The following is a 61,670-nucleotide window of genomic DNA, read 5'->3' on the forward strand; positions in this document are numbered from 1 at the left end:
TGTCCAAGTCCCCATAGCCACCACACTCGGGACACAACCGCTGCAGGGAGCGGGGACCGCGGTTGGAGGACAGAATTTCCCCTTCTGAATCCTCGGCCTGTGTCCTCTTCACTCCTAAAGGAAGCGGTGAACGAGACAGCCCCTCAAAGCAAAGTTGCCCTGCAGGCCACTCAGCCGGAGCGAGCTCCGCCCATCCCGGTCAGGGCGGAGGTGAGGTGTGACTTCCTTCCCCAAGCCACGCCCCCATGCCAGCCACCGGCCTCCGCCCCCGCACAACCCGAGCGCCCCCGCCCTCGGGCTTCGACTTCCGGCGCTGGAGGAGGGGGCCGGCGGGGAGTGACTCCAGGAGGACGCGTCCAACTTCGAGACCGGTGGGGGCCGGCTCCGCTCTTCCAGCCCCTCCGTGTGTTAGGAGGGCGGACGACGCAGCGGCGGAAGAAAAATAAGCTAGTCTAGGACACCTGTCCAGGAGACGTGGAACCCAGTAAGGGAATAAAGAAGCCTTGAAACGTCTCTCCCCTCCCCTCTCCCGGTCCCTCACCCTAATCCGCGCGGAATGGAAAAGACGGAAGCGACAGGCCACGATGAGGGCGGGGCGGGGGGGGTGGGGCAAGGGGAAGAAATCTCGCGATAGGACAGCGGTCCGGGCGGGGGTGGCACCTCTCCCTCCTCCTCCTGGCGTTAGTTCCGGTCGCAGAGGAGACACCGCCGCAGTTGCCGCTACATCGGGGATTTCTGGCTCTTTCCTCTTCGCCTTAAATTCGGTGAGACGCGGCGCCCCGCTCACCCCGGGCGGACGCTGCGGGCCGTGGAGGCTGGGCAGAGGGCGAGGGAAGCGGCTGGCTGAATGCGGCCCGGCTTGGATGGGCCCGAACGGAGGCCGCCACTTGAGGCCGGGCCGGATCCAGGGCCTGAAAGGCCGCCGCTTCGGCAGGGAGGCCGAGAGGCGGCGGCGGCCCGGGTCGGGAAGTGGGGTGCGGGTGCGCGCCGCGGCGCTGGTGGCGAAGGCAGTGGCCGAGCCGGGCTCCCTCCGGGCTGTGCCCGGCCTGGCTAACAAAGCCACCGTGGCCTCTGTTGGGTGATGTACGCGTGGGGGCTTCCGGCGGGCGGGGCGGAGGGGCTGCCACCAGCACTGCGGCCGCCGCCTCCGCCGCTGCTTTCGCTGGAGGGCGGGCGGATGTACGGGGCGGCTGGGGCCCCGGCGCAAAGCGCCTCAGTACCTGTGGTCCACTCGTTGCGGCGGCCGCCACCGCAGGCGGCAGGGTCAGTGGAGAAGGAGCCGCGGGACCCTACGGCGCCCCGCTGTGGCCAGTGGGGTCCTGGGCGGGAGGCATGGGAAGGGTGCGGATTGGGAGACACGTGCCCAGGGAGGAGGCTGGGACTGTGGGATATGGGCGAAGGAGGCTGGGCTGGCTGTTAATTTTGCAGGCCTGAGTGGTGCAAGGCGGCCGCTGTTGCGGTCACAGGCATGACCTAGGGCAGGGTGGTGCTGCCTATAACCAGGCCCATCAGAAGAAGGGGTTCACCTTTTGACAGTGTTTTAGAATTGGCATACACATTTTGGATGCCTCCTGACTATGGTGGTAATCTCCCTTTGCGTTCTGCGATGCCTAGTGGTCGTGGAAGATGTAAGTGAATGTAAAGAGGAATGTGGAGGAAACTGAACAATTAGGTTTATGATGGGTGATCACTGTAGCATTACAATGTCGCCTAAAAGTGTAGTTCGCAATACTAATTTGAAGGGTTTCTTGTAGAGAGAAATGCAGATTTTGGCGTACATTTGATTCAAGTGAGGGTAATTCTTTGTGCCTTCACCAAGCTGAGAGTGCGTGTTCCATTTGATTCATATGTGATTATACTAAGGTTTGATGCTTTATTTTAAAAATTAGTATTATGGCACTGAAATTAAGGCTTTATTTCTCCTTTCCTAGGGTGTCTTTTATGAATAATCAAAAGCAGCAAAAGCCAACGCTATCAGGCCAGCGTTTTAAAACTAGAAAAAGAGGTAAATATTTATGTTTCGATGTCTTTTCAAACCTCCAGAATATCTTGTGTATCTTGCCTCCTCTGACAGGCACTTGCATAGTACTAAAGCCTCAAGAGAAGATACCAGAAAGAAACTTGAATTTCTCGTTGACTGCCATTCACATACACCTTTAGTATTTCTACTGCTTTACCGCTCAAGCCTTAATTTTTAGTATCAATGTATCTCTAAGCCGGTTAATGAATCTTCTTTTTAGTGTGAAGGTAAAATACTTTTTAAAACAAAAATAAGGGCTCTGTTTTCACTAGCAAGCAGTCTTATTTAAGCAAACTAAAATGAGCAAAGATGTTAATTTATAAAAGGAGAACTCCTAGTGTAGTCACCCAGATTTTGTGAAGATTTGTGAGAGAAAACTCAGACTTCACCCATGGAAGTTAATTGTGGAACAGGATTCACATTGTAGTGTCTTTTGAAATACAGACTTAGAAAAGTATTAGAATTATATTACTATTTTTTTTGCATTCGTGTGTACTTAGGTGAATGTTGAATTCTGTAGCAAAGTGCTGTGCTAGTGATATAAAGCTAAATAAGATGTAGTCTCATGTATTTTTAATGTTTTTGGTCAAAAGCATATTAACCTTATTTTACAGGTGGTTTTGAGGAAATGAACTGGGTCAGCTACGGGTTATAAGTTGTGTTAAGTAGCAGACATTTTGAGATATAAATTGTAGAATTTTAAAATCGCTAATCATAGGCTGTCTGTCCCCTTGTAGTAGTGGTGGGGAGACCAAAGTGTGATTTGATTCTAGTCTTTGCAGATTCATTTAGATTTAGCTGGTAAATTTTCTTTCTTTTTTGAGACAGAGTCTGCCTCTGTCGCCCAGGCTAGAGTGCTGGAGTGCAGTGGCGGGATCTTGGCTCACTGCAAGCTTCGCCTCCCGGGTTTACGCCACTCCTCCCTCAGCCTCGCGAATAGCTGGTACTGCAGGCGCCCGCCACTACATCCGGCTAGTTTTTTGTATTTTTTTTTTAGTAGAGACGGGGTTTCACTGTGTTAGCCAGGATGGTCTCGATTTCCTGACCTTATGATCCGCCTGCCTCGGGCTCCTAGAGTGCTGGGATTACAGGTGTGAGCCATCACGCCCGACCTTAGTTGGTAAATTTTCTTAAGGAGCAGTTGTAAACTAGAACAGTTTGACAGTAAAATGGGAAAGTGTATCTCTTGAATATGTGGATTACTGATGTTGCCTTGATATAAATAATAGCAAGTAGCTTTATCATTATTATTATTATTAGCATTAGGGGGAGATGTCGCTTCCCCAGTTCCAGATAGAGATCATTCGTGGCCTGGCTGTTGATGGTTAGGGTACTGGGTAGGGTATACAGCAATCCCTGTCTGGGACTGAGGGAGTTTCCAGACACAAGACTTTCAGTGCTAAAACCAGGAGAGTGCTGGACACACAGAGGTATTTGTCACCCTAGTACTGTGTGAAAATTAAGATACCATCTAGCCTAGATTGGGAAAGCAAAACCCTATTATGGAGTGTGTGAAAGCAACTCAGTAAAGGTCAGGTATGTGCACAAGGCTATGGTCTGGGAGCTTTCTGTTTTATTAATGTCATGTAGTATTCACAACAGCTTTATGGGATAGCTGTTCTTATCCCCATTTTACAGTAGGGGGATTCTGGCATGGCGAATGAGACTGTTTGCTGAAATTCAAGTGGTTAAATGGTGATCAGGATTTGAATCAGGCAGTTTAACTCCAGAGCCCATGCTCTGAACTACTACTCAACACAGTATCATCTCTCGATTACCTAATTTCTCTCTCAGTTTTCCTTCTGAATAATTGGAAAAATCTGCCTCACAAAGTTGTTAACAGGATTAAAGCAAATGCTTAATATAGTTTCTGTCATATTGGGTGCTCATTAAATGTACTTTGTAAAGCTCACCTTCATAAATGCCAAAGGAGTGGTTCAATTTTTTTGTTGTTTAATGTTATGAACATTTAAAGAAAAGGATCAAGAGCTCCAGTGTCCAGGGAAAACTGAAAGTAATAAAATTTATCTGTTAGAGGATGGCCTAAGTTTTGGAAAAGCCAAGAGGCAGTAGGAGGGCATTCCCAGTAGAAATTGCCTCATGGCAGTAGGAGCACAGGACACTAGCACATTTAGCTCACTTGTGAAATTGTTTGAAAAGTTGCACAGTTCTTGTGAGTGGGCCATCTTGTCTTGCACTTGCAGAGGGGAAACATGTAAAGGATGTGAATTTAACTTGTTTAACAATTACATCTTCATAAGGTGATAGTTTTGTGACATTTTGGTAAATCTTTTAAAACTAAATGTTTTGGGTCCCCTGTCTCCCCAGATGAAAAAGAGAGGTTTGACCCTACTCAGTTTCAAGACTGTATTATTCAAGGCTTAACTGAAACCGGTACTGATTTGGAAGCAGTAGCTAAGTTTCTTGATGCTTCTGGAGCAAAACTTGATTACCGTCGATATGCAGAAACACTCTTTGACATTCTGGTGGCTGGTGGAATGCTGGGTAAGTGTCTGGGGTTTGTGGGCTTAATAATTTAGAAAGGTATAGTGTATGGAGATTATGGAGACTCTAGAATATGAACTATTTGGCAAACTTGTTAAAATGGAGTGATTTTTTTCCTTGTGTTGTATTTTGGTTTTATCCAACTTTAGCCCCAGGTGGTACACTGGCAGATGACATGATGCGTACAGATGTCTGCGTGTTTGCAGCCCAAGAAGACCTAGAGACCATGCAAGCATTTGCTCAGGTAAATGAAACTTAACATAATTGTTTTCAGTTAGCTACTATCCATGTGGTATATTTGAGGAATATTCTACTTTTAAGAGTTGTGGTTAGAAAGTTGAAGGAATTTGATTTTAAATTTTAGGGAGACTGTTCTTGGTGCAACGGGATGAATTAGAAACTTAAGATGTGTTAAGGTGAATAAAATAGGGAAAAATGAAATTAACTCTCCTGTTCCTATTTGTCCTGAAATTACTCAATTTTTAAGAAAAATGTCAAGCTAAAAAAGTCATTTTCGTATTGTGATTTCTCTAGTTTATCTGCATATATTTATTTTTAAAGTTAAATAAGTTGTGAGCTGATTAGCTTTTTAATCAAGATCTCATTGGAAAGTTTCGTATGTAGTTATGTTTGTATTATTTTAAGCAAAGAATTAAAGTACATCTAACCTGGACATTCTTATGTGTCACTAGAAATTCTTCTCAAGCTGGTATAAACAGCTCATAAACTTATATCCAGTGAAAGGTTTACTACTTTGTTATTCTAGAAATATATGAAGTTACTGAATTCATTTCATGTTCTTCATAGGTTTTTAACAAGTTAATCAGGCGCTACAAATACCTGGAGAAAGGTTTTGAAGATGAAGTAAAAAAGGTATGAGGAATAAGGTACTTTGTGGAAAAGAAAAGAATAGGGTTAGAAGGAGGGAATGTTAAATGCTAATTCTCCCACAGATTTGGGGTAATTTTGTTTGGTTGGTTGGTTGGTTTTTTGGAGTGTCACTCTGTTTCCCAGGCTGGGAGTGCAGTGGCTCAGTCTCTGCTCACTGCAGCCTTCGCCTCCTGGGTTCAAGCAATTCTCGTTCCTTAGCCTCCTGAGTAGCTGGGATTACAGGCATGTACCACCATGCCTGGCTAATTTTCTATTTTTAGTAGAGACAGGGTTTCACCCTGTTGGCTAGGCTGGCCTTGAACTTCTGGCCTCAAGTTATCTGCCCTCGGCCTTGCAAAGTGCTGGGATTATCGGCATGAGCCAACACGCCTGGCCCAATATTGCATATAGATGCCCAGAAAACCTGATGCGTTTATCAATGACCAGGCACTGTTCGATACTAATTCACTTAATGTTTATAAAAACCCTGTGAGGCAAGTTTTATTATCCACATTTTATATGTGAGGTGCAGAGGTTGAGTAACTTGCCGAAGATCATTCAGCTAATGAGTATTGTAGCTTAGATGTAAACTTGGATGGTTAGATCCCAGAGCCCACGTGTTGAACCAGTAGCCAGTATAACATGCTTTACTGTTTCTCTTAATGTAGTGTAATTGCTGTTTTAACCCTTAACTGTTTTACTTTTTACAGCTGCTGCTGTTCTTAAAGGGTTTTTCAGAGTCGGAGAGGAACAAGCTGGCTATGTTGACTGGTGTTCTTCTGGCTAATGGAACACTTAATGCGTCCATTCTTAATAGCCTTTATAATGAGAATTTGGTTAAAGAAGGTAATCAACCTTAAAGGATGGTCTTTAGTTGACTCAGAGTGGGGTGGGTAAGAGCATGGTTTACTGTTCATAGATGTGACTTCTGTGAAAGTCTTCGTTTATTAACCAGCCTTAAATTTAATAAGTTCAGTCTAATTCACTAGACATTTAATGAATACCTTTGGCATCCAGGTTTAATGGTTTTCTTTAGGAATACAATAGATAACCAGATTTAGACAAAATGTTGTTATATGTAATGCGAATACAATGAGAAATGCTGTGGGAACCCCAGAAGAGATTAATACCAATAGGGAGACTTGGAGAAAATGATGTTGGGGAAAATGTCAAGCTGGAAGGGAAAATCAACTCCCTGTTTGGCTCCAATTGTCAGATTATTCTGTACAGTAATTTTTTTTTTGAAGCTTTTTTTAAAAAACTGCTTACAGTAGTATTTAAGTTGCCTTAGTGTAATTCTCACAACAGCCTTGTCAAGTGTAGAGACTATTGCCCTCAATTTATACTTTAGAAAACACTTTAAGTAACTTGGCCAAGAATATACAATTCACAAATGGTGTAGACTAGGGAAATTGGAGAAGTGATAAACTGTGGCCCAGGAAAGTTCAGGGTTAAGTTTGTGAGGAAAGTCCGTAATCCCATGTGATTGAACTATGAAGGGAAGGATATAGAGGGGGATACAGTGATTGAAACCAGGAAGGTACTTCTGTTAAGTAAGCTATTTTCTTTTACAGGAGTTTCAGCAGCTTTTGCTGTAAAGCTCTTTAAATCATGGATAAACGAAAAAGATATCAATGCAGTAGCTGCAAGTCTTCGGAAAGTCAGCATGGATAACAGACTGATGGTTTGTAACTTTTCTTCCCATTCTTGCCAGCAGGTGTAAATGAGAGAAATTTCTCATTTTAAGACTGAAAAGAAAGTGTTAAATCTGATTTAAAGAAAGTTTAACCAGATAAATTCTTCTTTTAGGAACTCTTTCCTGCCAATAAGCAAAGTGTTGAACACTTTACAAAGTATTTTACTGAGGCAGGCTTGAAAGAGCTTTCAGAATATGTTCGGAATCAGCAAACCATTGGAGCTCGTAAGGAGCTCCAGAAAGAACTTCAAGAACAGATGTCCCGTGGTGATCCATTTAAGGATGTAAGTTTTTGTTTAAACTGTCTTTTTATGGCTAAGCTTCTAGCATAGAGATTTTCACTAATTTGAGGAAGTTATTTCACTAGGATGAGATTGAGTTAATAGTAAGGATGTTATACTGGAACTTTGCCTCAGTCTTTTGCATATGCTTCTTTAGTGCCTGACTGAGGCCCAGAAATGTAAGGGACTGGAGCTCAGGGCATCTTTCAGTTCTAAAGGTCTCTTTCTCTGTGGTACACATGTGGTTGCCAGTTGCATGGAAAAGGAGTTGTTACGTTTTTCTTAAAGGTCTAAACTTGATGTGTGAAGTATGTACATAATCAAAACTGACTTCTGTTACTAAATTTGGATTATTTTGCAGATAATTTTATATGTCAAGGAGGAGATGAAAAAAAACAACATCCCAGAACCAGTTGTCATCGGAATAGTCTGGTCAAGTGTAATGAGCACTGTGGAATGGAACAAAAAAGAGGAGCTTGTAGCAGAGCAAGCCATCAAGCACTTGAAGGTATTAGAACCATGCCTTGACAAAACAAACTATTCTGCTTTTACGTGGGGATCAGTGAACTGTGACTATACTTTTTAAAGAGGATTTATTGCATCCTGTGGTTCCTGGGGATGGCCCACAAGTAAATAGACAAATAGTAACATTAACTATTGAGGATAATCCTCTGAATTGGTCTGTGGTTCACAGATTAAAAACAAGAATATGGCCTGGCCAGGCATAATGGCTCACACCTGTAAAACCAGCACTTTGGGAAGCCAGCGCGGGAGGATTGCTTGAGCTCAGTTTAAGACCTGCCTGGCAACGTAGTGAGACCTCATCTCTACTAAAAATCACAAAAAGCCAGTCATAGTGGCACATGCCTGTAGTTCCAGCTACTCAGGAGGCTGAGGCAGAGGATCGCTGGAGCCCTTAAGATCAAGACTGCAGTGAGCTTACGATGGTTTTGTCAGACAGAGCCTGGGCGACAGGGCGAGATCCTGCCTCAAAAAAAAAACATGATGAAAAGGAACTTAAGCCTGTAATTAGATGTTTGCTTTTGAAGCAGGTATTGGAAAATACTAATATTGTTTGACATTTACTTGGACTACTTGGTATAGTATTGTTTATTTTACTTAGCTACTTAAGTCAATTTTCTGGGTTTTTTGGGTTTTTTTGGTTTTTTTTTTTTTTTTTGACAGTCTCACTCTGTCACCCAGGCTGGAGTGCAGTGATGTGATCTCAGCTCACTGCAGTCTCCATCTCCTGGGTTCAAGCGGTTCTGCCTCCTCAGCCTCCCAAGTAGTGCCTGGCTAATTTTTGTATTTTTAGTAGAGACAGGGTTTTACCATGTTGGCCAGGCTGCTGTCAAACTCCTGACCTCAAGTGATCCACCTCCTTGGCCTCCCAAAGTGTTGGGATTACAGACGTAAGCCACTGCGGCTCACGTCTTTTTAAAATTTCTGGTAAATGAGCTATAGTTTGCAGTGATTATAAAAGATGAGTTAAGTTCTGTATTGTCTGTATTGTAGGAGTTTTGTAATGGACAGTTATTTGTAATTAATGACTGAATCTTCTCTCCCTTCCTTTAACAGCAATACAGCCCTCTACTTGCTGCCTTTACTACTCAAGGTCAGTCTGAGCTGACTCTGTTACTGAAGATTCAGGAGTATTGCTATGACAACATTCATTTCATGAAAGCCTTCCAGAAAATAGTGGTGCTTTTTTATAAAGGTAATTTAGATTTTGAATTTTGTAAATAACATTTAATAAAAATCCTTGTAAATACAAAATGATCCAAATGATGAGTTATCTGGACATCAGCTGCCTGAAATATTTTACTTCTGGTTATGAGTCGCCCCTGATTAAATTGGGTGCTTTTTAGTGCACTGGTATTTGTTTAAAACATCTAAACCCTATTCACAAGTTAAAGTATGAAATCCAAAGCCGTCATTATGCGTCCTCAAACTTTGCCTCATACTCTAACCAGCTGTACGTTCCCCAAAGTTCAGCTAGATTCGATGGCTCACACTTATGATCCTAACACTTTGGGAGTCTGAGGCAGGAGGATCGCTTGAGCCCAGGAGTTCAAGACCGGCCTGGACTACATAAGGAGACCTCGTCTCTATTAGAAAATTAGCCAGGCAATGGTGGCGCAAGCCTGTAGTCCCAGCAACTCAGAAGGCTGAGGTAGGAGGATCGCTTGAGCCTAGGAGGTCAAGGCTGCAGTGAACCAAGATTGTGCCACTGCACTCCAGCAGCCTGGGGAACAAATGAGACCCTGTTTCCAAAAAAAAAAGCAAAAACCGGGTCCTGTAGTCTTAGCTCTATATAGTCATAGCTCTGGAGTTTTCAGCCTGTGTGAATCCTGCTTCTGTTCATCTTACCCTCCCACCCAGTGTTGACTTTCAGTAGTCCTTCAAGACCAGTTCAGAGTGCTTCTATAGCAACCCCAATTTCAGTTATCGTTCCCTTTTCTCTTGATCCCAATTTTAGAAACGTGGTCTAGTGGTTAGTAAAGACGAGACCCCTGTTGGGAGAAAATCCATTGCAGTTGGTCATAACACTTTGAAATTCTGCACTAATCAGACCAGCCTTGATCCTATGGAGTGTAGTTGGTGTGCACACATGCATTATTCTATCCTCCAGTTCTCATGGATGTTTTTAACTTTTCAGCAGTTTGTTTGCTAAGCAGGCATTTGCACATTTGGTGATTGTTCTAACTCTGTCTGAGTAGAGTATATTAAAACTCCCCTAATGCAGTGAGTTTTCTTTCCAGCTGAAGTCCTGAGTGAAGAGCCCATTTTGAAGTGGTATAAAGATGCACATGTTGCGAAGGGGAAGAGTGTTTTCCTTGAGCAAATGAAAAAGTTTGTAGAATGGCTCAAAAATGCAGAAGAAGGTAAGGATTTTCCTTTGTTTGATAATGCTCATTTTAATGTGGCCATAATATATCTTCACACGTGCTTCCTTCTTTCTAATGCCACTTTGTACCTGGAGTAGAGATTTTTGTTAACTTATAAGGCAGGTGGCAAAAGCTAGAGTTTAATTATTACAGTATATTTATGGCTCAGCCATAATAGTAAATGTTTTTGGTGAAATGGAAATTTTTGAGAATATTTAATGTTTATAAATTTGTGGATTTCTTTTTTTTACTTTTCTGTAATTAAAAATATAGAGACAGGGTCTCACTATGTTGCCGAGGCTGGTCTTGAACTCCTGGGCTCAAGCAGCCCTCCTGCCTCAGCCTCACAAAGTGCAGGGATCACAGATGTTACTGCACCCAGCCAGATTTTGGGATTTCCAAGTGAATGCTTTTGAATATCTCCCTCATCTAAATAGGGTATTAATAAAATTCCTTAACAGCTTCAAAGTTATATGGAGGCTGGGTGTGGTGTCTCACACCTGTAATCCTAGCATTTTGGGAGGCTGAGGCGTTCAGGTCACTTGAAGGCAGGAGTTTGAGGCCAGCCTGGCCAACATGGGAAACCCTGTCTCTACTAAAAATTTAAAAATTAGCCAGTTTTGGTGGTGGGCGCCTGTAGTCCCAGCTACTCGAGAAACTGAAGTGGGAGGATCACTTGAACCCTGGAGGCAGAGGTTGCAGTGAGCCAAGAGGGTACCACTGCACTGTGACCTGTGGGAAGGAGGGAGACTCTATCTTAAAAAAGCTTTGAAGTTATAAATGGGTACTTTGCTTTCTGATATATAATGTTTGCTTTTTTCCCCTATTCTAGAATCTGAATCTGAAACTGAAGAAGGTGACTGAATTTTGAAACTACACCCTCAGTAAAGCAAACAGGAGTTGTAGATAAAATGTCATGTCTCATGTGTCCTGGTTCTTACATCTTCCTACCTCCCTGTATCAAGCATGATATAAGGGCTTTCATGGCAAATTTTATTTTAACTGTTTCTATGGTTGCTGGAAATGTTGGGTTTAGTTTCTAAAACCATGTTTTAAGTAGCTACAGGAGCTATAGATTTGAATCTAATGTTGCATTAGTCTTTTCAGTTATCTTCTACCTCCTGTATTTTCTACTGTAATAATGTAATTTAAGGACTTCCACAATGAACAGTTCACTTTATTCCCTGGGTTTTCTATAAACAGTTTTCAAGATATGATTTGGTTAAAAAATAATTTGTTATAAAAATTCTGTTTGCAAATTAAACTGGAAAAGTATCCAAAGTCTCAAAAGGCAATGATTTGTGTGATAATATGGCATGCCCGGAGCCCTACTCATCAATGAAAACCCCATATGTAATAATCAAATTCATTTAACATGAATCTTGAATATGTGGACCATTGCTTGCATGTTAACTTTTTTTTTTTTTTTTTTTTTTTTTTGCATTTTTAACTCCAGATGTCCTAAAGCTCAATTGTTTGCTCTCTGGTTTTCATCCTTAGAGAAACCATGGAGAACAGACTTGAGAAGTTTAGGAAATCATAATGGGAAGAAGAAAGTTGAGCTTTTTCCCCTTGAGAAACTTATGCATTTAGTTTGTATCTTTCCAGGCAAAACAAATGGGTATTCTTTTCATACAGCCATTTTCAAATGAACCTTAGAAAAGTCTTAACATTTAAGGTATTTTATGCACAGAATACACTTAGATTGATGGGAAAGAACTCATAACGGAGTTTGAGTGAAGAAAATGACTGATGTACTAAACCCAGTAGAAATTGTTGAAAATGTTAAAGGTCAGCATGTTCTAATTGGGAATCTAGATATAGCTTAGATTTCCTATTGTCTTAGAGTATTTGCTATAACAAATGAAGTGCAATGACAATTATATATTCCTACTCGGTCATACTGGACTGGCTTCGTCTTAACATACTCAGTAATGACTCAAGCCTCTGGCTATTAACATACCCTAGTTGCCATTTTTTAATTGCCATGAGCCAGATACTTCTTGGTATACAATTGATCCATTTATTTTAATGGCTGCCTTTTCATTTTCATCTTTTCTTGCTGCTACCCATCTATGTATGTAGTCATTGGGGGGAAATGTAGCCACATTTTTTATGGGAAGACTTTGTGTTAAAAGTGAACATTTTGAAGGTTTTTAACTGGTGAGACTAGCCTGGAATAATGCCACCAGAGACTGAGTGGAAATCGCCCCTTTTGAAGGTGCCATTCTTATGAGCCAAAAGTTTGTCATTTAAAAGTTCATTTTGAGGGAATAACATGTAATATAATTTGAAATAAAGGTATAGAACCTTAAAAAGAATATTATAACTGATTGTTGTGAATGGGGTGAATTTGTTAAATGAATAACTTTGATAAAGTTTTTCATGCACAGACAAAATGTATTCACTAGATTTCTACGTAGTGATCTGCTTTTACTTTGTAATTTGTAGTTCTCAAAAGACTTTTTTTTTAAAAAATAAAGTCCATACTTACACTTAGGCTTTATACATCAGTCCTTTTTTCTTTTTTTTTTTTTTTTTTTTTTATTTTCTTTTTTTTTACTTTTGTTTTTTTTTTTTTTTTTTTTTTTTTTTTTGTAAATTCCATGTTATTACCTAGTGGTATTGTATGTTGTGTGTTCAGATGTCTTTACTGTATCTGTATACCATTAAGTAATAATTAGACTCCCAAACTGTAAACCACCTACACAGAATTCTGATGTAGCTAAAACTACATTAATATTTCTACAGCCAATTCATTGCATGTTTCTGCCGTATAAAGTGCCATTTTATACTGTGTATAGTGAAAAAGTGTCATCTTCCAGAACTACATTATAATCTTTGATCGTTTGTTTCTTCATAATGACAGAGTAGTGTTTCTTAGTACAATATAGTAAGTGGGTATCACTGTGACAGTAATAGTGTAAAGAAAGGGAATGCTTTATAAAAAGACTGCAGATTCTATTCCATATAAAAAGATTCTATTCTGAATCTTAAGTGGTAATTTTAGAATTCAGGTGCCAGTGCCAGCCTATGGCCTCAAATACGTAATTCTTAATATAGATGTTAAATTATACTTTTAATTATGATTGGATAAATGTTGATTTTTCTAACAGTGTCAGTTTCTAAGGATGTCTCCTCTTGGAAACTAAATGAGTTTTTAGAGCTGGTCATAAGTTTCTTAGCCTTACTCTGAGTTATAGATGTTATTTCATTATATATATAGATGTTTATTCCATTCTTATTTAACAAAAAAAAAAAAAGCTTCCTTCCATATACCAAAAATGCTACAGGATATTTTGAAATAGCATAATGATTTTAGTTAGGGGAAATGCATGGGACCAAGAGGTTGGACTTCTAATTGTTTTTCGAAAGCTTTTTTCCATTATACCCCCAGCCTTTTTAGACTTTTTTTCTAATAGAGTCCCCCATGAATTTTAATACCATAGATATGCTGCATATGTACCGTATCTCTGCTTTATACATGCAAAGAGTAAATTTTTTTTTTTTTTTTTTTTGAGACAGAGTCTCTGTTGCCCAGGCTGGAGTGCAGTTGCATGACGTCAGTTCACTGCAATCTCTGCCTCCCAGGTTCAAGCAATTTTCCTGTCTCAGCTTCCTGAGTAGCTGGGATTACAGGCGGCTACCACCACCCCTGGCTAATTTTTGTATTTTTAGTAGAGATGGGGTTTCACCGTGTTCGTCAGGCTGGTCTCAAACTCCTGACGTCATGATCTGCCCGCCTTGGCCTCCCAAAGTGCTGGGATTACAGGCGTGAGCCACTGCGCCCAACCAAAAAATTTTTTTTAATCCTTCTTGGTAGTGATTGACCCCCATTGAGAATGCATGCTCTAGTCTTTTTTAAAAGGGAAGAAGACCTAGTGATAGGCCTTTGCATTGGCAAGCATGTCTATACTGTGAAGTAGTAGTTTTTCTGTCAGGGTCAATAGAAAATAGATGAAATTCATTTTCAGCCAACCTTTCACCGGTTGTGCTTTGTACCTTAATCCACCACAGGCAACAGGCAAAGCATTTCCCACTGTCTTTCAAGGTCTTAACAGATTCTTACCTGATTGTAAATGTATCACTAAGTAGAATCATTTGGGTTCCTTTTATAAAAATCAGTGAAAATCCTCTAGATGAATGAATTAAAGTTGTAGGCATAACACTGATAAACGGTATTGAAATTTCACTGAGAAACCTCTGCTCTCATACTCAAGTAGGCTGCTTGCAGAAACTGACAACTATTGGTTGGCTTTAATGTAATGTAGATGCCAAAGTTTTAGTGTACAGTGTTAATTTCAACTACCAAATTACCTTTGTACAAATATTCCTCAGATACTGTCTACAGGTGCCATGTAAAATAGGTTAATAGGTATTTGCAAGTTCTGGTAAATTGCCTTGCTATGATTTTTCATGTTCAGTATTAGTCCCCTAGTATCAATATGAAGTTTTTCTATTCCCCAGCCTACTAAGGCCTAAAGGTTAAAATGCCAGGAATAAAAAGGTTTTCAATGGGCTTAATTTAAGTGGAATCTGGATGATGTGATAAGTACTCTTGTCTTCAGAGTAATGAGTTTATAATTGGCTTTTGTCCAAGAACTTTAAGTGGATTAATATCTTAACAATCTTTGACACAATTATATGAAACTGGATCAGAAAGGCTTCCTGACTCCTTTCTCTTCACTTTTTTTCTCCCAACTTAACTACAGGCAATTAACAGTCATTTTAAATCTAGTTATTTTTATTTTCCAGTGTATTTATTATCCTTTTATCTTTATGCTAGGAGTATAGTCTCACTTCTTAATGAGTTGATGGGATGAAGATACTTTTAAATGTGCTCAATCACTGTCATTTTAGTAACCCTGAATCAGAACCTCAGTTGTTAAAAGGCTTAACTGCTTGTGGCGACTACTGTAGTGCCCTAGAGAGGACAGTGGTTAAAATCTGCAGAATCCCTTGCTTTGTCATCTTCATCCAGAAGGACTGATACCTTGTTAAACTGTGATATGATTAGAATGTTTGTGGTTGTGTAGTGCATTTAGGGTGCTACAGCGTTAATCAAACATAATTGAGCTGTTCTGTTTCCAGTCAGTGTAACCATTTAAAAATACCTTGGCAAAACAAGCTAGGAGCTAGTTCATGCTAATATTCTTAAGGACAACAACAGTTTACAGCTTCTTTTTTTTTTTTTTTTTTTTAATCTGAAATCCTGAAGGCTGTGCTTAAAAGTTAACTTAGAGATAAACCTGTTGGAAATAAGTGATTCATTTATAGACTGAAGCCTCTATGACTTCAAAAAGATACTCTGCAGTCTCTGGCATTTGAAGGACAAAGTATTTTCTCTGTAAATACACCTCATTTCCATTCTAGTTAGGAGTAATGGCGCCCAGCACAGCACACACAATGGAGAAAACTGGATAGCTGGTAACTCACTTAGCTCTTGGCACTCTGAACAACCTCAAATGCGGCCATCCAAGCCAGTAATTCTACTGCTGCATTATTTCTGTGTTTAACTGTGAAACTTGCTGCTTGTCTGTACCCTTGAAATTGAATAAAATTTCATGAGACTCCTTGTTAATGTAGAGAAAAGCAATGACTGTTGAGTTGGTTGTACACTAAGGCCTCAGTCCTTGACCTTCCCCATTTTGCTCAGTGTTTTAAATACGACGTAAAGGCCTGTTTCCAGATATTTTTCCTCCAGACTCAAAGTTGTACATTTGTAAGACTCACATGTACCTCAAACTGTTTGTACATGTTCCAAAAATGCCAGTGTTTAATTCAAAAGAGATGAATGCAGTCTACTCCAGAATGCTTCGAGTCCTGTCCACTGTAACTCCAAAATAATCTCAAATGTCACCGCAATTCGGGCCACCAGCATCTCACCTAGTTACTAAGTGATTTTTGCATCCACTTTTGTGCATCTCATCTTTTAACAGCAAGAGTTGTCTTTGGATGTAGTTTACCAGTTGAAAATCTTTGTCTTTGCCTAGGTGGTCTTTCATGAACTATTCAGCTTCATCTGCCTTTTCCTCTTCATCACTATGTGCTGTGTAGTTGGCAGAGCTTATCCCATCCAAACCTGCAGGTAATTGAACAAGCTGATTACTAACTGGATTAGTATCCAGGGAATAGTGAAGATAGGAAAAAGGAGATTATAAAGCCCATCAGTTAATCCCATTTGTGTTTTGTGTTTTGAGCTGGCCTTGCCCTGTCGCCCGGGCTGACATGATCACAGCCGAGTGCAGCCTCAAACTCCTGGGCTCAAGCAATCCTCGCATCTCAGTGGCTGGGACTGCAGGTGTCACGCTTAATACTGTTATTAAAAAGACAACTAGGAGGGACGTTTGCTTGTAGAATGAAAACTTAGTGAATTCCAAGTATTAGGAAGCAGCTTTTCTTGGCAAGATGAGATGCAAGCTATTTGTGTCCTGTGGTTAGTATTGCTATGACTGATGTGACCAAGACAGAATGAGAAGCTGGCAGTCCACAAATGTGAAACATATACTGTCAGGCCCTCTGCTGAGCTTTAGGACTATGGTAATGAACAGCACTGGACCCCAAGATTCAAGCCTATAGGAGGAGATAGGAAATGAAGAGCAGACTGAATGCAAAACAAAAGGATGTGGGAGGAACTGTCAAATTGGAGAGTCCAATCTCAAGGATATAATCTGTAAATTATTAGGATACCATGAAAGACAAATTGCACTTGCTGATAAAATATGGTTTGCAAGCCCCTAATATCTGAACAAAACAGTGCATAGCTACAGTCTAATGGAGAAAGATCTGTCTCCATCTATTAGCTGTGTGACTGGGCAAATAATTTAGCGTCTGAATCTTGTTTCATAAACCTGTAAAATGAGAACAGCAATCCAATTTTGATTAAATGATATCATTGCTGAGCACAGTGGCACACACCTGTAATTTCAGCTACTGGGGAGGCTGAGATAAAGGATTGCTTGAGTCCAGGAGTTTGAGGATATAGTGAGCTATGATCATATGTGATAATAGCCACTGCCCTCCAGCCTGGAACATAGCAAAAAAAAAAAAAAAAAAAATCGTATCATTTTACCCAGTGATAAAATGACAGTCTCAACTACATGGGGCAGTTGAGAAGTTCTACTTAAAGGTGCTTAACCTGGCACATATTCGCTCAGTGAATGGTGACTGTTTTTATGTTCACCAAGGATGGGTGCATGGAAAAGCCAAGAGCTGTGGGCAGTGTGCCAAAGTCCTAAATACAGGGGTTTTTGTTGTTTTGTTTTGAGACTGAGTTTCACTCGTTGCCCAGGCTGGAGTGCAATAGCACGATCTCGGCTCACTGCAACCTCCGCCTCCCGGGTTCAAGTGATTCTCCTGCCTCAGCCTCCCTAGTAGCTGGGATTACAGGCATGTGCCACCATGTCCGGCTAATTTTGTTTGTATTTTTAGTAGAGATGGGGTTTCTCCATGTTGGTCAGGCTGGTCTCGAACTCCCAACCTCAGGTGATCCACCTGCCTCGGCCTCCCAAAGTGCTGGGATATAGGTGTGAGCCACCGTGCCCAGCCCTAAATACAAGTTTTTATGTTTGATAGGAACTGGTGGAAGGTAATTTAAGTTCCAGCAGCCATCATTATGATGCCTGCTTTAGCAACTATAAAAACGGAGAAGCAAGATAGTAGCTGAAATCCTCATAGCCCAGTAGTGAATGATAATCATGCTTTGTATGACTGGTCAAGTATTCAGTCAATCTCACAAAATCCTTTGTAATAACAGTATAAATATTATCAACTTCTAGGCCGGGCGCGGTGGCTCAAGCCTGTAATCCCAGCACTTTGGGAGGCCGAGACGGGCGGATCATGAGGTCAGGAGATCAAGACCATCCTGGCTGACACGGTGAAACCCCGTCTCTACTAAAAAATACAAAAAACTAGCCGGGCGAAGTGATGGGCGCCTGTAGTCCCAGCTACTCGGGAGGCTGAGGCAGGAGAATGGCGGGAACCCCGGAGGCGGAGCTTGCAGTGAGCTGAGATCCGGCCACTGCACTCCAGCCTGGGCGGCAGAGCGAGACTCCGTCTCAAAAAAAAAATAAATAAAAATAAATAAATATTATCAACTTCTAAGAACAAGAGAGAAGAGTTAATGGCAGGCGAAAAATATCCAACTAATGGAAGAAGGCAAGCAGATATGACCAACAGCCCAGCTTGGTTTTAGCTTTCTCTGTTCTGCCAAGCCCCTGTGGTGCCGCAGGTTGCTAACAACAACCCAAGAAGTTGATTGGAACTGCAAAACTCAGCAAGGTCTTGGGAGTCAGGGATGCTAGTTTCTTCTGAGAATGGGAGTGAGTAGAGTGGAGCTGAAAACAAGTTTATTGAATGTCTTAGGCCATCCTTTCCCCTTATGCGGGCAGGTGAGTGCCCCTACACAAATTCAGCAGAAAACAGAAGTTTCACCATCTGCAAAAGTTGGGAAAAGGTGAGGAGAGGGTGATAACGTACTGGGGATACCAGACAGATAAGAGTAAAAAAGCGTAAAAAAGAGTAAAAAAGAGTTAAAAAAAAGTATCAAAAATAAAAATAATGGCCAGACGCGGTGGCTCACACCGGTAATCCCAGCACTTTGGGAGGCCAAGGTGGGCAGATCACCTGAGGTCGGGAGTTTGAGACCAGCCTGACCAACATGGAGAAACCCCGTCTCTACTAAAAACACAAAATTACCCGGTCGTGGGGGCGCATGCCTGTAATCCCAGCTACTCAGGAGGCTGAGCAGGAGAATCGCTTGAACCCGGGAGGCGCAGGTTGCGGTGAGCCGAGATCGCGCCATTGCACTCCAGCCTCGGCAACAAAAGTGAAACTTTGTCTCAAAGAATAAATAAATAATAAAAATGTCAGCACTTTGGGAGGCCAAGGCAAGAGTTGCCTGAAGCCAGGAGTTCAAGACCAGCTTGGGCAACAGAGACCCCCATCTCTACAAAAAAAGTAATAAAGCCAAGTGAGCTACTTGGAGACTGAGGAGGGAGGATTGCTTGAGCCCAGGAATTCAAGGCTGCAGTGAACTATGATCACACTACTGAACTCCAACCTGAGTGACAGAGCAAGACCTTGTCTCTTAAAAAAAGGCTGGGGATGGTGGTTCATGCCCAGCACTTTGGAAGGCCGAGGCAGGTGGATCACCTGAGGTCAGGAGTTCGAGACCAACCTGGCCAACATGGCGAAACTAAAAGTACAAAAATTAGCTGGGCATGGTGGCAGGCACCTGCAATCCCAGCTACTCGGGAGGCTGAGGCAGGAGAATCGCTTGAACCCGGGAGGCAGAGGTTGCAGTGAGCCGAGATTGTGCCATTGCACTCCAGCCTGGGTGACAGAGTAAAACTCTGTCTCAAAAAAAAAAAAGGAAAAAAGACTGGGACGGGCCACTTCTAGTGCCCTTAAAAGGAGAGGTCATGTAGGCCGGGCATGGTGGCTCACGCCTATAATCTCAGCACTTTGGGAGGCCAAGGCTGGCGGATCACGAGGTCAGGAGATAGCAACCATCCCGGCCAACATGGTGAAACCCTGTCTCTACTAAAAATACAAAAATTAGCTGAGCATGGTGGCACGTGCCTGTAATCTCAGCTACTCGAAAGGCTGAGAGAGGAGAATCGCTTGAACCAGGGAGTTGGAGGTTGCAGTGAGCCGAGATTGTGCCACTGCGCTCCAGCCTTGAGACAGAGTGAGACTCTGTCTCAAAAAAGACAAAAAGTCTATTCCCAGCTCTGTGAGGTTTATTCTGAGTTCAAGGCTCCAGTATCAGCCAAGAAAGGGCCCCTCCCTAAGTTAAATTCCACATCTTTGGACTCTCTCCAAGCTTAAAATTTGAATAATCCTAACGCTTTCCCTTTTTCACCACCAGCCATAGAGATGATTGCTGCATCTTGCAGTTAGTACCTCTGTAATATGTCAGTATCCCCTCTGGGCCTTTCCAGTTCTCCAGTACGTGTTTTTAAATACTTTCTATTAGATCTCCTTGTTGTAATTAGGTTTCGCCTCTTTCCTGACTGGGAAGAATTGGTACCAGGACTGGTCCTATAAAAAAGACTCTCAAAGAGGGTATTTGGGGTTTGGTTTGAACTTAAATGCACTGCTGAGATTTTTGCCAGTGGGAAGTGGCATGCTAGGAATTCATGGTGTGGAATACCACATAATTAATCAAATTATCAATGACACAATGAATTAAGTGCTTTGGGGGATCAAGTGGCTGCTGCATTTGGCCATTATTGCAGTAATGATGACTACAAGGACTTGGAATGGTTGCATCCAAGTACACAAGAGCACCTATGGAAAGAAGATAACAAGCTCAGGTCTCTAAACTTTCAACTCAAGACGTGCTTATAAGACCAGAGAGCTTCTGTGATTGCCCTAAAAGAATCTTATTTTGTGTAGCCTCAGGACCAGCTGATAGATACAAAATTTAACCATGCCCAGCCAGACAAATTTGAAATCAGCTATTCCAAATATGTTCCAATAACTAAAAGAAACAGTCTAAAGAACTGAAAGAAAGATAATGATGTTTCACCAAACAGAATAAGCATTAAAGAGAGAGAAATTGCAAAAAGAACCAAATAGAAATTTCCTGGTTGAGGCCAGGTGTGGTGGCTTATGCCTGTAATCCCAGCACTTTGGGAGGCCGAGGCAGGCAGATCACCTGAGGTCAGGAGTTCGAGACCAGCCTGGCCAACATGGTGAAACCCCATCTCTACTAAAAATACAAAAATTAGCCAGGCATGGTGGCAGATGCCTATAATCCCAGTTACTCAGGAGGCTGAGGCAGGAGAATCGAACTTGGGAGGCGGAGGTTGCAGTAAGCCAAGATCACGCCAGTGCCCTCCAGCCTGGGCGACAAGAGCAAGACCCCATCTCAAAAAAAAAAAAAAAAATTTCCAGATTGAAAATTGCAATAACTAAAATAATTCACTAGAGGCTCAATATCAGATTTTAAGCTGGCAGAAGAGAGAAGGTGAATGAGAGAAGCTATATCAATTGAGATTATCCAGTCTGATAAATAGATAAAAGAACAAAGATGAGAGTCTCAGAGACCTGTGGAACACCATTAAGGATACAAACATGCACATTTGAAGTCTCGGAAGGAGAGAGAGAAATGGGCAGAAAGAATACCAAAAGGAATAGTAGTTAAAACATTCTAAATTTGATGAAAAACGTTAACGTGCACACCTAAGAAGATAAGCCAACTCAAGAAGGATAAACTCAAAGAGGTCCACACCTATATTCCGTTATAATCAAAAAGTCAAAAACCAAACACAAAGGGAAACTCATGAAAGCAGCAATAGAGAAGTGACTCATCATGTACAAGGGATCCTCAATAATATTTAAAGCTGGTTTCTCATCAGAAACGATGGAGGCCAGAAAGCAATGAATGGGATGACATATTCAAAATGCTGAAAGAAACAGAATGCCAAACAAGAATTTTATGTCCTGCAAGGCCGGGCGCAGTGGCTCAGCCTGTAATCCCAGCACTTTGGGAGGCCGAGGCGGGTGGATCACGAGGTCAGGAGATTGAGACCATCCTGGCTAAACACGTGAAACCCCTGCCTCTACTAAAAAAAAGAAAGAAAAAATTAGCCAGGGCGCAGGGTCGTAGTCCCAGAAGCCACTGGGAGGCTGGAGGCAGCAGAGAATGGCATGAACCCTCGGGAGGCAGAGCTTGCAGTGATCTGGCAGATCAAGGCCTAATTGCCTCCTCCAGCCCGGGCAAATAGAGCAAGACTCCATCTCAAAAAAAAAAAAAAAAAAAAAAGGAATTCTATATCCTGCAAACCTATATTTCAAACATGAAAATAATTAAGACATTCCTACTCAAACAAAACCTGTAAATTTGTCACTAACATATACTTAGTCCATTCCTGCTGCTATAACAAAATGCCTTAGACTTAGTAACTTTATACACAATCAAGTCCACAATCAAGATATCAGCCAGCAGATCCAGTTTCTGCTGAGCCCGTTGTCATGGACGGTACTTCCTATATGTTCTCACATAGTGGAAGTGGCAAAAATGCTAACTTACGACTCTTCTAAGGTAAGGGCATTAATCCCATTCATGAGGGTGAAATCCTCATGACTTAATCACTTCCCAAAAGGCCCCACAATTTAGTGATGGGCAGTTAAGATTTCAACATATGACTTTGGGGAAACCATCATTTGAAATGTTCTGCCCTCAAGGCCCTGGCATTCTGGGCCTGTGATGGGCAGGGTAGCCCCTGAAGACCACTGAAATATCTAGGATCAATCTTCCACGGTTTTGATGAATGGCACCTGGCTTCCTCTAAGCCATACTAATTTTCTTATCACATGGTTGCTTTGGCCATGTCCTTGATGTTGTCTCCTAAACATACTTTTTCATCTTTATGACTTGGCCAGGCTGAGAATTTCCCAAATATTTAACTTCTGCTTCCTTTTTGATTACAAATTCCATCTTTAGGACAAATGGTACACTCTTGTAATCCTGGGTACTTGAGAAGCTAGGGTGGGAAGATTGCTTGAGTTCAGGAGTTCAAGACCATCCTGGACAACATAGCAAGACTCCATTTCTTAAAAAAATAGCCAGGCATGGTGGTATGCACCTGTAGTCCCAACTACTCAGGAGGACAAGGCTGTAAGATTGCTTGATCCCAGGAGTTTGAAGCTGCAGTCAGTTATGATCCCGCCACTGTACTCCAGCCTGGGTAACAGCAAGACTCTGTCTCAAAAAAAAAAGGGGGGGGGCTGGGCGCAGTGGCTCATGCCTGTAATCCCAGCACTTTGGGAGGCCAAGGCAGGTGGATCACGAGGTCAAGAGATCAAGACCATCCTGGCTAACACGGTGAAACCCTGTCTCTACTAAAAAATACAAAAAAACTAGCGTGGGTGTGGTGGTGGGCACCTGTAGTCCTAGCTACTCGGGAGGCTGAGGCAGGAGAATAGTGTGAACTCAGGAGGCGGAGCTTGCAGTGAGCCGAGATAGTGCCACTGCACTCCAGCCTGGGCGACAGAGTGAGACTCTGTCTCAAAAAAAAAAAAAAAAAGAGGAAAATTATATAACTTTAAAAATCTTTGTTTCTCTCTTCTCACATTTTACTATAAGCAGTCAAGAGAGCCATACTGCACCCTCAACACTTGGCTTACATATTTTGCCTGCCAAGTATTCTATTTAATTACTTATAAATTCTGTCTTCTGGGTCAGGTGCAATGGCACATACATGTAATCCCAGCACTTTGAGAGGCTGAGACAGGTGGATCTCTTCAGCCCAGGAGTTTGAGACCAGCCTGGGCAAGATGGTGAAACTTCATCTCTACAAAAAATACAAAAATTAGCTGAGCATGCCATGCACTCCAGCCTGGATGACAGAGTGAGACTATCTCAAAAAAAAAAAAAAAAAGTTCTATTTTCCACAAAACACTAGGACATAAACACAATTCAGCCAAGCCCTTTACCACTTTATAAAAAGGATGGCCTTTCCTCCAGTTTCCAAAAGGATGTTCATCATTTCTGTATGACATCTCATCAGAATAGTCTTTATTGTCCATGTTTGTACCACTTAGGTAATCTCTAGAAAGACTGAGGATTTCCTCATGGCACTCCTCTTCTTCTGAGCCCTCACTAGAATTGTCCTTAGCACTCCATTCCCAGCAAGGTAGCCTTTTTCTATCACGCACTTTAAAACTCTTCCAACCTCTACCCATTGCCCAATCCTAAAGCCACTTCCACATTTTTATTTGTTTGTTTTTTTGTTTTGTTTTTTGTTTTGTTTTGTTTTTGAAATGGAGTCTCACTTTGTTGCCCAGGCTGGAGTGCAGTGGGGTAATCTCGGCCTACTGCAACCTCCACCTCCTGGGTTCAAGCAATTCTCCTGCCTTAGCCACCCTAGTAGCTGGGACTACAGGAACCCTCCACCAAGCCCAGCTAATTTTTGTATTTTTAGTAGAGATGGGGTTTCACCATGTTGGTCAGGCTGGTCTTGAACTCCTGACCTCAAACAATCCACCTGCCTCAGCCTCCCAAAGTGCTGGGATTGCAGGCATGAGCCACCACACTTGGCCCACATTTTTAGATATTTGTTATAGAAACACTCCACTTCTGGTACCAATTTTTGTCTTTGTGCATTCATGATGCTATAACAAAGTATCTTAGACCAATAAATGTATAAACAACAGAAATTTATTGCTCACAGTTCTGGAGGTTGGAAAGTCCAAGATCAAGGCACCAGCAGATTTGACGTCTAGTGAGAGACTATTCCTCATGGAAGTCGCCTGCTATGTGTCCTCAAATGGCAGAACAAGTAAACACATTCTTTCAGCCTCTTTTATAAGACACTAATCCCAAATATGAGGGTGGAACCTTCACGACTTAGTCAATTCACAAAAGGTCCCAATTCTTTTTTTTTTTTTTTTCTTTTTTTCCTGAGATGGAGTCTCACTCTGTAACCCAGGCTGGAGTGCAGTGGCGTGGTCTCGGCACACTGCAAACTCCACTTCCCGGGTTCACGCCATTCTCCTGCCTCAGCCTCCTGAGTAGCTGGGACTACAGGCACCTGCCACCACGCCTGGCTAATTTTTGTATTTTTTGTGGAGACGGGGTTTCACTGTGTTAACCAGGATGGTCTTGATCTCCTGACCTCATGATCTGCCCGCCTCGGCCTCCCAAAGTGCTGGGATTACAGGTGTGAGCCACCACGCCCAGCCGGTCCCAGTTCTTAATACCATCACCCCAGTAGTCAAGATTACAACATATGAACTTCAGGGGAACACATTCAGACTATAGCAAATACAAAAGAGAGTCTTTCAGGCTGAAACAAAAGGATACAACTCAAATCCAGTAGACAGTAACTCAAATTTACATGAGGAATTATTTTTTGTTTGTAATTCTTTCTTTTATCTGATTAAAAAGATAATACATAAGCCAATTAAATTAGAAAACAGTTTTGATGGGCTTATAATTTGTAAAGATGTAATTTGTGTGACAATAATAGCACAAAGAAGCAGAGAGGGAGCAGAGCTATATAAGAAGTTTTTGCATACTATTGCGATTAGGCTAGCATTATTTCATATATACTAGATTGTTACAAATTAAGATGCTAAAGGTAATACTATGACAACTGCTAAGAAAATCATTCATCATTCAAAAAATTACAGAACTAAAATGGCACCCTAAAAAATATCTAACGTAAAAGAAGACATAATGAAACAAGAAATGTGTATAAAAAACAAATAGCAAAAATGTATTAAACAGAGGAAGGAGACAGAGTAAGATGGCCAAATAGAAGGCTCCACTGATCATCCTCCCTGCAGGAACACCAAATTTGACAACTATCTACACAAAAAAGCACCTTCCTAAGTACAAAAAATCAGGTGAGTGATCATAGTATCCGGTTTTAACTTCAAATTATTGCTGGAAGAGGCAATGAAGAGAATAGGAAAGACAGTCTTGAATTGCTAACACCACCCCACCCCCATCTCCCAACAGTGGCCACATGCCACTGGCCCAGGGTGTGGAGAGGTAATCTGTGAACTTGGGGGAAAGAGGGTGCAGAGTTTGTGGGACTTTATATTGGAACTCAGTGATGACAACACCGGGCAAAACAGCCAATGTCCATAGAGAAAGCATTTAGAACAGCCCTAGTCAGCCAGGCATGGTGGCTCACACCTATAATCCCAGCACTTTGGGAGGACGGGGCAGGTGGATCGCCTGAGGTCAGTAGTTCAAGACCAGCCTGGCCAACATGGTGAAACCCTGTTTCTACTAAAAATACAAAAATTAGCTGGGTGTGGTGGTGGACACCTGTAGTCCCAGCTACTCAGGAGGCTGAGGCAGGAGAATCGCTTGAACCCAGGAGGTGGAGGTTGCAGTGAACTGTGATCACATCATTGCACTCCAGCGTGGGTGACAGAGCGAGACTCTGCCTCTTAAAAAAAAAAAAAAAAGAACAGCCCTAGCCAGAGGGGAATTGCCCATCCCAACAGTCAGAACTTGAACTTGAGTTTCAGTCAGCCTCACCACCATGAGCTACAGTACTCTGGGGTCCAAAATAAACTGGAAAGCCTATCTTGGCCACAAGGACTGCAACTCCTAGGCAAGTTCTAGTGCTGTGCTGGGTTCAGGGCCAGTGGACTTGGGGGGCATGCAACCCAGTGGGATACCAGCCAGGGCAGCCAAAAGAGTGCTTGCCTCATCCCTCCCCTAACACCAGGTAGTGCAGCTCACAGCTCCAGAAGAGACTCCTTCCTTCCACTTGAGGAGAAGAAAGGGAAGAGTAAAGAGCACTTTGTTTTGCAGCTTGGATACCAGCTCAGCCACAGTAAGGTAGGGCACCAGGCAGAGCCATGAAGTCCCCATACCAGGCCCTAGCTGCTGGATGACATTACTAGACACACCCTGAGCCTGAAGGAAACCTATTGCCTTGAAGGGAAGAACCCAGTTCTCACAGGAATTATCACCTGCTGACTAAAGAGCCCTTAGACCCTAAATAATCAGCAGTGGTAGTCAGGTAATACCTGCCGTGAGCCTTGGGTGAGACGCTGAGACAGACTTCAGGTGTGACCCAGCATATTCACAGCTGTGGTGACTGTGAGGAGACGCTTGCTTGAGCAATACAGAGGGAAAAATCAAGGGAACTTTGTGTTGCAAATTAGGTACCAGCTTGGGCACAGTGGGGAAGAGTAGCAAGTGAGTTATTGGGGTTCCCAGTTCCAGGCCTTAGCTCTTGGATGGCATTTCTAGACCTACCCTGAGACAGAGGGAAGCCCACTACCCTGAAGGATGAGTCCCAAGCCTGGTAACATTCACCAAAAGCTGACTGAAGAGCCCTTGGGCCTTAAGTAAACATTGGTGGTACACTGGCAGTGCTCCCCGTGGGCCTTTGTGTAGGGAAAAGAGAGATCAGACTCTTACTGTGTCTATGTGGAAAAGGAAGACATAAGAAACTCCATTTTGATCTGCACTAAGAAAAATTGTTTTGCCTTGAGATGCTGTTAATCTGTAACTTTAGCTCCAACCCTGTGCTCACAGAAACATGTGCTGTATGGAATCAAGGTTTAAGGGATCTAGGGCTGTGCAGGATGTGCCTTGTTAACAATATGTTTACTGGCAGTATGCTTGCTAACAGTCATCGCCATTCTCCATTCTCGATTAACCAGGGGCACAATGCACTGCGGAAAGCCGCAGGGACCTCTGCCCAAGAAAGCCAGGTATTGTCCAAGGTTTCTCCCCTCTGAGACAGCCTGAGATATGGCCTTATGGGAAGGGAAAGACCTGACTGCCCCCTAGCCCAACACCCGTAAAGGGTCTGTGCTGAGGAGGATTAATAAAAGAGGAAGGCCTCTTGCGGTTGAGACAAGAGGAAGGCCTCCGTCTCCTGCATGTCCCTGGGAACAAATGTCTCAGTGTAAAACCCGATCGTACATTTGTTCTATTCTGAGATAGGAGAAAACCACCCTGTGGCTGGAGGCAAGATATGCTGGCGGCAACGCTGCTCTGTTACTCTTTGCTACACTGAGATGTTTGGGTGGAGAGAAGCATAAATCTGGCCTATGTGCACATCCCGGCATAGTACCTTTCCTTGAACTTATTTGTGACACAGATTCCTTTGCTCCCATGTTTTCCTGCTGATCTTCTCCCCACTATCACCCTGTTCTCCTGCTGCATTCCCCTTGCCAAGATAGTGAAAATAGTAACCAATAAATATTGAGGGAACTCAGAGACCGGGGCTGGTGCAGGTCCTCCGTATGCTGAGCGCCAGTCCCCTGGGCCCACGGTTCTTTCTCTATACTTTGATTCTGTGTCGTCTTTCTTTTCTCAGTCTCTCTTCCCACCTGACAAGAAATACCCACAGGTGTGGAGGGGCTGGCCCCCTTCACCTTTGGTGGTAGTGGTGGACATGGGAAGAGACTCCTCTGCCCAGGGAAAGGGGAAGGAAGAGAGGGAAGGACTTTGTCTTGTGGTTTCGGTGCCAGCTTAGCCACAGTAGAATAGAGCACCAGGTAGATTTCTAAGGTTTCTGACTCCAGACCCTGGCTTCTGGACAGCATCTCTGGACCTGCCTGGGGCCCAAGGGAGCTTGCCTCCCTAAAGGGAAGGACGGACCGGCTTTATCATCTGCTGACTGTAGAGCTCTAAGGCCTTGAGTGAACATAGGTGACAGCCAGGTAGTGGGTACAGCTGGCCTTGGCTGAGACCCAGTGCAATGCTGGTTTCAGGTCTGACCCAGCACAGTCCCAATAGTGATAGTGGCCACAGGGGTGCTTTTGTCACCCCTCCCCCAGCTCCAGGCAACTCAGCACAGACAGAGAGACTCCATTTGTCTGGGAGAAAGTAAGGGAAAAGAACGGGAGTCTCTGCCTGGTAATCCTGAGAATTCTTCCAGATCTTATCCAAGGCCACCAAGGCAGTACGTCTACAAGTCTGCAAGAACCGCAGTGTTATTGGGCTTGGGTTACCAAGATGCAGATATAGTTACAGTGACCAAAAACTTAGAGCATAACACCCAAGTCACTTCAAATACCTGGAGAGCCTTCCCAGGAAGGACAGATACAAATAAGTCCAGACTGCAATATACACCTAACTCTTTTTTTCTTATCTCTTCTCTTTTGGTTTTTTTTTTTGAGACAGAGTCTCACTCTGTTACCAAGGTTGGAGTGCTGGAGTGCTGGAGTGCTGTGGCACAGTCACGGCTCACCGCAGCCTCAATCTCCCAGGCTCAGGTGATCCACCTCAACCTCCTGAGCAGCTGGGGCTACAGGAGCACACCACCATGCCTGGCTAGTTTTCTGTATTTTTACTAGAGATGGGGTTTCACCACATTGCCCAGGCGGGTCTCAAACTCTTGGGCTTAGCGATACACCACCTTGGCCTCCCAAAGTGCTGGGATTACAGGCACGAGCCACTACACCCAATCAATACCTAACTATTAACAAAAAATAAAAAATAATTTTAAAAATACATAACTCTTCAATGCCCAGACACCAACAACCACCTGTAAGCATCAAGATCATCCAGGAATGCATGACCTCACCAAATGAACTAAATAAGGCACCAGGGATCGATGCTAGAGGGACAGAGATATGTGATCTTTCAGGCAAATAATTCAATAGAGCTGTTTTGAGGAAACTCAAAGAAATTCAAGATAACACAGAGAAGGATTTCAGAATCCTTCAGAGAAATTTTAAAAAGGCATTGAAATAATAACTTTTTAAAAATTTGTTTTGTTTTGTTTTGTTTTTGAGACAGAGTTTCGCTCTTATTGCCCAGGCTGGAGTGCAATGGTGCAATCTCGGCTCATGGCAACCTCCATCTCCCAGGTTCAAGCGATGCTCCTGCCTCAGCCTCCTGAGTAGCTGGGATTACAGGCATGCACCACCACGCCCGGCTAATTTTGTATTTTCAGTGGAGACAGGGTTTCTCCATGTTGGTCAGGCTGGTCTCAAAATCCCAACTTCAGGTGATCCACCCGCCTTGGCCTCCCAAAGTGCTGGGATTATAGGCGTGAGCCACCGCGCCTGGCCCTTTTATTTTTATTTTTATTTTTTTGAAATGGAGTCCCGCTCTGTCGCCCAGGCTGGAGTACAGTGGCGCGATCTCGGCTCACTGCAAGCTCCGCCTCCCGGGTTCATGCCATTCTCCTGCCTCAGCCTCCTGAGTAGCTGGGACTACAGGCGCCTGCCACCACGCCCAGCTAATTTTTGTATTTTTAGTAGAGAAGGGGTTTCACCACGTTAACCAGGATGGTCTCGATTTCCTGACCCTGTGATCTGTCTGCCTTGGCCTCCCAAAGTGCTGGGATTACAGGCGTGAGTCACTGCGCCTGGCCCAATAACTATTATTTTTTTGAGACACGGTCTCACTTTGTCACTCAGGCTGGAATGTGGTGGCACGATCTTGGCTCACTGCAGCCTCAATGTCCTGGGCTGAAGCGATGCTCCCAGCTCAGGCCCCTGAGTAGCTGGGACTGCAGGCACGTGCCACCATGCCCAGCTGATTTTTTGGTATTTTTTGTAGAGATGAGATTTCTCCAGGTTGTCCAGGCCGTTGTTGAACTCCTGAGCTCAAGGAATCTGCCCACCTCAGCTTCCCAGGTGCCAGGATTACAGGCATGAGCCACTGCACCTATCCAAGATTGAAATAATTAAAAATAATCAAGCAGAAATTCTAGACTTAAAAAATGTAACAGACAAACTGAAGAATGTATCAGAGTCTTTTAATAGCAAAACTGATTAACAGAAGAAAGAATTGTTGAGCTTGAGGACAGGTTATTTGAAGTCACACAGGGAAGACATAAGAAAAATGAAACAGAATGAAGCATACCTGTGAGAGCTAGTAGTCCCAGCTACTCAGGAGGCTAAAGCAGGAGAATCACTTCAACCCAGGAGGCAGAGGTTGCAGTGGGCTGAGATTGCGCCATTACACTCCAGCCTGGGTGACAGCGAGACTCCATCTCAAAAAAAAAAAAAAAAAGGAAAGAATAGAATCTCAAAAGGGCAAATCTGGCTGGGTGTGGTGGCTCACACCTATAATCCCAACACTTTGGGAGGCCGAGGCAGGTGGATCACCTGAGGTCAGGAGTTCAAGACCAGCCTGGCCAACATGGTGAAACCCTGTCTCTACCAAAAATAGAAAAATTAACCAGGCATGGTGGCACACACCTGTAGTCCCAGCTACTTGGGACTGAGGCAGAAGAATCGCTTGAACCTGGGAGGTGGAGGTTGCAGTGAGCCAAGATTGTGCCATGCATGCCAGCCTGGATGACAGAGCAAGACTCCATCTCAAAAAAAAAAAAAAAAAAAAGGGCAAATCTAAGTTACTGGCCTTAAAGAGGAGGTTAGAGACAGAGGTAGAACGTTTATTCTAAGGGATAATAAGAGAGAACTTCCCAAACCTAGAAAAAGATATAAATATTCAAGCACAAGAAAGTTCTAGGCCGGGCGCGGTGGCTCAAGCCTGTAATCCCAGCACTTTGGGAGGCCGAGATGGGCGGATCACGAGGTCAGGAGATCGAGACCATCCTGGCTAACACGGTGAAACCCCGTCTCTACTAAGAAATACAAAAAATAGCCGGGCGAGGTGGCAGCGCCTGTAGTCCCAGCTACTCGGGAGGCTGAGGCCGGAGAATGGCGTGAACCCGGGAGGCGGAGCTTGGAGTGAGCAGCGATCCGGCCACTGCACTACACAATGGACGACAGCGGGAGACTTTTTCAAAAAAAAAAAAAAAAAAAAAAAAAAAAGAAAGTTCTAGAACACCAAGCAGATTTAACCCAAAGACTACTTCAAGGCTTTTTTTTTTTTTTGAAACAGAGTCTCGCTTTGTCATCCAGCCTGGAGTGCAGTGGTGCAATCTCGGCTCACTGCAAGCTCCATCTCCCGGGTTCACGCCATTCTCCTGCCTCAGCCTCCCAAGAAGCTGGGACTACAGGCACCCGCTGCCACGCCTGTCTAATTTTTTGTATTCTTTTTAGTAGAGACGAGGTTTCACCATGTTAGCCAGGATGGTCTCGATCTCCTGACCTTGTGATCTGCCCGCCTCAGCCTCCCAAAGTGCTGGGATTACAGGCATGAGCCACCGCGCCCGGCCACTACTTCAAGGCATTTAATAGTCAATTTCCAAAGACCAAGGATAAAGAAAGGATCCTAAAAGCAGCAAGAGAAAAGAAACAAATAACATAGAATGGAGCTCCAATACATTTGGCGGCAAACTTTTCAGTGGAAACCTTACAGGGCGAGAGAGACTGACTTGACATATCTAAAGTGCAGAAGGAGAAAAAAATGTCTGTAATACTAGCATAGTGTGTCTGGTGAAAATATCCTTCAAACATGAAGGAGAAATAAAGACTTTCCCAAACAAAAGCTGAGGGATTTCATCAACACCAGACCTGTCCTACAAGAAATGCTAAAGGGAGTTCTTCAGTTTCAAAGAAAAGAACATTAATGAACAATACAAAATCATCTGAAGGTACAAAACTCTCTGATAATAGTAAGTACAAAGAAAGACACAGAAATACAGAATATTATAACACAGTGATTATGATGTATAAGCTACTCATATCTTAAGTAGAAAGATAGAAAGGTAAACTAATCAAAAATAATAACTACAACAACTTTTAAAGACACAGACAGTACAATAATATATAAATAAAAACAAAAAGTTTAAAAGTGGGGAGACAAAGTTAGAGTTTATATTAACTTTCTTTTTGCTTGTTTTTTTAGTTTATGCAAACAGTGTTAAGTTGTCATTAGTTTAAAATAAAGTGTTATAAGATATTATTTGCAAGTCTCATGGTAACCTCAAATCTAAAAGCATACAACAGATACACAAAAAATAAAAAGCAAAAAATTAATACATACCACCAGAGAAAAATTACCTTCACTGAAAGGAAAACAGGAAGGGAGAGAAGACCACAAAACAACCAGAAAACAAATAAAGAATGGCAGGAGTAAGTCCATATTATTAATAATAACATTGAATGTAAATAGACTAAACTCTCCAATCAAAAGACATAGAGTAGCCGAATGGATTAGAAATAAGACCCAGTGGCCGGGCGCGGTGGCTCATGCCTGTAATCCCAGCACTTTGGGAGGCCGAGGCGGGTGGATCACAAGGTCAGGAGATCGAGACCACGGTGAAACCCCGTCTCTACTAAAAATACAAAAAATTAGCCGGGCGCGGTGGCGGGCGTCTGTAGTCCCAGCTACTCGGGAGGCTGAGGCAGGAGAATGGCGTGAACCCGGGAGGCGGAGCTTGCAGTGAGCCGAGATCGCGCCACCGCACTCCAGCCTGGGGGACGCAGCGAGACTCTGTCTCAAAAAAAAAAAAGAAACAAAAGAAATTAGACCCAGTGATCTATTACTACAAGAGACACACTTCACCTATAAAGACACTTATAGACAGGAAATAAAGAGATGGAAAAAGATATTGTATGCAAATAGAAATCAAAAAAGAGCAAGAGTAGCTATACTTATACCAGACAACATAGAGGTTTTTTTTTAGACAGAGTCTCACTCTGTCATCCAGGCTGGAGTGCAGTGGCATGATCTTGGCTCACTGCAACCTCTGCCTCCCGAGTTCAAACGATTCTCCCACCTCAGCTTCCTCAGCAGCTGGGACTACAGGTGTCCGCCACCACGCCTGGCTAACTTTTGTATTTTCAGTAGAGATGGGGTTTCGCCATGTTGGCCAGGCTGGTCTCCAACTCCTGATCTCAAGTGATCTCCCCGCCTCAGCCTCCCAAAGTGCTGGGTTTATAGAGATGAGCCACTTCACCCGGCCAGACAGCATAGGTTCTTTTTTTGAGACAGTTTTGCTCTGTCACCCAGGCTGGAGGGCAGTGGTGCAATCTCAGCTCACTGAAACCTCCGCCTCCCAGGTTCAAGTGATTCTCATGCCTCAGCCTCCTGAGTAGCTGCGATTATAGGCACGCACCACCACACCCAGCTAAATTTTGTATTTTTAGTAGAGACAGGGTTTCACCATGTTAGCCTGGCTGGTCTCAAACTCCTGACCTCAAATGATCCGCCCACCTCAGCCTCCCAAAGTGCTGGGATCACAGGCATGAACCATCATGACTGGCCAAACAACATAGATTTTAAGACAAAAACTATAAAAAGAGACAAAGAAGGTGATTACATAGTGATAAAGGGGTCAATTCAACAAGAGTGTTTAACAATTGTAAATATATATGTACCCAACTGGGGCACCCAGACATATAAAGCCAATATTATTAGAGTTGAAGAGAGAAATAAACCCCAATACAATAATAGCTAGAGGCTTTAACACCTCACTTTCAGCATCGGACAGATCATCCAGACAAAAAATTAACAAAGAAATGTCAGACTTAATCTGTACTATAAACCGAATAGACCTAATAGATATTCACAGAACATTTTATCCAACAGCTGCAGAATACACATTCTTCTACTCGACACATGGATCATTCTCAAAGATAGACCATGTGTTAGGTAACAAAACAAATTTTAGGCTGGGCACAGTGACTCACGCCTCTAATCCCAACACTTTGGGAGGCTGAGGCGGGTGGATCATGAGGTCAGGAGATTGAGACCATCCTGGCTAACATGGTGAAACCCCGTCTCTACTAAAAATACAAAAAATTAGCCAGGCGTGGTGGTGGGCGCCTGTAGTCCCAGCTACTCAGGAGGCTGAGGCAGGAGAATGGAGTGAACCCGGGAGGTGGAGCTTGCAGTGAGCCAAGATTGCACCACTGCACTCCAGCCTGGGCGACAGAGCAAGACTCCATCTCAAAAAACAAAACAAAACAAAACAAAACAACAAAAAAGTCTTAAAACATTCAAAAATTGCTATATACATGAGTGGAAAAAAGTAAATAGATACAGAATAGAGCACAAGCAGGATCTTAAAAAATGGTTTAAAAAGCCAGTTGCAGTGACTCACACCTGTAATCCCAGCACTTTGGGAGGCTGAGGAGGGTAGATCAACTAAGGTCAGGAGTTCAAGACCAGCCTGACCAATATGGTGAAACTCCACCTCTACTAAAAATACAAAAATTAGCCGGGCGTGCTGGCACATGCCTGTAATCCCAGCGACTCAGGGAGGCTGAGGCAGGAGAATCGCTTGAACCAGGGAGTAAGAGGTTGCAGTGAGCCAGGATCAGGCCAGAGCTGGACCAGCTGGAGAATTTGCTGAAGGTGAGCGACATTGCCGGTGAGATGCAGGGCCAGCCTGAGGGTGGCCCAGAATGAGCTGGTGACCTTCAGTGAGGAGCTGGCCCACCTCTACCATCATGTGTGCATGTGAAACAACTGGAGGCCCAGCTCTGTCACGGGGACTACCTGAGGGCCAGGGTGGGGCCAGCTGCACCAGCCCCGCGGGCAACTCCTCCATCCTCCTACCCAAGGGGCTGCTGGCTGCAGAGGCAGGCCAAGCACACAGCAGGACCAGGGACATCAGCCCCTCACGTAGCTCCTCGCTGCTATCGCCCCTGGGTGACCCACGCTGGGAGCCCATGGATATCTACCGCCTGATTGGTATCATCTGCCACCAGATCAAGCACCTGCAGGCAGCTGTGAACCACATAATGGAGCTATTGTGGCGGCGCATCCCCTCGCAAGAGCTGGGCCCAACCATGGACAAGTTCAAGGAGGCTGTCATGGAAGAGATCCTCAGGTTGAAGTCTCTGCTCAGCACCAAGCGGGAGCAGCTCACCAGGCTGCGCACCGTGCTGCAGGCCAGCCAGCAGGCAGCCAAGGTGGCCCTCACCAAGCTGAAGGGCAAGAATGCAAAGGAGAAGACCATGGTTACCAAGACCAGGAGGAAGCTGTGCAATGAGCTCCAGGTGCTCGCCTCTGAGGAGGACGTGGCCACCTTCTCCTCACTGTGTGCCACGTTTGCCACGTGAAACGAGTACATCACAGCTGGATGAGACGCAGCAGCAGCTGTCAGCTGCAGAGGATGAGAAGGCGCTGAACTCGCTGCTGCACATGGTCATCCTGCAGAAGCTGGCACTGACCCAGTGGCTGGAGCTGCTCAAGCTGGATCACACAGACCTGATGTGACCCCACCAAAGCTGCCCCCAAGGCCAAGCCAGCCACCCCAAGCTTAAGTTATGCCTGCCCCTGCGCCTGTGACAGGGCCAAGAGCACTGGGCTGGCCAACCAGGTGTTCCACATTACAGGTATAAGCAACCGTGCCTGGCCCAGTCCCTGAGTTTTTAATGGGAGGGAGGAAAAGCTTTAATGTTGGCCAGAGTGATGGCTCACGCCTGTAATCCCAACACTTTGTGAGGCCAAGGCAGGAGGATGGCTTGAGCTCAGGAGTTGGAGACCAACCTGGGCAACACAGCGAGACTGAGACCATGTCTCTACAAAAAAGTAGTGGGGCATGGTGGCATGCACCCGTGGTCCCAGCTTCTTGGGAGGCTCAGGTGGGAGGATCACTTGAGCCCTGCAAATCAAGACTGCAGTGAGTCATCATCACGCTGCTGCACTCAGCCTGGGCAATAGAGTAAAAAAAAAAAAAAAAAAAACAACGCTTTAAAATGTTGAGGATGTCGAGAGCTGCTGCGTGGAAAGGCCTCTGTACAGACTGAAGAAACTTCCCTGGCTGCCAGGCTTGCCAAGAGCCCTCCAGAAATGCCCACCATGGGGCTATTTGTTACAATGTTCTTTTTTTAATCTGATCAACCTGTGCACTTTTGATATTTTGATACTATATTTGCTTCCTTAATTCCTCATGCACTGACAGCCTCAGATGCCGTGGTCTGTACCCATGGGCCTGTCGCTGCCTGCCCCAGCTCCCTCTGTGTTGGTCTGGTGTCAGCACGAGGAAGAGCTGTGTGCTCTGTAGCACGTAGCTCTAGACTGTGGAGATTAGGGCTTTGACCAGAGAATTCACCAGAGAAGGCATCTAGGCCTGAGTTGCTCTTTGTGCAAAATTTTTGTATTATAAATTCAATTTCTTGTTATAGGTCTATTCAGATTTTCTATTTATTTTTTTATTTTTATTTTACTTATTATTATTTTTTGAGGTGGCATCTCACTCTGTTGCCCAAGATGGAGTGCAATGGCGCAGCCTTGGCTCACTGCTGTCTCCCAGGTTCAAGCAATTCTCCTGCCTCAGCCTCCCAAGTAGCTGGGATTACAGGCATGCGCAATGACACCATTCTAATTTTTGTATTTTTAGTAGAGACTGGCTGGTCTTGAACTCTTGACCTCAGGTGATCCACCCGTCTTGGCCTTCCAAAGTGCTGGGACTACAGGTGTAAGCCACCGCACCCAGCCTTTTTTTTTTTTTTTTTTTGAGACGAAGTCTCACTCTGTCACCCAGGCTGGAGTGCAGTAGTGCAGTCTCGGCTCACTGCAACCTACACCTCCTGGGTTCAAGCAATTCTTGTGCCTCAGCCTCCCGAGTAGCTGGGATTACAGGTGTGTGCCACTATGCCTGTCTAATTTGTTGTATTTTTAGTAGAGACAGGGTTTCGCCATGTTGGCCAGGCTGGTCTCAAATTCCTGACCTCAGGTGATCAGCCCACCTCAGCCTCCCAAAGCTGGGATTACAGACATGAGCCACCATGCCTAGCCAGATTTCTTATTTATTTTTGAATCAATGATTGATGAGAAGCAATTGGCATTGGGTCAGAATTTTAAATGAAAAAAAATTTTTTTTGTTTCTTGGAGACAGTGTCTCGCTTTGTTGCCCAGGCTGGAGCACAGTGGGACAATCTCAGCTCACTGCAGCCTCCGCCTCCTGGGTTCAAGCTATTCTCGTGCCTCAGCCTCCCAAGTAGCTGGGACTACAGGCGTCCGCCACCATGCCCAGCTAATAGGGTTTCACCATGTTGCCCAGGCTCAAGCATTCCACCTGCCTCAGCCTCCCAAAGTGCTAGGATTATAGGTGTGAGCCACCATGCCTGACCAAAATGAACATATTTTTTGATTCAGCAGTTCCAATCCCAAGAATTTATTTCAGTTATATGTTGCCATATGCTAAAGTTCAGTGGCATAAAACAATAACCATGTTATTATGCTCACAGATTCTGTGGTTCAATAATTCAGGTAGGGAGCAGTGGAGATAGATTGCCTCCATCCCACATGTCTGGGCCCTAATCTGAGAAAATCCGAACACTTGGGAAGGGAAGCAACTCAAATGACAGCGGCTTGGAGTCATTAGCATCTGACTTAAGATGACTTGAAGACCAGGGCTTTCCAAAAGTTACTTACATGTAGTCTTTCTATGTGACAGGCTTCTCATGGCATGGTGACTAGATTCCAAAAGGTAGCCCTCCAAGAGGGAGCTGCCAGAGAGCAGGTGTTCTGTGAAGACCAGATGGAAGTCGCATGACCTTTTATGATCTAGAATGATGTCTCCCACAGTCCATTATTTGAAGCAGTTACTGGTTCCAAAGAGCATGTGAAGTGGGAGATATTGTTGTGGACATTTCTGGGAAATACAGTCTGTCAGACTTTTTACACAAATACTTGTATTTGTTAAGTGTAAAAAGGGAGGCAGAACAATAACTACAGCAGTCTCATTCACAAAGTTTTACAATGTGTACATATGGGCAGGTGCAAATGCATAGAGAGAGAACCAGAAAGTAATGGGATTTTCTTTTCTTTTTTTTTTTTTTGAGACCCAGTTTCGCTCCTGTTGCCCAGGTTGGAGTGCAATAGCGTGATCTAGGCTCACTGCAACCTCTGCCTCGCGAGTTCAAGCAATTCTGTCTCAGCCTCTTGAGAAGTTTGGATTACAGGCACATGCCACTATGCCTGGCTAATTTTTGTATTTTTAGTAGAAACGGGGTTTCATCATATTGGTCAGGCTGGTCTCGAACTCCTGACCTCAGGTGATCTGCCTGCCTCAGCCTCCCAAAGTGCTGGAATTACAGGTGTGAGCCACCATGCCCGGCCGGGATTTTCATACTGATTATCTCTGTAACGGGGAATAGGGAGATAGGTAAAGTGGGACTTTCACATTTTGATCTACATTCTTTTGTATTATATGAAAATTATTTTTTATTTGAGTAATAAAATATCAATGTTGAATCCATAGTCGTCAATAAAAAGGAACCAACTACTGATGCATGCAACAATATGGATAAATCTCCAAAGCATATATGCCAAGTGAAAGAAACCGGGCCAGCCTCAGTGACTTATGCCTGTAATCCCAGCACTTTGGGAGGCCAAGGCAAGAGAATCGCTTGGGCCAAGGAGTTCAAGACCAGCTTGGGCAACATAGTGGGACCCCGTCTCTACAAAAAAAAAAAAAAAAATGTTTTTAATTAGCTAGGCATGGTAGTGCACACCTGTGGTCCCAACTACTCGAGAGGCTGAGATGGGAGCCGGAGAAGTGAAGTCTGAGTAAGCCATGATTGCACCACTACACTCCAGCCTGGTAAAAAGAGTGAGAGCCTGTCTCAAAGAAGGGTAGGGAAGGGAAGGGAAGGGAAGGGAAGAAAGAAAGGAGGGAGAGAGGGAGGGAGGGAGGGAAGGAAGGAAGGAAGGAAGGAAGGAAGGAAGGAAGGAAGGAAGGAAGGAAAGAAGGAAGGGAGGAAGGGAGGGGAAGGAAGGGAGGGAGGGAGGGAGGGAGGGGAAGGGAAGAAAGAAAGAGGGACAGAGAGGGAGGGAGGGAAGGAAGGAAGGAAAGAAGGAAGGGAAAAAAGAAAGAAAAGAAAAGAAAGAAAGGGAGAGAGAGGGAGGGAGGGAGGGAGGAAAGAAGGAAGGAAGGAAGGAAGGAAGGAAGGAAGGAAGGAAGGAAGGAAACCAGACTCCAAAGTTTCCATATTGTATGATTCCATTTATGTGACATTCTGGAAAAGACAAAACTGTTAAGGTGCCAGCTGCTGAAGGTGGGATAGAGATTGCCAGAAAAGCAGTATGAGGAAACGTATGGGCATTGTGGAGATGTTCTTTCTTTTCTTCTTTTTAATCAGCCATATGCTAAGAAAATATTGTAACTGAATATTATTGGGGATGGTGGCTACGTGTACATCTCTCAAAATATTGTACCATGTGTTTAAGATGGGTAAACTTATTGTATGTAAATCACACCTAAAGAAGGCTGATTTTAAAATTATCAAAATATCAATGTTGAAAACATCAGTTCTCATGAAATAATATAAGCTACGGATGCCTTCAAATTCCCAAGCAAAAGAAAAATTTAAGGCAACATGCATGAATTTACACAATGCCAATAATTAAGGTCCAGGGATTAGAAACACAGGGGTTTGACCCAGGGAGGTGGTGTGTTAGGGAGGAAAAAAAAACAACAAAGAAACACAGGGGTTTTCAGAGAGAGATGTGAGACACACAAGGAGAAACTTCTAGAACCTACAATCCAAAGTGCTTTGTGGCCGGGGGTGAGCTTGAAAAAAAAAAAAAGTGCTCTATGAAGGCAATGTATTGGGAGTTATTCGATGGTTGGCATTTGCCAAATTTATAAACCTAGCAAGTACAGTGAATTTCACAAGGTGCAAGAAAACAAAGCTTATGGTGAGATGTAGATTGACAAATGTCTTAGTTGCCAATTGACATACAAAATGAAAAACCAGAGTCTTGCTATTAGGATAAAACGCCAAGTTTTTGTTTTTAGAGACAGGGTCCCACTATGTTGCCTAAGCTGGACTCCAATACTTGGGCTCAAGCGATCCTCCTGAGTAGCTGGGACTATAGGTGCAAGTCACTGTACCTGGCAAGAGTGAGTCAGGGGTCAAAAGCTTACAGCACCCGGTAAGAATCCCACCCAAGTACTAACCAGGCCTGAGCTTGCTTAGCTTCTGAGTTCAGGTGCATTCAGGGTGGTAGGGCTATAGACTGTTTAGTTTTGATTTGGTTGGTCTTTGTTAACAAAGCCCAAGGGACTCTTTTTATGCTCACTTTTCTTCCTTCAGTATTGCATGCCTGGGAGTTCTGCTTCTAGCTATGGCAGGATCACTTATTCCAACAAACCCTCTCACTAAAAAAAACTAGAAAACCTGGACAAAATGTAAAATACGTAAGTTAAAAAACCCCAGCAGTTACCAAGGCAGTGATGACTCGAGGGGCTAAGATCCCTGAGAAAGGAAAAGGGTGGTCCATAGGGGTCAACTATTCAAAGTATTGGGAGAATTTACAAATGGCAGCTGAGAGCTGACTGGCTATAAATTGGAGGTTTGTAGTTCCCATGACTTCCTCTTTGGGTTCAGTAATTTGGTAGAAAAGCTCACAGAACTCAGGAAAGCAGTTTACTTCTAGATTACCAGTTTATTATAAAGGATACAACTCAAGAACAGCCAGGTGGAAGAGCTGCCTAGGGCAAGGTACAATGGAGGTGCGTGGAGCTTCCAGGCCATCTCCAGATCCCCCACCCTCCCAGCACCTCTATGTGTTCACCAACCCAAAAGCTCCCCACACCCCATCATTTGCAGGTTTGAAGGAGGTTCCATTAGGTAGGCATGACTGATTAAATCATCCGCCATTAGTGATTCAGTCAATCTCCAGATTTTAGCTTCATCTCCCTCTTATCTCACCTCTTGTCTCCTAGGCAACTTCAAGGGATTTAAAAGGTCTGAACTGGGGACAAAGATTAAATATGTATTTCCTTTTTTTTTTTTTTTTTTTTTGAGACAGAGTCTCTTGCTGTGACCCAGGCTGGAGTGTAGTGGTGCAATCTTGGCTCGCTGTAATCTCCGCCTCCTGCATTCAAGCGATTCTCGTGCCTCAGCCTCCCAAGTAGCTGGGATTACAGGTGTGTGCCACCACATCTGGCTAATTTTTTGTATTTTAGTAGAGACAGGGTTTCACCATGTTGCCCAGTCTGGTCTCGAACTCCTGAGCTCAGGCAATCTACCTGCCTTGGCCTCTCAAAGTGCTAGAATTACAGATGTGAGCCTCTGTGCCTGGTCTCAAATATGGATTTCATATTATGTTGCCATATCATTGTACCTCATCAGGGACAAGCATTCCAGACCAGTAAGATGAAAATCTTCAATGTGTGGTACAGTACAGAGGTGTTATCTTTATTGACCTCAGGACCAAGTACCACAGTGGAGACTTTATAGCTTATTCCATTCATCCTCCTGTTATAAAATCTTTTTTTTTTTTTTTGGAGACAGGGTCTTGCTCTGTCAACCAGGTTGAAGCACAGTAACTCGATCTCAGCTCACTGCAACCTCTGCCTCCTGGGTTCATGTGATTCTCCTGCCTCAGCCTCCTGAGTAGCTGGGATCACCATGCCCAGATAATTTTTGGGGTTTCACCATGTTGGCCAGGCTTGTCTTGAACTCTTGACCTCAGGTGATCCTCCTACCTGGCCTCCCAAAGTGCTGGGATTACAGACATGAGCCACCACACCCAGCCTTATAATCTTTTTTTTTTTTTTTTTTTTTTTTTTAAAAAAAAGACCAGTGCCAACGACATGGTAAGTTTAACATAGGGCTTGAGTGGATCTCAGCGGTGCAAGGTGTGGCCTTAGCAGACATTTTTGGCTCCCTCCCTGATCTTATTAGGCCTTACTTAGTACATACAGGTCCAATGTCTCCTGCCAGCACCTGAGTTTTTTTTTTTTTTGCTCACTGCAACATCCGACTCCTGGGTTCAAGTGATTCTCCCAACTCAGCCTACCGAGCAGCTGAGATTACAGGCACCTGCCATCATCCCCAGCTAAGTTTTGTATTTTTGTAGAGACGGGGTTTCACAATGTTGGCCAGGTTAGTCTTGAACTCATGTCCTCAGGTGATCCACCCACCTCGGCCTCCCAAAGTGCTGGGATGTGAGCCACCATGCCCAGCCACTTGTGTCTTTTTGGCTGAGGCTTTCTTTGCCTGCGTGAGCCCAATGTGAATGCACCATGCTTAAGATTAACATCCCCTGGTATGAAGTCATAGCAGCCTAACTCAGTGACTGACAGGAGTTGGTGTATAAATAGCTCTATTTCTGGCCCCTTAGGTGGAATAATTTTAAGACACATATTCTCAAAGCCAGGCGTGGTGGTATGCACCTGTAGTCCCAGCTACTGGAGAAGCTGAGGCTGGTGAATTGCTTTTTTTTTTTGAGACAAGAGTCTCACTCTGCCGTCCAGGCTGGAGTGCAGTGGGGCGATCTCAGCTCACTGCAACCTCCGCCTCCCAGGTTCAAGCAATTCTCCCTAGTAACTGGGATTACAGGCACCTGCCATCATGCCTGCCTGGCTAATTTTTGTATTTTTTTAGAGATGGGGTTTCACCATGTTGGCCAGACTGGTCTTGAACTCCTGACTTCAGGTGACCTGCCTGCCTCAGCCTCCCAAAGTGCTGGGATTAGAGGCGTGAGCCACCATGCCTGGCCAAATAGCTTTTTTGAGACAGGGTCTCTCACTCTGTCACTCAGGCTGGAGTCCAATGACATGATCTAAGCTCACTGCAACCTCTGCCTCCTGGGCTCAAGTGATCCTCCCACCTCAGCCTCCCAAGTAGCTGAGACTACAGGTAAGCGCCACTATGCCTGGCTAATTTTTGTGTTTTTAATAGAGGTGAGGTTTTACCATGTTGCCCAGTCAGGTCTGGAACTCCTGGACTCAAGCAATCTGCCTGCCTTGGCATCCCAAAGTATTGGGATTAGAGGTGTGAGCCCCCACCCCCAGGTGAATTGCTTGAGTCCCAAGTAGCTGAGACTACAGAAGCATGCCACCACACTTGACTATTTTTAAATTTTTTGCAGAGACAGGATCTCCCTATATTGCCCAAGCTGGTTTCGAACTCCTGGACTCAAGCAATGTTTTGGGGCTCCCAAAGTGTTGGGATTATAGGCATGAGCCACTGCATCTGGGTAGTAAACACTTTTTTTTTTGGAGATGGGGTCTCACTGTGTCACCCAGGCTGGAATGCAGTAGCATGGTTCCAGCTCACTGCAACCTCCACCAGGCTCAAGCGATCCTCCCACCTCAGCCCCACCAACCAGTTGAGACTACAGGTGCATGCCACCACACCCAGCCAATTTTTCTGTTTTTTGTAGAGAGGGGGTTTCGCCATGTTGCCCAGCTTGGACTTGAGCTCGTGGATTTAAGCAATCAGTCTGCCACAGCCTCCCAAAGTGCTGGGATTACAGGAAAGAGCCACTGCGCCCCACCCCAGTAAAAACTCTTACGAGTAGGGGTGGGGGGAAGCAGAGAAGAGGATGTCAATGGAGTTGACAAGGGAGGGTATTGCAATTTTAAGTAATGCAGTCAGAGGATACTTCACTGAAATGAATAAACTCTTGAATGACAGGAGGGGAAGGGAAGGAGATGTAGATACCTAAGAGGATGGACTATACTTGGTGAGGCTACAGCGCTGCATGTGGGGGAAAAGTAGACACGTGGTCAGGAAAGTGGAGTGGTACAGGCTATATTGTAGACCTTTTTAAAGATGACTGTAAATACTTCGGTGAAACTGACATGGAAGCCATTGGAGGATTTTTTTTTTTTTAATTTTCATTTTCTCCCCAAAAGCAGGATCTGAAGCCATTGAAGATTTTTTTCCCCCTTCTGTTTCTTTTTCCTTCAATAGTTTTGGGGAAACAGGTGGTTTTTGGTTACATGGATGTTATTTAGTGGTAATTTCTGAGATTCTGGTGCACCCTGTCATCCAAGCAGTGTACACTGTACCCAATGTGTAGTTGTTTATCCCTCACCTCCCTCCCACCCTTCCCCAAGTCCCAAAAGTCCGTGATTCTTATGCCTTTCCGTCCTCATAGCTTAGCTCCCACTTGCAAGTGAAAACATACAATATTTGGTTCTCCATTCCTGAGTTACTTTACTTAGAATAATGGTCTCCAACTCCATCCAGGTTGCTATGAATACCGTATTTTGTTCTTTTTTTATGGCTGAGTAGTATTCCTCTGGACGCACTGCAAACTCTGCCTCTCGGGTTCAAGCTATTCTCGAGCTTCAGCATCACCAAGTAGCTGGGATTACAAGTGCTTGCCACCACGCCTGGCTAATTTTTCTTTTTAGTAGAGATGGGGTTTCACCATGTTGGTCTCAAACTCCTGGCCTCAAACGATCTGCCTACCAAAATGCTAGGATTATAGTCGTGAGCCACCCCACACCTGGCCAGCATTTAAAAATTTCTGAAAGAAAGAAAAGACAGAAAAGAAAGAAAAGGAAGAAAAGGAAGGAAGGAAGGAAGGAGGGGGGGGGAGAGGGAGAGACGGAGGGAGGAAAGGAAGGAAGGAAAGCAAAGGAAAGAAAGGAAGAAAACCTCCCAAACCAAAAAAACTATGGAAAGATCTAAGCCTCAGGATCTCAAATGGATCAAACATAGATGAAACCAGACAAAAATTTGCTGTATTACAAACACTCACTTGATAAATTCAGACTAGGCTGCAAAGGAATGAAGGCTCCACCACAGTGGGATTCTGCAAATGACTTCAGATCCTGTGCAACAATTAACAGCAAACCGCAATACTAAGTTTGAGTAGGATTAAAGACAGAATTCTTCTCGGCTGATCTTTAGTTTTGTGTGTCCCATAATCTGCTTTCATTACATTTAACTTACGGGGCAGTAAAGTCTCAATCTTGACGATCCCTAAAATGGAAATGAAGCTAAATTTTCCCAGACCTGAGGAAATCTCCAAAAACAGAAATCTACGTCCATTCTTTGAGGTAGGAAGAAAAACGGTACTTAGAACAAACTGTTCTGATACGTATCAACTTCATAAGCACAAAAAATTTATTCTGAATAAATCACTTTACAATTACTGAAAAAGATGTTCATTACTTAGCTATGTACTTAACAAATCAAATTACCCAAACAAAATAAACATGGCAATACAAAAACGTTAAGAATTTACAAAGCTGTACAAAATAACTTAAAATTTAAAAATTAGACTGATACAGTCTATAAGATCTCTTCAAGAGAGCTGTCCAATTACAGATCTATAGAGTTTTCTTCAGAAGGTCAAAGAAAGGATGCTTTAAGGCTTCTTTGAGAGTAATTCTTTTGGCTGGATCATACTCCAACATTTTCTGAATGAGGTCAAAGAGACACTCATGTTCAACATCCTGAGAAAGCATAAATTCCTGGAAGAAAAAAAAGAAAATCAACAGCCTTTTCCACTACCATTTACTATACTGTGTAACAGTAAACCACATATATATAACCACCATAAAAACAGAAAAGAGGCCAGGCATGGTCACTCACACCTATAATCCCAGCACTCTGGGAGGCCAAGGCAGGTGGATCACTTGAGGGCAGGAGTTCAAGACCAGCCTGGCTAACATAGTAAAACCCTGTCTTTACTATTTAAAAAAAAAAAAAAAAAAAAAAGCATGGTGCCCTGTATCTGTAATCCCAGCTACTTGGGAGGCTGAGACTCGCTTGAGCCTGGGATGCAGAGGTTGCAATGAGCTGGGCCAAGATCGTGCCACTCTACTCCAGCCTGGACAACGAAGCAAGGCTCTGTCTCAAAAGACAAACAGAAGAAACTCAGTTTTGACTATTTGAGCAATGCCTCAAAGGCTTACCTTCAGAGGTTTACAGCGCCTTGAAACATATCTGCCGGCAGAACTGTGTTCATCCCAGTCTAATCGATCATGGTGAAAATATTTACGCTTCCTAAAAATAAGTCAATATCCATTCATGTTTATAACACTGAAAACTTAAAACAGCTAGCAAAGGTTATCAATCACTATGCTTTCCCAGATCACTTTTCTAGAGACTTAAATGGCAGCCATGGGATAAAAACGTTAGCTGCTTTGCACCAAGGTAATCTACTATTTAACCGATAAAAATATTAGTCTGACTTCATTATTTATAAAGTTCTAATCAGCTCCTGAGACTTGGTAGAGTGAAAATTTTTTTTTAAAATTAAGTTCTAATCAGAAGATGTGATCAAATGATACTAAAGATGTCACTAACTCTTAAAACGTACCTGGTTTTCTGTATCATATGTTTTGGTAGAGGTCCGAGAATTCTTTCCATCATTGCTAAGTGCTCCTTACTATCGTGTGTCTAGAAATAAAATAAAAACAAACTTGAGGAAGAGGACCACCAAAACAGACATAGTTAAAAGCTGACAGCAAAAAACTAACATTAATGCTTGCAGAACAAACTTGCCAATGACTTCCTACATGGACACGGATAATTGCTTATATACTTAAAGGTGTTTTAAATAAAACAATTATGAAAGAAATATGAATTAGTTTCATTTTAATTTATGACTATCTACAATTAATAGTCTATAATGGGAGAAGAAGCTATCTAAATGTGTACGTATACTTTATTTCTTCATATAAACAGGCACTTTTCTTGTGCAAAGCAAGGTTGAATAACATCATTGTCACTTACTGGAAATACGGTAAACCCAAGATAGTATTCAATAAGAATGCATCCTATACTCCAGACATCACATGGTTGGGACCACCCTAGGGCTGCAAAGCAAAGCAAAATGTAAGGGAAAAAAATCCTCAATATTTGTTAAAGAAATTAAAATGTTAACAGTAATACCTTTTTTTTTTTTTCTTTTAGACAGTCTCCTCTGTCACCCAGGCTGGAGAGCAGTGGTGCGATCTCGGCTTAATGCAAGCTCTGCCTCCCGGGTTCATGCCATTCTCCTGCCTCAGCCTCCCAAGTAGCTGGGACTACAGGCGCCCACCACCGCGCCTGGCTAATTTTTTGTTTTTAGTAGAGACGGGGTTTCACCGTGGTCTCGATCTCCTGACCCCATGATCCGCCCGCCTCGGCCTCCCAAAGTGCTGCGATTACAGGCATGAGCCACTGCGCCCGGTCAACAGTAATACTTTTTTAAAAAAGCATATGTAATGTAGGCTGGGCACAAGTGGCTCACGCCTGTAATCCCAGTGCTTTGGGAGGCCAAGATGGGAGAACTGCTTGAGCTCAGGAGTTCAAGACCAGCCTGGGCAACCTAGTGAGATCTCATCTCTATTAAAATATATATATATAATGAATTGGCTGGGCACGGTGGCTCACGCCTGTAATCCCAGCCTTTTGGGAGGCCGAGGCGGGTGGAGCACGAGGTCAGGAGATCGAGATCATCCTGGCTAACATGGTGAAATCCCGTCTCTACTAAAAACACAAAAACAAAATTAGCCAGGCGTGGTGGCAGGTGCCTGTAGTCCCAGCTACTCAGGAGGCTGAGGTGGGAGAATGGCATGAACCCGGGAGGCAGAGCTTGCAGTGAGCCAAGATCGCACCACTGCACTCCAGCCTGGGTGACAGAGCGAGACTCTGTCTCCAAAAAAACAACAACAACAAAAAATGTATATATACACACACACATATATATGCAATGTGATGTTTGAGCTGGATGATACTAAAGCAATAACTTAATCCAAGGTTAAATATATATGGCCGGGCACAGTGGCTCATGCCTGTAATCCCAGCACTTTGCAAGGCCAAAGCCAGCAGATTGCTCTAGGTCAGCAGTTTGAGACCAGCCTGGCCAATGTGGTGAAACCCCATCTCTACCAAAAATAAGAAAATTAGCTGGGCGTGGTGGTGGGTGCCTATAATCCCAGCAACTCAGGAGGCTGAGGCAGGAGAATTGCTTGAACCCAGGAGACAGAAGTTTCAGTGAGCCAAGATCGCACCTCTGTACTCCAGCCTGGGCGACAGAGCAAGTCTCCATCTAAAAAACAAATAAATGATAAAAATAAATAAAATACATACTGTTACATACAGTCTGGAATATAATAGACATTAAACAATTCTCTGAGACTGAGTCTCGCTCTGTTGCCCAGGCTGGAGTACAGTGGCATGATCTTGGCTCACTGCAACCTCCGCCTCCTGGGTGTTCAAGCAATTCTCCTGCCTCAGCCTCCTGAGTAGCTGGAACTACTGATGCGTACAACCACACCCAGCACATTTTTTTGTAGAGATGGGGTTTCATCGTGTTAGCCAGGATGGTCTCGATCTCCTGACCTCGTGATGTGCCCGCCTCGGCCTCCCAAAGTGCTCGGAATTACAGATGTGAGCCACTGCGCCCCACTCGGCAATTAACTATTACATTAAAAAACCCTACCACATAACTACAAATGTGAAAACAATTCCAGAAAGGTTAAGCCACTTGCTCGAATTCCCAGAACTAATTATCTGGTACAATTGAGAGCTTAAAATCCTTAATGCACTTCATGATACTTATCCCTTAAAGAAAAAATGATAAAGCCCCACAAGTAACACCTAAAACTGCAAAAAAATTTTAACTCTCAATAAGGAAATACAAAGGTTCTCAAAGGACAATTAATACTCACCTAAAATAACTTCAGGTGCTCTATAATGTCTTGTAGATACCAATGTACTGTGATGTTCATCATCGTATGTTGCACTTCCAAAGTCTACAACTTTAATATCTGGATTTATTAAGGTGCGTTCATCACGTTTCTGAAAATCATATATTATGGTTAAGAAGGCATAAGCTATTAAGGTATAAAATATTCACTTTATGAATACTTTGGAAGACTTACTATTTTGGGATTATATGCCTCTGTGTAGTCAGACTGCACAAATAAGATGTTTTCAGGCTTTAAGTCTGTGTGAGTCAACTTATTACTGTGCAAAACTGAGAATAAAGAGAAAGTTGCTGTAATCAGAAAACATCAAACCAAACCACAAAACCCCACAATAGGCCAGGTGCAGTGGCTCACACCTGTAATCCCAGCACTTTGGAAGGCCAAGGCAGGTGGATCACTTGAGGTCAGGAGTTCGAGACCACCCAGACCATTACAGTGAAACCCTGTCTCTACTAAAATTACAAAAATTGGCTGAGCATGGTGGCGTAGTCCCAGCTACTCGGAACGCTGTGGCAGGAGAATCACTTGAACCGGGGAGGTAGAGTTTCCAGTGAGTGAAGACTGCGCCACTGCACTTCAGCCTGGGCAGCAAAGTGAGACTCCGTCTCAAAACAAAAAAACCCAACAAAAATCCTCTGATTCCTTTCCCATATGCCCAAAGAAGAATGGTCAACAACATTCCAGTCTGCTAGAAAATCACCAGTAACTAAAACTCATTACCTCTTATGAAGCTTTCTTTTATGATATACCACGCCTTAATTTTTAGCCAGCATTTGAAGTTACTATTTTTATGCACCAGAAAAGTCTAAATTATAGTCTGCAACACAGTATATTGTTATATGATGGATATCCTACTTATTGAATCAAATGTACACCACTGATCAACAGCCTGTGATCAAATCTCTTCACACCTACTCTTCCTCCCTCCTTTATTTTTAATCAAATAAAAATTGTACATACTTAGGATGTACATTTTGATATATTTTGTGGAATGGATAAAACTAGCAAATTAACGAAGATATACCAAGAACTTACAATTCACAGACTTGCATATCTGATATGCCATCTTTCTGATATGATCCAGTCGAAATGGTAGAAAACCATTTTCTTTAATGAAGTCATAAGTACTAAGTCCCAGTAGTTCAAAAACAATGCAAATGTGACCATGATGCTCAAACCATTCCAACATCTGGACACAGCGGCTATAAACACAAGAAAAATAGCTAAGTATAGTTGCTCCTAATTTAAATATACCTGACACCACTTCCCAAGTTCTAATCTGATACTTACAAAGTACTGTTGGGGTCTGTTGTATTCAAGTGTTCCAGAACTTGTATTTCTGAGCGAGCAGCTTCACAGTATCTATCCACATTTTTAACTATTTTTACTGCTACATGTCTACCTCCCCTGTTAGAAAGATGCATGCAAATTTCAGAATGACAGACATGATGCTCAATTCCAGTTATCACTGACTTCAAACTGTACTGCTTCTACTCTGACCCACTGTATTTTTTTTAATTTATGGTTTAGTGTTCAGTTCTGATTACATGCTGAATGACACAAATTTCTTTCCTCAAACCACCACTCACATGAGTTATTTTTTGGTATTTCAGCTAAACAACTTCTTCCTAGGTACCTGTCACTGTCAAACATTATCTCAAATGTTCTTTTAGTCCAGGTTGCCAGAAGAGTTAGGATACAGTGGAGACAAAGTAAAGAGCTCTAAGGCCAGGTGCAGTGGCTCACGCCTATAATCCCAGCACCCTGGGAGGCCGAAGGTAGCGAATCAGTTGAGGTCAGAAGTTTGAGACCAGCCTGGCCAACATGGTGGAACCCTGTCTCTACCAAAAACACAAAAATTAGCCAGGCATGGTGGTGTGTGCCTGTAATCCCAGCTTCTTGGGAGGCTGAGGCAGGAGAATCACTTGAACCCGGAAGGTGGAGGCTGCAGTGAGCCAAGATCGCACCATTGCACCCCAACCTGGATGACAGACCAACACTCCATCTCAGGGAAAAGAAAAAAAAACAAAAACAAAAAAAGAACTCTAGCTCTCATGTCCTTACCAATCAATAGTAGGAAGCCTCCTCAAAACTGCTTTGCCATTCAGGAAGAGGAATAACAACAACAAACAGAGAACTTTAAAAAAAAAAAAAAAAAAAAAAAGGCAACGGAAAAAATTCTATACCATCTTAAGAAATTTCACGGCTGGAGCCGGGCGCTCATGCCTGTAATCCCAGCACTTTGGGAGGCTGAGGTGGGCAGATCACCTGAGGTCAGAAGATCGAGACCAGCCTGGTGAACATAGTCAAACTCTGTCTCTACTAAAACAAAAAATAGCTAGGCAGGGTGGCATGTGTCTGTAGTTCCACCTACTCAGGAGGCTGAGGCAGGGGAACCACCTGAACCCAGGAGGCAGAGGGTGCAGTGAGCTGAGATTGTGCCACTGCACTCCATCCACCCTGGGTGACAGAGCAAGACTCTGTCTTGAGAGAAAAAAACAAAAAAAATTCAATCAGTAGTTTGATAAACATACATAATTAAACTTGGGACACTAAGTTATCTCTGGCTGTTACCAGAATGAATTATGGCAGTTTCTAAATATATAGATTCCTAGGTAACTACCCTGAAAAGGTCTGGGGGTAGGCAAACCTCTCAAAAAACCAAGGCTGAGAACCACTAATATGGCGGGGGAAAAAAGTGTGGCCTAACAACAGTGTCTAGTAGGACAACAAAAAAATACTTTCAAAATAATATAAAGTGTGTTCTCAGCCTAAAATTAGAAACTATACATACTATTAGTAGCTGTTTAAAACATATGAAGGGATAACTACCTCTAACTGGAAGTTTCTTATATCCAAGTAAAAAAGGGTATAAAGATATGTATCTAACTCACAGACCATTTTCTAAAGCTAAATCAAATTACCCATATTGCCAACTTCCCTAAATGTAATCCCAACATGGGAAACTTACGCTTTATGATCGATGCACTCCACAACTTTTCCAAAAGCTCCTTCACCTAAAGTATCAACAATTTCATCTAAAAGAGAGAAATAAATCTCAGTCATATCAAGAAGTGGAAACGATGTACTTATCACAATAAATGCTATCAATGTAGATTATTCTAGTTGATGCTACAAATTTCCTTATCACTAGATATTTATTTTATTGGTCAACACCAGCAAAAAACATAATTATTAGGTCTAATTTCATTAATTTGATTACTGTTCTGGAAGTTCTGTATAACAAACATTACATTTCTAAAGAAAGCAAAAATACAATCCCCCCCACCAAAAGAAATGGAAAAATAAAACAAAAAAAAAAAAAAAAAAAAAAAAAAGAGAAAGAAAAAAAGATTTCCAAATCCCTGAAAGCTTAATCTATATATAGATTATGTTATCTGAAAAGTTAATAAGTGTTGAAAAATATTCTATACATCTTGCACTTAGTACGTCTCCACTCTGACAGATCAGGTGACCCTCCTCATCATCCTCTACACTCCTGGTTCTTTTCCTTCGGTGACTCTTCTGGAAACGTCAAGTGGGCGGCACCAAGATCATCCAGCCAATCAATATACCCGAGTGAATTCAGGGCAGAATACGAAATTCATTCAGCGGGGAGATATTCAGGCATTCAGATACAGGCCAGGCCACAAACGGTTGGCAGGAGCAATTTCAAATTCAGTCCCCAGAAATTCACAGGGCACATAGTTTATGTTAACAGGAGAAAAACATGGCAAGGAACAGATTTTCAGATAAGATACTCAAAGTGGCAAGGCAACAAAACATAATACAATTGTTTTTCTTAAAAAAAAAAAATGCTTAGTTGTAGCATTCACTGAAACATAATTTTTTAGTTTCTAGTGTTCTAATTTAATGTTGCAAAATTGTAGGATGTAATATTTACTTGTCAAAGTAGACGGTGGCCAAATTAAGATTTCCTGGCTAATCTAAGAAAACAAATATTATAACAGTAAATAAAATTAAAGTGCTAATTTTGGGGAAAAAAAGATTTGGCATGTAAGAATAACACTACGGCATTTTTAATGTCATCTGAACTCATCTCCAAATTAACATATAACCCGTAACAGTTCAAATCTGCTTTGGTTTGCTTAGTGAAAGAAGGGTTAGAAAACATGCCTTGTTAGAACAAAGAAGCATACCTAATCCTAAATTATACAAAAATAAAATGCCTGTTCTACTCTTGTGATAAGGTTTCAATATATCAAAACTAATCAGATTTCTTGAAGTACCATAAAAAACCTTTTAGAATATTTTATAATCATTTTCAACTAATCTAAATTAAATCAATTAATTCCCACCATTTCACTGGAATATCAATTAAGAGCCAACCAATAATTAAATTATAGAGCTAAATGTGTACTTTACTTCCAGAATTTCCTATCCAATGAACAAACACAGAAAAAATCGTGCAGGTTAAAACTGAGATGATTTCATCTTAAAACTTTCTCAAATAATCAAACGCAAAAATTCAAGTTTCCCTGTTCCACATGGGATATAAAATTTCCAAAATGTTTTAAAAACGTTCATACCCCATGTGAACGACGATGTGAAGTACTGTGGTGAATCCTGTGTTTGCTTTTATAACTACTTCTTCCACTTCTACCAGAAGACTTGCTACTATGGTTCTGATATCGGCTTTCATGGTCTCTATGGCGATGTCCAGGTTCACATCCTTGATTGTAGTCATTTCTGTACTCATCAATGTAGCGTCGACTATGATAATCTTTCTCATTTATAGACCTGCTTTCCAAATAATGGCTAGAGAAATAAAAATTATTTTCAATGTTTTATGCTAAGACCAAATATCCTCATTCTCAACACAGCACAGCACTTAGACTCCCCCACAACCACCTTAATTTTACAAACATTACAAACCATCTCTCATTAGAAACACAAAGGAATGGTAGCAATCAAGTACTTATTTTAAGTGATAGTAGTTTTGTCTAATAATTTATTTGTATATTCAGACATTTTAAGTATCCTCCTTACCTATCACACATTTTAGAGTGAGTGTATTTGCAGCGCTTGTTCTCCCGGGCACTGCTATGTGATCTCTTCCTTCTTTTATGACTGCTGCTGCTCCTCCTCCATTTTCCATAATCCCAATCCTTGTCATCCCAATCAGGACAGTAAGTTCTCTTTGAGTGTCTCATCTACATTAAAGGCAAGTTTTTCCTAGTTAAATTGTATCCCACACTGAGCTGTTTAAAATTCGTATTTACAAAGGTCCCCTCGTGACCTCGTTTTTTTAAAATCAAAATTTAAGAATCATTGTCACCCAATCTGAAATCACTGATAAATCCAATGATTGTGTTGTCCCATATTCTGCAATTTGATCTGCAGTTTGAACTTTATTCACAGGCACTCTGCATTAGCCATATCATGCCCAGATTTATTGCAAGAATGTAAAAAAAGTGAAAAAAGCAGAGGGAGGAATCACAATTTACTAGTTTTGGTAAATTTTACCCCTGCCCTACCAGTAGCACAAATGTACTATAGAAGTCCACACGTCATTCTCCCCTTTTAAACGTGTACCAGAAACTAGTCTCCAACTCAAATGCAATCATAAATGTTCCTCACCAACAGCGCATTACTGATTACTGCAAACATAATCAGAATTGTATCTGAGTTGCTGACAAAATCATCACACAGAATCATCATTATAGAGTATTTCTGTACACGAATAAATGAAACTACCAAGGACTTCAATTACACACGAAGGCAACGATGGCATCAGAATATAACAACAACAAAACACCATCTTTCCAGTACTCCCAATCACATACGACATAATTTATCCTAAACGCAATGTTAACACAATCAATTTGGGAATGGTAAGAACCACCTTCTTTTCCGAAATCCTTCGAACAAAATCGAAAATCTCTAACCTAACAACTTGAAAAAGACATTATATAGAAATTCATCAACTGCCGTTCCTTCTTCCAAGTGGAACCCCTCTGCGTCTTTGGCTACAATTCTTTTTTTTTTTTTTTTTTTTTAAAGCCTGTCAAATTTAGCTGTAGGGGTTGTATACTAATTTTTGTGACACTAGTAACTACTAAGTTATAATAACCCACTACCATTGGACCAGCCTGAGTACAATTTTTAAAGCCCTCCAACCGGGTCGGGGGCCGTGGCTTATGCCTGTAACCCCAGCACTTTGGGAGGCTGAAGCAGGATGGTTGCTTGAGCCCAGGAATTCGAGGTCAGCCAGAGCAACATAGCGAGACCCTGACTCTACAAAAAATAAAAAATTAACCGGGGGGTGGTAGCGCGCGCCTGTAGTCCCAACTACTCAGGAGGCTGAGGTGGGAAGATCACCTGAGCCCGGATTTCAAGGCTGCAGTGAGCCCTCATTGCGCCACTTGCACTCCGGCCTGGGCGACAGGGGCGAGACCTTCTCCCCCCTCCCCCCAAAAAAGGGAGGCGGGGCGCGGTGGCTCACCCCTGTAATCCCAGCACTTTGGGAGGCCGAGGCGGATGGATCACCTGAGGTCAAGAGTTTGAGGCCAGTCTAATACCATGAAACTCCGTCTCTACTAAAAATACAAACATTAGCCGGACATGGTGGCGCGGGCATGCAGTCCCAGATACTCGAGAGGCTGAGGCAGCAGGAGAATCGCTTGAACCCGCGAGGCGGAGGCTGCAGTGACCCGAGATCGCGCCACTACACTCTAGCCTGCGCGACAGAGCGACACTACAAGAAACAAAAGCTCCAACTGCTAACCCAAGAGGAGTACGCTGAAACGCCATCGCATAAAATGCTCGGTCACCAGACTTCTGTCACAACGCTCCTTCAAATACACCCCGGCATTTCTCTTTCCTTAGGTTCCCAAGTCTCGTTTTTGTTAACACCACTGAGGACAAAGCACCTCGCGACGTTTACGCCGACCCTTTAACCACTAGACATTAACTGTAACCCCCTACGGGTTCCGTCTCTTCCTCCACTTGCTCCAGACGACATTTCCCCACAGCTGCGTGCTTCAAGCACATTCCGGAACCCCAGCAAACCCCACCCCCAACAGGGAGCCTCGCCTTTCCGGCCACAGTGCCAAGGCCGGCCTCCGCCCAGCCGCCATCTTACAGCTCGGCCGAGGCGGCCCACAACATGGCGCCCGCCCGACCCTCCCACGTCAGGCGGCGCCGCTCCCTCAGCGGAGGGCGAACACTCCAAGAGGGCGGCCGGCCTAGCAAACACCGTAACTACTCCCGCAGGCCGGATCCGGCGGCGACGGGCTCGGCCGCGCAGGAAAGAGGGGCGCGCCGCCATTATGCAGCCTGGGAGTGAAGGGAGCAGGCAGTCATCGCGCAAGGGACGGCGGGCAGCAAACAAGCGGGAAGTGGTGGCATCGCCAGGCGCCCGCGAGGCTCACAGGAACGGCCCTGTCACCTAGTCCGCTCCCTCCTGTGTCTTACCGTCCTGGACAAAGACTCCAAGTCGAAGGAGACAAAGCTTGTAACGCAATCACGGGAATCACCCAGCTCACTGCGACGAGCACCGACAACAAAATGGAGCTGACAGCTGCTGCGTCGGGACTCGCCTCGAAAACACTGATGACGCAACGAGCGCGTCTCCGCCGCGGGGCGGGGCATGCACGGGGCGAGCAGGCGGAAGGGGCGGGCGTCTGGAGCGTTGGCGGACGCTTGAGCACCGTGGGCGCAGGCGCCGGGGCGGGAGCCAGAGGTGGGTGATGAAGGGAAGCTGTAGATGCCTGCTGTGTTGTCTCTAATCTCCCGATACCGAGAAAACATTGCAATTTTTGGGGGAGAGTGTCGTCCCCACTCACTGAAAATTGTTTTTGAACGCTAGAACAAGGAACAACTTGTGAACAAGGAAAAGTGAGGGACTCAGGATACACAATAGCACGTACCCTGATTGCGACCACTAAAACAATTACTTTAAAAATAATACTTAACGGCGCGGTGTGTCTGGCGCGTAACCCTAGCACTTTGGGAGGCCGAGGAGAGCGGATCGCTTGAGCCCAGGATTTCGAGACCAGCCTGGGCAGCATAGGGAGACCCCTGTCTCTAAAAAATAAGTAAATGTTATACCACTAGCGTCAGATGGCTTCGGATTACTAATGGGATCAGTGAACGTGTCAGCTCAGTGTGAGCCAACAGAAATCGATGTTCTGCACCTTGATCCTCATGGTGCCTGCATTAGGCCCACCGTGGGTAGCCACCGTACCTCCCTATGATGCTTTTATGGCTGTGACTGAGTACACATTCTAAGAATAAAACTCCTTGATAAGTTTTGAAGGGAAGGCCAGCGTTAAAGAAACAGAGTGGCGGCTCTACAGCAAATGCAGGCTTTATGTCCAGCCTAAGATCTACAGAAGTGGGGGACCAGCCTAGTGCCGGTGCCCACCAGTGGGATACTTTTAGGTAAGGGCGGGAGGGGCCTGGGCCATATCGCTTACTGGCTTGCTACCCTGCAGGATGTTAAGATGTTCCCATAACGAGGCGGTTCTGGCCCTTGTTCCCGCGGAATGTGGTGGTGGTGGGTTTTTTTGTTTTGTTTTTGGTTTTTGTTTTGAGATGGAGCCTTGCTCTGTCACCCAGGCTGGAGTGCAGTGGTGCGATCTCCGCTCACGGCAACCTCCGCCTCCTGAGTTCAAGCGATTCTCCTGTCTCAGCTTCCCCGGTAGCTGGGACTGCAGGCGCGCGCCACCACGACCCGCTAATTTTTGTATTTTTAGTAGAGACGGGGTTTTGCCATGTTGGCCAGGCTGGTCTGGAATTCCTGACCTCAGGTGACCCACCCGCCTCGGCCTCCCAAAGTGCTGGGATTACAGGGGTGAGCCACCATGCCCCTGCAGGAATGCGGTGTTCTTCGCACTTTCTCACAGCAGAATATGACAGAGGTATTTCTTTAGTGGTGCGTTTGTCCGTTTTGTGGTCAGGTGGTTGGGCAGGATGTTTCTCACAGCCCGAACCCCCGTGGAATGTTTCACTTTGACCAAGGTCTGCAAAATAGCCTGTGGGGGAGACGGGGCAGGGCCGGGGGAACGGGGGAGGGCGGGGGGGCAGGGATTTACAAAATGGTGCAGTTTGGACTAACACTCTTAAAACCAAAAAAATAACCATATTTGCACCACTAATTAAAAGTGGCAGAGTTTAGAATAAAACCTGGAGGAGGTCGGGTGCGGTGGCTCACGCCTGTAATCCCAGCACTATGGGAGGCCAAGGTGGGTGGATCACGAGGGCAGGAGTTCAAGACCAGCCTGGCCAAGATGATGAAACCCCATCTCTATTAGAAATACAAAAAATTAGCCGGGCGTGGTGGCAAGCTCCTGTAATCCCAGCTATTCGGGAGGGTGGGGCAGGAGAATTGTTTCAACTTGGGAGGTGGAGGTTGCAGTGAGCCGAGATCCACCACTGCACTACAGCCTGGGCAACAGAGCAAGACTCCGTCTCAAAAAAAAATAAGTGGCAAAACAAGGTCTGGCCAAAGGCCTTAATACTAATTCTAGAAACCTAAATGATTAAAATTTTAAAAGTGAAACAAAATGTAAAGTCATTAGTATACCAGGCGTGGTGGTGCACACCTGTAATCTTAGCACTTTGGGAGGCGGAGGCGGGTGGATCACGAGGTCAGGAGTTCGATACCATCCTGGCCAACATGCTGAAACCCCAACTCTACTAAAAATACAAAAATTAGCCAGGCGTGGTGGTGCTCACCTGTAATCCCAGCTACTCGGGAGGCTGAGGCAGGAGAATTGCTTGAACCCGGGAGACGGAGGTTGCCGTGAGCCAAGATCGCAACATTGCACATGAGCCTGGGCAATAGAGTTGAGACTCTGTCTCAAAAAACAAAAAAAAAGAATTGCTTGAACCCTGGAGGCGGAGGTTGCAGTGAGCCGAGACTGCGTCACTGCATTCCAGCCCAGGCGACAAAGTGAGACTCTGTCTCAAAAAGAAAAAAAAAAGTCACTAGTATAACTGGCACTGTTACAGTAGGTAGCTAGTCAGGTATAAACAAAGAAGATGGCTCCCCCAAAACACACACTATGAGTATCGGGCAACCATCAGGTGAGATGGTCATGCAGTTATTAATTGTCTTGCTAAAGTAGTAATTGGTCACAGCTGGCACCAGGGAAAGGCAGTCTTCTAATAGAGAACACCTGAAACTGATGAGCAGCAGCTTCCTGATAAGATCTCAGGAGTTGGGCGAGTGGGGAGAAGTAATGCAAGATCCTGGAAGCATGACAATGTATAAAACCCCAAGTCATAAGCTCAAGCCACACACTTGTCTTCCAAGTCGCCCGCTTGGCCCTCTTCCAAGCATATTTTCCTTCCTTTCATTCCTCCTCTAAAGCTTTTTAATAAACTTTCACTCTTGCTCTAAAACGTGCCTCACTCTCTCCTGCCCCTCAGTCGAATTCTGTCTTCTGAGGAGGCAAGAATTGAGGTTGTTGCAGACCTGTACGGATACAGCTTCGCTCCTAGTAAAAGCACCTCAGTTTAGTGGAAGATATAAATGGTGACAAGAGGATAGCTGTAAGCTAACTTCAAACTAGTCAAGAAAGAATCAAAACATTAATTAGACCAGCCATTGGAATAAATGAGACAAACCAAGAACTGATGCCAAGATAAACATTTTGAGACGGAGTTTTGCTCTTGTCGTCCAGGCTGGAGTCCAATGGTATGAGCTCAGCTCGATCTCAGCTCACTGCAACCTCTGCCTCCCAGGTTCAAGCAGTTCTGCCTCAGCCTCCCGAGTAGCTGGGATTACAGGCATGTACCACCACGCCTGGCTAATTTTATATTTTTAATAGAGACAGGTTTTCTGCATGTTGGTCAGGCTGTCTCGAACTCCCAACCTCAGGTGATCTGCCTGCCGTGGCCTCCCAAAGGGCTGGAATTACAGGCGTGAGCCGCTGCGCTCGGCTGGTATAAGTTTTAGGAACACCCAAATCCAACCACTGTGATCTAGGCAGTGAGCAGAATATAGTCTTGATGAAATCAATGGTAGAACCCAATGAATGGCCTGATGAGGTGAGAGCCCTGTGGTGGACATGAATGTTAGGAGAGCAGCTTCCACTTACTTACTACATGCCAGCAGCTTTACACACATTTAACCCTCACAATTGTCTTATGAGGTATTATTTATGGATGAGAATACTAAAGCTTGGAGATGTTAACTTGCCTAAAGTTACACAGTAAGGGGCACAGCTGTGATTCAAACACAGACCAGAACTCCACAAACTGGTGCCTTTAACTAGTTTACTGCATTTTTCAAATGGATCTTCTGTAAAGCTCCACTCTTCAATATTTTCAAAGATATGCCTTATGTTCTTACTTGTAATACAACCAAGTATCCTAGCCTTGAAATGCATTTTAAAGTTTTTTTTTTTTCTTGTTTTTTTTTTTGAGATGGAGTCTCACTGTGTTCCCATGCTGGAGTGCAGTGGTACAATCTTGGCTCACTGCGACCTCCACCTTCCGGGTTCAATCAATTCTCCTGCCTCAGCCTCCCAAGTAGCTGGGACTACAGGTGTGTGCCATCACGCCCAGCTAATTTTTGTATTTTTAAGAGACGGGGTTCCACCATGTTGGCCAGGATGGTCTCGATCTCTTGACCTCCTGATCCGCCTGCCTCGGCCTCCCAAAGTGCTGCGATTATAGGTGTGAGCCACTGTGCCTGGCCCATCAAGGGCTAATCGTGACATATACCAGGCTTGGAGACCCAGCTGCAAAATTCCAGAGATTACCTTAAGGTGGTTAGTCAACAACCCAGCCATTGTTGAGATGATGCCAGCCCCCACTCCAGGTGGACCACAACTCAAGATAGCCACCAGAGCAAGCCACAGAGACCTGAAACCCTGTACCACTCCCGCATGCCTCCCATTCTAAGTTCCCTTTTTAAGCCCCTCTCCCCAGCCTAAAGTTCAAAATGATTTATTTAAGGTACCAGCTTTGGCCATTTCCCCATTAATAGCTCTGGAGTAAAGTCACTTTCCTTTTACTGCATCTCCTCCTTGTTATTGACTTTGCAAGTGGTGTGCAGCCAAGCCTGCATTCAGTTACAATAAATGGGAACTAAATCTTGGATTCACATGGACAAAAAGATGGGAACAGTGACACTGGGGACTCCAAAAAGGAGGAGGAAGGGGCAGGGGCAAAGGCTGAAAAGCTTGCTTTTGGGTACTATGTTCACTATCTGGGTGACAGGATCAGTAGAAGCCCAAACCTCAGCACCATGCATTATACACTTGTAATAAAGCTGCATATGTACCTCCTGAATCTAAAATTTTAAAAAAAGATATGCCTTAAAACATGTCCATAAGCAGGCCAGGTGTGGTGGCTCACACCTGTAATCCCAGCACTTTGGGAAGCCGAGGTGGATGGATCACCTGAGGTCAGGAGTTCGCAACCAGCCTGGCCAACGTGGTGAAACCCCATCTCTACTAAAAATACAAAAAAACAATAGCTGGGCATGGTGGCAGGTGTCTGTAATCCCAGTTATTTGGGAGGCTGACACAGGAGAATCACTTGAGCCCAGGAGGCGGAGGTTGCAGTGAGCCGAGATTGTGCCATTGCACTCCAGCCTGAGTGACAAGAGTGAGACTATGTCTCAAAAAAAAGAAAAAAAAAGTCTATAAGCAAATCAGTTGGGAAATGTTGTTTACGGTATTCCAAGACGTCTTTTTTTTTTTTTTTTTTGAGATGCAGTCTCGC

At 43.8% G+C, this 61,670-nt stretch overlaps 2 protein-coding genes and 1 pseudogene across 7 annotated transcripts; 2 read left to right on the forward strand and 1 right to left on the reverse strand.

The window, feature by feature from the left end:
• The first annotated feature begins 309 nt into the window (after positions 1–309).
• Positions 310–12,762, forward strand: BZW1 (basic leucine zipper and W2 domains 1). 4 transcript variants are annotated; one of them, XM_009182719.4, is made up of 12 exons: positions 310–484; positions 1,932–2,005; positions 4,349–4,525; positions 4,675–4,769; positions 5,333–5,398; positions 6,106–6,241; positions 6,970–7,079; positions 7,205–7,375; positions 7,734–7,880; positions 8,951–9,089; positions 10,135–10,257; positions 11,093–12,759. In XM_009182719.4, the coding sequence occupies exons 2-12, from the start codon at positions 1,942–1,944 to the stop codon at positions 11,122–11,124; spliced, it is 1,260 nt and encodes a 419-aa protein (XP_009180983.1). In that variant the 5' UTR covers positions 310–484; positions 1,932–1,941; the 3' UTR covers positions 11,125–12,759. The 4 variants fall into 4 exon arrangements, with proteins under 4 accessions (XP_009180983.1, XP_003907838.1, XP_003907839.1 ...); XM_003907789.5 differs by having other exon boundaries at positions 347–764; XM_003907790.5 differs by lacking the exon at positions 310–484 and adding an exon at positions 1,131–1,263 and having other exon boundaries at positions 11,093–12,762.
• A 3,264-nt stretch (positions 12,763–16,026) lies between these two features.
• LOC101007960 lies at positions 16,027–35,936 on the forward strand (annotated as a pseudogene).
• A 9,431-nt stretch (positions 35,937–45,367) lies between these two features.
• CLK1 (CDC like kinase 1) lies at positions 45,368–56,581 on the reverse strand. 3 transcript variants are annotated; one of them, XM_021923850.2, is made up of 13 exons: positions 56,406–56,581; positions 53,979–54,142; positions 53,519–53,747; positions 52,403–52,493; positions 51,940–52,006; positions 50,259–50,375; positions 50,004–50,170; positions 49,143–49,237; positions 48,930–49,059; positions 47,008–47,090; positions 46,592–46,671; positions 46,185–46,275; positions 45,368–45,740 (listed from the first exon to the last, which is right to left on the reverse strand). In XM_021923850.2, exons 2-13 carry the CDS (start codon positions 54,140–54,142, stop codon positions 45,597–45,599), a joined length of 1,458 nt encoding a protein of 485 aa, XP_021779542.2. In that variant the 5' UTR covers positions 56,406–56,581; the 3' UTR covers positions 45,368–45,596. The 3 variants fall into 3 exon arrangements, with proteins under 3 accessions (XP_021779542.2, XP_021779543.2, XP_021779544.1); XM_021923851.2 differs by lacking the exon at positions 46,185–46,275; XM_021923852.2 differs by lacking the exon at positions 52,403–52,493 and having other exon boundaries at positions 56,406–56,539.
• Between the last annotated feature and the right edge of the window lie 5,089 nt (positions 56,582–61,670).

Source organism: Papio anubis, chromosome 10 (assembly GCF_008728515.1).
Source record: "Papio anubis isolate 15944 chromosome 10, Panubis1.0, whole genome shotgun sequence".
Classification (NCBI taxonomy): Eukaryota; Metazoa; Chordata; class Mammalia; order Primates; family Cercopithecidae; genus Papio; species Papio anubis.

Coding starts and splice junctions, on each gene's coding strand:
- BZW1 (XM_003907790.5), top strand. CDS start 1,178: ATGTACGGGGCGGCTGGGGCCCCGGCGCAAAGCGCCTCAGTACCTGTG. Junction 1,264..1,931: donor CCGCCACCGCAGGCGGCAGG/GTCAGTGGAGAA, acceptor CTCCTTTCCTAG/GGTGTCTTTTATGAATAATC. Junction 4,770..5,332: donor CCATGCAAGCATTTGCTCAG/GTAAATGAAACT, acceptor TGTTCTTCATAG/GTTTTTAACAAGTTAATCAG.
- CLK1 (XM_021923850.2), bottom strand. CDS start 54,142: ATGAGACACTCAAAGAGAACTTACTGTCCTGATTGGGATGACAAGGAT. Junction 52,494..53,518: donor CACATCGTCGTTCACATGGG/GTATGAACGTTT, acceptor TGACGTTTCCAG/AAGAGTCACCGAAGGAAAAG. Junction 50,376..51,939: donor GAGTGCATCGATCATAAAGC/GTAAGTTTCCCA, acceptor TCTTTCTAACAG/GGGAGGTAGACATGTAGCAG.